Source organism: Microtus oregoni, unplaced genomic scaffold (assembly GCF_018167655.1).
Source record: "Microtus oregoni isolate MIOR12 unplaced genomic scaffold, Mior012 000028F_ref0000031, whole genome shotgun sequence".
NCBI classification, from domain to species: domain Eukaryota; kingdom Metazoa; phylum Chordata; class Mammalia; order Rodentia; family Cricetidae; genus Microtus; species Microtus oregoni.
This window is the reverse complement of record NW_024543087.1, coordinates 25,302,339-25,367,172: the sequence shown is the minus strand read 5'-3', so window position 1 is coordinate 25,367,172 and position 64,834 is coordinate 25,302,339. Positions and strand designations below refer to the sequence as shown.

The following is a 64,834-nucleotide window of genomic DNA, read 5'->3' as shown; positions in this document are numbered from 1 at the left end:
CCTGGAACTCAGAGAGCTGAGTTCCCTGTGTCGCTGTACTAGTTACACACAACATTTATTTCTTACATTTATTTGTGGGTCCTGGTGTGCCAGCACAGCCCTACAGAGGGGCCTCAGAGTATACACGGAGGTGGATGAAAACTGCCAGACGTTAATCCTGCTAATCTCTGGCCTCCCGAGACTGAACGTGGGTCCTAGGTTTGGCAGAGCCTTTACCAGTGGACCTGTCTCTCCAGCTCTCATTTTTGTTTTCAAAACACCAATCTTGGGAAAGTTCCTGCATTGCTGGGCCTGGGGAGCATTCCTGCATTGCTGGGCCTGGGGAGCATTCCTGCATTGCTGGGCCTGGGGAGCATTCCTGCATTGCTGGCCTTCTGTGTTAAATGCACTCCGGAGGAAACGTTTATATCAAAGCCGGGCACAAGTTGTTCTTCCTAAAAGAGTGGGGAAAACTGGTTCTCTCATCTTAATTACTGTTTAAAATCTAAATTGCTGCTTCAATAAACTGGACATCATCATTGATGCACTCAACTTGTGTTCCAGCCCAGGGCAGATGGTTAATTCTGCTGCTGAACTGAGCGGAAATCCAGACATGAAAGACTGGAAGAGAGCCTGTCGCTCTGAGAGGGCAGGGCAGCCATATTTCCATCTCAGATGATAGGGGCCATTCTGACCCCTCAGCGCTAACCGTGAGCCTTTTTGAGCACAAACCCTTCCTTGGTTCTGCTTTCCTGACGACTGTCTAATTGTGTTCTAGGTACAAACATTACAGCAGAGTCTTCTTGTTTCTCACATACCAAATAAGATAGCGCACAGGGAAGTCAGGTTCGGGGAACAATAATTGAATTGTTAGACTCCCACAGGCGGTGTGATCACGAGGCCTGTTGGAGGCTGGGTGTGTGGGCGGAGGGGGCCTTCAACCTGCCACATCTCCAAATAAATTTGTCCTCAACCCACAGCCCGGCCATCAATAAAATGCAAGGCTAATTTTAAGAGCTTAACGCAAAGCCACTGGGGAGGAATCTGACTTTTATCAAGTCTCTCTCACAGGCATTATCATCTTATCAGATCCCTACTGTGGGCTGTAGCTGTAATGTGTGACGTTCCATTAATTCCATTTCGTGGGCAGGGGCCCTGAGGGAGGGAGGAGAGACAGTTACCACAGCACGTCCAGTCAGTGAGGTGCTGGGTCTCTTCTCTTGCACAGCTGCCTTTTGCTTTTCAAAACAACCCACCTGCCACAACCCTGATGTCCCATTGGCTACCTCCACAGCTGATCACGGTCACACCAGGCTAACGCAACTGTGCGGCAACATCTCCAGCACGTGAGACTGGAGGGCTGGGCCAAGGCCGAGCAAGCTGCTTAGTACTCGGCGGGCAGCCAGAACAGCTCAGTCTCACTCCTCTGGCCTTTTCATCCTTCAGTGCCCTGGGCACCTCCAGGACCTCTGGCTGGAGTGGGTTAGACGCAGATGTAAGCTTTCTGTTTTGTTTCATTTTGTTTACACAAAGGCAGAGTTTCTTATTTTTAAAAATAAGAGGCTGGGGTTGCATCTTGGAGGACTGGGGGATCGAACTCGATCAAAATACAATGTATGAAATTCTCAAAGAACTTCTACAACTTTTTAAAATTAAGAGGCTGGGGAGAGGGTTCAGTGAGTAGTGACGCTTCTGTGCAAACATGAGGACCCAAGTTCACATCTCCAATACTCAGGCAAAAGTGAACGCAGCGGCCTATGCGTCTGCCATCCCAGTGCTGGGGTGGGGAAGGAAGAGAAGGTGAAAGGGAGCCGTGCACAGGCAGACCCTGGAAGCTTGACAGTCAGTCACTATAGCTGACATTGCTATATTGCCATGACACCTCTCCCCTGTCACTCTCCCCATCTTTGATGCTCCCTGGCTTCTACTGTCTTGGCCAAATCTGCCTCACACCCACAGGACATTCTTCTTTCATGAGGTTGTCACTCACAGTGGGCCCAAGGGTCCACCTGGCTTTCATATGATCTCATCACACACAATTCCCTGAAAGGGTCCCAGTTCCAAATAGAGATCGTATTCTGAGATACTGGGAAGTCAAACTTCAACATGTGTGCTTTGTGTGGGTTGGGGGCAGTGAAACCCATGGAAAACACCAGAAGATTGGTTTAAGTCAATCATGCCCTTACTGTTTTTCAGGTCACTAGTTTGGAGGTGGGCATGTCACTTACAAATAGCCAATGAGCCCAGAGAAATCCTTCCAGAACATTCTGGGGGAATAATTGCATGCAATGGTTCTATGTCCAGATGAGCTGACAACCATTTTATATTGGCAGGATGGTGATTTCACACAAACTTCAGGAGAGGCTCTCAGGTTCCTAAAGAGAAAGTCAGGAAGTCAGGCTTCTTCCTCAAAGTTCTGTCAAGCATGGGTGTGACATCTGGAACTCCTGCAGCCCTTATGGCACCCTGAGGATAGCCAGCACCCAGGCACACACAGAAGAAACTCACAGAGCAGCCACACCCCCTATTGCATGCCTTGTAGTTCCCTGCTTCTCAAGAGGAACCGGGGAAGTGGGTTCATCAATCACAACCTGCAGGTGGAGAAACCAAGGCACACGGAAGCTCACGAAATCTGCTGACCAGAGACACAATGCTGCAGAAAGCACTTGGCATCACAGCAAAAGGGCACTGCCTGCAGAGGTGAACGGCTCATCCCAGGGGAAGCTGCTCAGGCCCCTGTTTTCAAGGATGGGTCTTGGAGGCTGAGACCACAGGGCTGCCCGTGATGCTCTGCCATGTCCTCACCCATGGCAGGTGCTTCTGCTCAGTGGAGGCCAAGAGACAGCAAGGAGATCCGTGTAGCCCGCCGTGCCCTTGCATCCTAGCCATGTCCTGGCACACAGTGTGCACTAGTCCCAGCTGTCATGTCGCCGAGACCAGACAGGAGTCCCCGGGGATGCACAGAGAAGAAGAAGAGAATGCAGAAGACAGGCCCTGCCTGCTCATGCCTGCTGAGCTTGACCCCAGGATGCAACTTCACTCATTCTGAGAAGCGCGCTTGTGCACCTTTCTAAAATATTGGCCACTCCAAGGAGGCAGCTGAAGGTAGATTTTTGTTTAGTTGCCTTAGCGTCTAAGCTTATAAACATCGTGGAACACTTTTCTTTGGAAATCAGGAAGCCAGGAAGACTGGGCAGAGACCGTCATTGCTCACTGCTGGGGACTGATGTGTGTGCAGGAGAGTGGAGCTGAGTGCTCTGAGTGCTCAGGCAGTGCCCTGGGAAACGATGGTCCTTTGAAAAGGCACAGTGCTCAGCACGTCCCACCGCGTCCAGCGGTGCTTTTCTGGGACCATCCTGATTTCATTGTTCTCCTGCCACACTCGGCACAAGTCCACCTTTCCATTGAAGGCTGGCCACCGTCCAGTCTCCTGGCCCTGCCCCTGGCTCCTTCCTACAAGCGGCCATGTAAGTCTGCTTACTGAGCTCTGCTGTTTCTTCTCTCCTCTGTGGGACCCCGGAATGAACCTGCTGAAACCGGTTCCCATGGCAATCACTGCTGTCGCTCTTTAAAAATAATAATAATAATTCATACAGAGTCTGGAGAGATGGCTCAGCAGTTTGGAGCACTGTGTGCTCCTTCAGAGGATCCAGGTTCAGTTGTTAGCACCGTGGTGATTAACAACCGCCTGGAACTCCAATTCCAGGGAGTCCAACATCTTCTTCCGGCCTCTGTGGGCACTGCATGCATGTGGAAAAGGTTTGGGGGGAACAGAATATCTGGGTATTCTCAGGCATCACCTTCCAGATAGTTATCACTTGTAAAAGACAAAATAACGACCTAGGCATGAAGGAGCATGCCTATAATTCCAGCTCTCAGTAAAATAAGGCAGGAGGATTTTGTGTTCAAAACCAGCCCAGGATATATAGTGAAGCCTTCTCTCAGAAACCTAAAAAAGTAATCAAAAGAAAAGAAGGAATGGGCAGGCTGGAGAGATGGCTCAGCGGTTAAGAGCACTGACTGTTCTTCCAGAGGACCCAGGTTCAGTTCCCAGCATCCACATGGCATCTCACAACTGTCTGTAACTCCAAGATCTGACAGCTTCACACAGACATACAAGCAGGCAAACACCAAATCAAATAAAATAAAAATAATTTTTAAACAAAAAGACAGAAGAGAGAAAGAAAGAAGAAAAAGTTGTAGCTTCAGAAACCTCCTTAACCAAGTGATCAAATTTAAGCAGCACACGTAACAAGAGCCATTCGGGTGACACCATTATGACATTCCCATCCAACCCAGCACCTCAATCAAACAGGAAACAAACACTCAATAAACCCCCAAGTTATAGTTATTCCCCGATGAAACTGACTGATGGTCTTTGAAAGTGCCAAAGCCAAGAGAAGATTGAGGAATTGGTTCCCAGAGGGCTCAGCCTCGAGAGCCAAGGTGGCTGACTTAGCTCAAGAGCATTGCCAAGGAGAACTGTTGAAATTCAAATGAGGGCAGTAGCATAGTTGCGGGACTAATAGCGGTAACAGTAACATTGATATTCTAGGCACTGTGCTATGACTGTGGTAGGTATTACATTAACATTCGGGGGAGCTGTGGGTTTATGAAGATTGATTGATATTAATATTAATTGATATTAATTAACGATTTATTAATATTCACCAACTTTTCTGTGAGTCAAAAACCATCCCCAAATAAAAAGTTAAAAAAAAAAAACAAAACACAACTCTAGGTGCAAGTGAAGCCGAAGCCGAAGGCCTGGGGGTCTAGGTTGGTTTTGCCTGCCTCCTCCGCCTCCTCGCTGGCTACCTAGATGTCTGAAAGGTCATCACTCAGGGTGCATCACTGTTTAGGATTTTCAGTTTTTAAATTTCAGAGAAATTTATGTTGTATGCTAACCATAGTCCTCCTCACACGGAGCTGTAACTAAGCTTCTGTGTACGCAAAGGTCCCACGGGTCATGCCACAGACATTTACGGAGCCTTTTCTGTGTTCAGGCTCCCACCAGATACCCAGGTTAGGTACTGGATACGGATGACAAGACTTCTGTCTTCCTGGAGATCAGAAATAGCCGTCCGTGTCTTAATATAATGATAACACTAGTTTTTTTTTTCCTTTTTCTTTTACTTTTGGTTTTCCAAGACTGGGTTTCTCTGTGTAGCTTTGGAGCCTATTCTGGAACTCACTCTGTAGACCACCAGGCTGGTCTCGAACTAACAGAGATCCGCTTGTCTCTGCTTCCTGAGTGCTGGGACTAAAGGAGTGCGCCACCTAGCGATAACACTGCTTTCCTAGTGCTACTCCCTACAGCAAACACTGTCAAGGTGCAAAGGAGAAGGAAATTCCAAGTGCCATTTGGGGAAGGACCCTCTATAGAGAAGCTTCTGGAAGTTCCATGAAGCATGGCCCCGGGTCAACAGGAGAAGGCAGTAGACCTACTGAAAGGACCCTATTCATGAACTAAATAAAACAGACAAGACCCGGAAGGCCTTGGCGGTGCAGCAGCTGCTGTTCCTGAAACTCTGTGTGATAACTCATCAGGAACCCGCAAAGAGAAGATACTTTAGTAACAGCGGAAACTGAGGCATTGAGTTTATGGTACAGTTGGGCCACAGAGCTGGGCGGTTTGGTGCCAGAGTCTATGCATGTCAACTTATGATCACTGATGCCTCTTCCAGAGTTGGAAGGTGACATGCCGGCACCGAGAAAGGAGGAGGGAGCCACAGGGTCACGGTTCAGCCCCACGGAAAGAGGGAAAGAGCGACACAGAGAGGTGAACAGGTATTATCGGCATGTCTACGCTGTTTTCCTCAGTTGTCTCTTAAGATTCACTCTTCTGATATGCCTTCCTGCTCCTGTTAGAGGTGAGGGTGCGTAGAGAGGTCAGACGTTTTGCGGTTCTATTTGCAGGTGAGGCTGGATTTTTCTGGCTTATGGAGAGCCTTCAGTTTGGCGGCCTTCTGCTCAGGGTCTTATCTCTAGCTGAGCATGCGCTGACTCCCTCTCTCCCACTCACCCTCTCCCTTCCTCACCCTCCCTTTTCCTTTCCCCAGCTCTGCCTCCCTCTCACACACTAAGTTAATTATTTAATGCCCATAATATATATCTTGAGGATGGCATTTTGCAGCACTGAGCTTTAAACAGTGCGTGTTTAAATACATTTAATCCAATGAATATTTCAAGGTAATTAATCTCCACAGGGTGAAAGAATGCTCAGGTTTCCCAGCACATCATAATACATTGGAATCAGCTGAGGGAATGATCTGCAGACTCCGCAGTGGGTTCAAAAAGATTCGCTTAAAGACCTTTAGTGATGACTCCCCGGTGTTAACTAGCGAATACGTTGCTGAAGAGAAGGGTTAAGGCGCCGCCTAGTGGTTGATAGTGTCTGTGCAAGGAGAGAACTTGCTAGTGTTTGGGGACAGGCAGGCTAGCTTATTCGAGTCTTGAGGGGGTACTGTTTTGATTTTTGGAGATGAATGCCCTACAGATGTGTAAATGAACACGTACACCTACACTCACATGCCTACAGACACAGTCGTGCGTCACATGGAATTCTGTCAGCTAAATAAACTCATCCTTGTATGTGTTGCTGTTTGTGAGTGGGTGGGACAAGAGAGGGGGAGAATTTCCATGGGTATGCAGGAGGGATGCTGCCTGGATCCCGTAACCTTTCTGTGAGGTGTCATCATAACCAAGTCTGAATTTTTGTTTGAAGATATTTTCAACATCTCGTATTTGCTGTAGTAGTGATAGCTGCCATTAACTAAAGACACACACAGCCATATCCTGATGTATGCACACACTTATGAACACAACCCTATTATAGTTGGTTTTAATGACAACTTGCCATAAATAAGAATCACCTGAGTAAGAAACCGCACTTGAAGAGCTGGCTTAGTTGTCTTAATTGATGTGGGAAAACCCACCCAGATTGTGAATCCATCCAGTAGCAACCCAAATAAAAACTGGGTGGCAGTGAGATACCCTCTCGCCTTTTGCTCTTATGGCCGTCCCTCTTGCTGAGCTGCTGATTTTGTCCCCTTGCCGACACGGTTGATTTTTTTTTTAAAGATATTTATTTATTATGTATACAGTGTTCTGTCTGCATATGTGCCTGAAGGCCAGAAGAGGGCGCCAGATCTCATTAGCTCAATAGGGATTTTTGCTGGGAATTGAACTTAGGACCTCTGGAAGAGTTGCCAGTCCTCTTAACTGCTGAGCCACCTCTCCAGCCCCAAGGATGATCCTTTCACTGATTTCAGAACCAGCATTTCCGTTTATCCATCATAGACTAAGGACCAGTGGTTCTCAAAGAACTGTCTCTGCTTTTTTTTGTTTTGTTTTATGCCAGTTTGAAACTTCTGAGGCACACAGCCTTGTAGTCTGAGCGATAACTGGATTGTCACCCTCTCTGATGACAAACAGCTGCTGTGGGATGACTTGCCTGCCGAGCTGCCCAGCCTAAAGAACCAGGCAACTACAAGGTTCTCAGCCTCCCAGGTGCAATGCCGCAGTTATTGCTGTGTTAGTGTGTGCGCGTGCGTGAGTGTGTGTATTTATACATATATACATATTCATCCCACTGGTTCTGTTCCTCTAGAGGACCCTGGCTAATGGAAACCCCATCTAACCTTGTCCGTCCTGGGAGAGATAAGTGTTTATTCCATATTGGCGACAAAGAAAGCCGAGTCTCGCCTAGGGTCACATAGCTTGTCAAAGTCAGGTGTGCTGGCTCCTAAACCAACCTTGCTAGTCTTCCTATGACACTACCTTATGTCACATTCATGGAGGGAACTTGGCTAGCAGTGTCAAATCAGCTGGTGGCCTTTACCCACCTACTAGGTTGTGGTACTATGCTTGGCATTGTCGGGACAAACACACAAGCCATAACGCCTAGTCTAAGACTGTGAAGGTTTTTCTTTAAAGCTAGGCATGGTGATACACATTGGTAACCCCAGTTCTCAGAAAGCAGAGGCAGGAGGATTACTGCAATTTCAAAACAAACCTAGTCTATATAATGAGTCCCAAGCCAGTCAGGGCTACATAGTAAGACTGTGTCTCAAAAAGCAAAGCAAAATTAAACAAACACAAAATCCTTTTTGGGTTCTTACATATTATACACAGAGACTTCACTTTCCAGATCTTTAAAAATACAGATAACTGGAAAAAATAGTTAAGTTGGCAGAACAACAATTTTTTAAAAAGATTTATTTATTTATTATATGTACTGTATTCTGCCTGTGTGTATACCTGCAGGCCAGAAGAGGGCGCCAGATCTCATTACAGATGGTTGTGAACCATGTGGTTACTGGGAATTGAACTCAGGACCTGCGGAAGAACAGCCTGATGAGGTTCCCAGCCTAAAGCACCAAGCAACTACAAGGTTCTCAGCTTCCCAAGTGCAATTCTGCAGTTATTGCTGTGTAGTGTGTGTGTGTGTGTGTGTGTGTGTGTGTGTGTGTGTGAGTGCGTGTATGTGTGGTGCTCTTAACCTCTGAGCCACAAGCATGGATGATGATGCTATGAATGGCCCAAGGCTGGGGATGGCTCAGTGGGTAAGGGTCTCCCGGTACCAACAGCTCTGAATTTCATGCCTTCCTGTTCCTAGGGGTCAGGGAGAGCTTCAGGGGCTAGAATCCATCAGATTATGCAAATGCTCAAACCAGTCCGAAGAATACCTAGATGGGACTGTGATGGGGGGACATTCAGTGACACATCCGCTCTGTGGCTGTGGCAAGGCCATGCATGAAACACAGCACTGCATGTGACAACTGGAAAGTCTGTCAGAGGACAGAGAGGGATGACAACTAAATACACTGAGGGCAAGGAAGGGTATCTCCCAGGCCTGGGTACCAAGGTCTCTAATCACAATTAATCTAGAAGCTAAGACAGGAAGGTTGCTGCTTCAAGTCCTTAGTGGGATCCTGTTTCAAAACAGAAATAAGTGTAGGACTGGGGGCATAGCTCAGTGGCAGAGTGCTCGCCTGGCATGAGGTTCTGGGTTCATTCCCCAGTACTTCAAACAAACAAGCAAAATGGGAACATGTAATTTTAGTGGGAACACTGGTTTGAATGGAGCTTTGAGCTTGATAGCATTGTCAACGTCTGTCTCCTAGTTCTTAACATCCCTGTTTATTCAAGATGTATGGGCTGAAGGTGCATGGAGACTGTATCTTTTGCTTTTTCTGCTAAGTCTGAAAGTAGTTCCCAGGGACCCCTACAGTAGCATCTAACTGACATCTCTTTAATGGCCAGCAGCTAGCCAGGTCACAGTTTCTATCCTCTTGTCACTTCCTGCAGTTTGTGACGTCCCACAATTGTTTTCGCCGAGCGTGGCTGTCTGGCGATTCCGGGCTGTTACCGGTACCCCCAGGCCATCGCTTCTCGCTGCTGAGTCGTGTTCTGTGGTGTGGATGCCTTCAACCGTGTCATGGCTCACCAGCAGAAGGACAGCTGGGCTGTCTGCAAGCCTCTCCACTGTTAGGAACAATGATGTTATAATCACGAACTATGGGTTTTTACACATAGTTCCATTTATCCAAGAGAGAGACCCAGAAGCAGGATTGCTGAGTTTTACAATAGCTTCATGCCTTCTTTTAAAAAAAGAAAATGTTGAGCTGCTTTCCACGATTTGCTTCGTTACCGGCAGCAAGTGAGTAATTGTGGCTCCAGATCCTGGCCAGCACGTTAGCTGTGCTGATCAGTATGCGTTGTTTCCCCCAATGGCTAATAATGTTGAACATCTTTTCGTATGCTCATTTGCATTTCTGCATATTCTCTTTGATGGCTCACCTCTTTATGTCTTTTGCCCATTTTCTAACCAGATTGTCTGCATCACTACTGAATTTGGAGCATCCTGCACACAGGCTAGTTACTTGTTCTTTTGGGGATTTGGTATGCAAATATGACTTACTATTTCGGCTTTAAAAATATTTTTCTTTTAAAATTAAAATATAATTACATAATTTCCCTCCTTCTCTTTCTTCCCCTCCAACATTCCCGAGGCACCCCTGTGCTCTCTTTCAAATTTATGGCCTCTATTTCTTTGCTGTTACATGTATGTGTGTGTATATATATCACTAAGTATCTAAACACAACCTGCTAAATCATACTTGCATGTGTATGATTTCAGGGCCAACTACTTGGCGTTGGATATATTGATATTGGATTTTGAAAAGGTTCACATTAAGGTAAATGAGTCCATAATAAAAGTGCTCCAAATTCATATTTGGTCAGCTCTGATAAAATGTTTGAAGAACTGCACAGTTACGTCTAAGTGGTTCTATTTACATGGGGTTGTTTGTAGTCTTGCCATCCTCATGGTAGCTCTGTGGGTTTTGTCACTTGCTGGAGATTTCCCAAGACCTGGCTCTTCGTCTCACCGATACCCTCTGTTCTCACTGATCTCCCCTATTTTCTGCTCTTCATTCCCTCGGTGTCTGCTCTTCGGATTTCTTTCTTCTGCTTATTTGGGATTTTGTTTGATCTTCTGGGTTCGTGAGGACTGTTCATTGGGGCGTTTCTTCTTTGCTTGCTCCTTCTGGGTTGCCGGCTCACCTTTCAGTGTTGTCCCAGCTGCACACCGGGGGTTCGATGAACTCTTTGCCATTGTTATTCAATATACTTTCCCCCACAAGACTTCCTCTGTCATTTACTATTTCAGTGTGCACTCTTGAGACTTCAAGCGCACATAGGTTTTCCTGTTACTTTTGTTAATTATGTCTAGCTAGAATTGACTGTGCTAGGAAAACAAACTGTCTTCAGAGTTAGCACAAACCCCACAGGTTCCTGATGTTTTCAGTCCATTTTCGTCATATTGTTGAGATTTGGTCATATCTCTGCTCCATCAAATTGCTGCATATTGACTCACTGAACCTTTTAATTTCAGTTATAGAATTTTTGCTGTAATTTTTCATTAGATTCTTCAGCTTTTATTTCTTCGCGCATATGCTTTTAACTTCTTGAGGCTTCTTGCTTGCATCCCTAGTGTTCTCGTCGCTCTTCACTGGGGCACTATTTATGGGGACTGCTTTAAAATATCTGTCTTATGGGTCTCAAGTTTCTCTCATCCTGATGATAACATCTGCTGGGTCTTTGGTGTTGTTTTTTACTTAGTTTGGAGTCTTCCTAGCTCTTGGTCTGATGACTGATTTTCAATTGAAACCTGGGCATTCTGGGTACTGGATTGTCTTGTTTGAGCTTTCTGTTCTGACTTCCTCCCACCCTGCCCTGATGGCATTCTGGGGTTTGGGGGAAGGGCGTCTCATTGTTGACAGGTGCAGATAGGAGTCCAGGTTCTCCCTCAGCCTCCATTCACCCCTAAGCACAGGGGGAAGAGGTTCTTGTTCACTGCTTGGCAAAGGTATGAATTTAAGCTTGCCACTGGGTTGCTCCTGGTGGGATGGCAAAGTGTGCAGCATTGCTGTTCCCTGCAGCAACTTTACTGGTACCATGGAGGGAAAGAAGAGGTCTTTTCCTTTCTAGACCTTCTGAGAGGACTTCATGTCTGGGCTGGAATCCCAGGCTTCACACCGGTCTCCACTGATGCTGTGGATATTAGGTCCTAGACCTCTGCTTGGCTTCTGATGCCTCCCCAGCAGGAAGACTGGAGCATCTTATAATAGTTTAGTGAAAAAAGAAATCTAGGCTTACCATTTGGTCTTTGTTTGTCTGGGTGGGGTAGGATGGCTTTGTTTGTGTGTTGACTTTCTAGATTCAATGTCATCATCTAAAAGTTGGTTAGTGAGAACAGGGTTATTTCTTGTTTGTGATCATTCATGTTTCCAGGCTGCTGATTCTTCAGTTCTAAGTCTGAGATACATTATTGTGGGATAATGCTCTTGTACACTATAAAGACTTATCTGTCATACTGGTTTAATAAAATGCTGATTGACCAATAGCCAGACAGGAAGTATAGATGGGGGAAGCAGGCTAGGAGAGTTCTGGGAAGAGGAAAAGTAGAGAGTCAGTCAGCCAACCAGACACTGAGAAAGCGAGATGAGAATGTTGCACGGAGAAAAGGTACCAAGCCACGTGGCTCAACACAGATAAGAATGATGGGTTAATTTAAGTTGTAAGAGTTAGTTAATAATAAACCTAAGCCAACCAGCTTATACTTAATATAAGCCTCTGTGTGTTTAATTGGGACTGAACGACTGTGGTACCAGGCTAGACAGAAACTTCCATCAACAATACATGGAAAAGAGAAGACATGGGAACTCATTACTGTCATTTTTTTGGTCCTGAGGTACCTAGCTGGTCGGTTATAATTAAGAATAGAGAAGACAAGAAAAAAACATATCTACTCCATAGTGCTCCATATTCCTGTAATGGCTTTACAGATTCTACAACTCCCTGTATTATTAGTAATTCCCTAGTTTTGATATGGAGTCCTTTCCTCTATCCATGCCTACCCCGTAACTGCATGCAATTCCTTTGTGTCTGGTTTCACCCGTATGTCTTGTCCCTAGGATATTAATACAGGTATTTTTATTGTTATTATTATTATTTTGTTATACAGCTGGCTATGAGTGGAGGGTGGAGTGGAAGACTTGTAACATCAAGAAGATGATGCAAAACCAGGTTAGTAGTTTAAAAATAAATCATCATTTCAAGTGTACTATTTTGAAGCAACCTATGACTCTATGACTTACATCATGATCATTTTGTGTTATCAATGGCTAAGGTTATTAGAAGTAGCAAATTTCCTCAAGTCAAGAAAGTATGATAAATGGACCTATGTCTGTCTTCTTTCCCCTATAAATGAAGGTTTCCCAGAATCCCCCACTAATCAACTTCTGTTTGCAAATCTCTGCCACAACAACTGTGCCTCATGGTCATTCATCAGTGAAGAAAGAGAGAAAGAAAGAAGAGAGAGAGAGGAGGAAGGAGGGAAGGAAGGGAGAGAAAGAGAGAGAGAGAGAGAGAGAGGGAGAGAGAGAGAAGTGAGCAACTACCATGCACATTTATAACCCATTACTACTTACGAGAGCCTTCACCTACATAGTCCAAACAAAACCATCAGGGAGCCTGCTTCATTTTCTAAAGGTATACTCAGCATACTTCCGTATTTGGAAACCTTAAAGATGAGTAAGTTTAAAGACAATCACTATCTACTTGATCTCCAAATCTGTGAAAGCTGTGCTATTCAGTGTATGGGATCTGAATAGAGTAAAACGCATCGATTGGGAATAGAGCACCGTGAACTCTGGGAGAGCTGGATGAGCTGACTGTGACAGCAGGCACCTGTAATCCAGTGCTCGAGAGGCTCCAGCAAGAGGATCGGGTGTTCAAGACCAACCTAGGCATACACAGCGAGACTCTGGGGAGTCGGGGCACGGATGGAGGGGAGGGCTCAGAGGAAGGGCAGAAAATAAGGGGGTAGAGGAGGGAGGAAGAGAGAGAGTCTCAACAAAATACAAAACAGTACAAAATGAGCTCACCCTCCTTTTCCTGGCGTCATTTGTCCTACTGAAGGCAGTTCGACCTCTAGGCCTGTCTAGAGTCACGTTGTGAGGTGGCAAACAGTTCGGTGATAGCATTAGTGTTCTTGTTCAGAAAGTACAAAGGAGACCCGCTCGGGTAGGGACAAAAAGAAGACCTGATGCCGTTCCCAGATAGGCACTTAGCCTTGGGGCTCAGCCGTTCCCTTCAGGCTCACCTAACACAAAGTGATTGCCTAGTGCCCAGGAGCACAGAAGGCATAGCAGGCAGATGCAAAACTTGAAATGCTGGCGCTAAGTGTTTTTAACCTCTCCTAAAGGAACATTATGGAGGCTTTCATGCTTTGGTGGGTGGGTGGGGGACACCAACCCTTGAGAAAAGGAACAGCAATTGCTGACTGAGTCACTTTTCACCTGAAGGAAGCATGCCAGAATCAATTTCTCAGAGGCGGGAAGGGCACTGAGGGTGCACTGTGGATTATAGTCGCATTCTGCGCCACTAAGAGCTCCTCTGGACAGACTGTAAATTACCCTGACCTTAAAGAAAATGTTCACACCAAGGCTTTGCTTTTTATGAACATTCCACCTGGATAGCCTGACCTGGGTTTAGATAAAATAAGAAATGAGCCAAGAAACCAACCGGGCCACAGGGGCCGAGGGCCGGGCCTGGCCTGACGATTGATTCTGTTTCCCAGATGCTCGTTTATCAGAGGAGAGAGCATTGTTTCCAGGTGATAGCCAAACTCAGGTGGATTTGGTGTGGCTCCTTGCTATTCTCCCCCGCTGTGCTTGATTATAGTCCCTGCGACTTTGGTCTTCCCTTCGGGTTTCAGAACCACCTTCCAGAGTGCCATCTCGTCTTTTTAGTGTCGGAGTGGTATTGGAAGATTGCTGATTGAAAACAGACATGACCAGGAGAAGAAGAAAAGCCAGGATCCTACTATGGGCTCTGTTGCTCCACCTGGTACACGGGAGATGGGAAGCCGAGCCTCTGGACCTTTCCACAGATGCTGCTATGTATTCTTCTGAGCTGGGACCCCACAAAGTTAGCACCAGCCTCTCCAGACTTGGCACAGAGGGTCACCTCCCACATCTATAAGAACGCCAATCACCCCGACAGAGGCCACCAAGGGACGCTCAAGCCATGAGGGGATTGTTGTTCCCTTGCAACACTACAACTCCCAACATCCCTCTGGACTCCAGCGCATGGCAAGCGTGGGACACATTTCCCAGAAGCCTTTGCATCCTCTGTTAAAAGCAAGGACAAGCCACAAGTTCGCCCCCTTTTTATTATCCCTTCCCTTTGTCCCTTCCTTTCACTTTTCCTAGTGTGTTTTCCCCTCCCATTAAAAAGTGTACCACGTGGTACCGCCGCGTGTCTGTGTCTTTCCTCGCGTAACCCTCGTCTAACCCGCAGGAATTAAGAACAACCCGCAGAAATTAAGAACAACAGGGATGACAAGCTTTCCAAACTAGGAATGGCATACTGAGCAACCAGATTAATGGTTGTGGTAGACGGGAGTCAGAAACACCACCCCATTGTGACTTCCAGAGTGATAAGTATCTGACACTATACAGCTATGTGTATTGATATGTGTATATTGTGAGCACACATACAATCTAAGAAAAACTGGTGCTTCCTGGAAGTCCATCAACAAACATTTGTAGACATGTTTAGGATCAATAAGTTTGGGTACCCAGTAAAGAACTTATTTTCAATTTCTCAACAATAGCAAGACAGTTAAACATGTGGTCATGGTATTTGCAATGGGGGCTCCTTGCCAACTGTCAGGCCCCAGTGATTGGTACTAGTCTCCCCGTCCCCAACAGCACCTCAATTCCACCCTTTACCCCTTCCCCCAAACTTCTTTTTTAATTATTTATTTATTTATTAAAGATTTCTGCCTCCTCCCCGCCACCGCCTCCCATTTCCCTCCCCCTCCCCCGATCAAGTCCCCCTCCCTCATCAGCTCGAAGAGCAATCAGGGTTCCCTGACGTGTCTTCCCCGGACTTCTTCAACTGCAGGTAGTGACCCTTCAAGGGTTTATGTAACTGTATCACAAAACTTTTGGTATCATTACAAGGCTTCCGAACACACAACAACCAAATTATGTCCTAACCCAGTGCAGCATGAATCTGGGAGCAGTCTCTCAGGCTGCGTCTCCCAGTGTCCCTGCAGCCTTGGTTCTGAGTACATAGCGTGCACACCAGCCCATGCAATCCCAGTGTATGCTGCCCGAGACATCTCAGGGCAGGTCAAGATTCTGCTGAGTCTATTTGAGCTTTTCTGCTTTTAAAGAAACACAGTGGCTTCGTCACAGACCACAAAGACCTTTAACGTTTTCCCACCATCATTCCTCAGCCAGTAGGTATCAAATTCCCCTATCTTTGTGTTAGCATGATTTGAAAAATTGGTGTTTGTATTGCTGACTTGAGTTTCTTAAAAGTCATTCGATGAAGTTTGGATTAGGCTTAGGACAGGATTTCTAACAACTTCTGAAATGGCCTTAACATACGCTTGCCACTTTGTGTTGTGCATTTATGCAAAGAGCATTCTCAGCCTTGACATTTATAAAACCGAAACATCTATCAATTCCGAAAAACACTGAAGGCTCTTTACATCCCACAGTATCAAATATCCAGCCAAGATTTAATTCTTAATTCAAAAATAAGCAAACCCATCTCATTAGTATGCAAATTTGTTTCTGCCTTTAATAAATGGGATGCATTGCAAGTTTGTTTTAAAAGAGCATACTCACACAAAAAATAAACTTAAAAAAAACATCTAAAATACATGTGTTCCTGATTGATTACTCAAAAAATGTTTACTTTGTATACTATTATATATAGCTGTAAACCTGGGGTCTCACCAGCCTCTCTCAGGTAAGAAAAGAACTGGAAACCCAGCGGTTTAAGAAGCCTGCTCTAGGGGCCAGAGGTGGCTTCCTCGGGAAAGCACCTGTTGGGCAAGTGTGGCGACCTAAGTTTAGATCCCACCCACCCCACACATGAAAAGCTAAATGTGAAGGCCCACACCTGTAAACCTAGTGCTTGGGAAGAGGAAGCAGGAGGCTCTCTGGAGCTCACTGGCCAGCTAGTCTTGAAAAGTCTGGGAGCTCTGGAGTCAGAGAGAGACCCTGTCACACACACACACACACACACACACACACACACACACACACACGTCCTGCTGTTGCTGTCTTCTTGGCCCCTTTTAGACATTGGCTGCCAAGCTCAGGACTATAGAACAGCCAGTACAGACAGAAGAGAGAGGACTGATATTTACTGAAAGCGCAGATACGGATGCTTATGAGCTAACCTAGTTCAGCATTGCCCTCATTCGCTCAGATTGTGACCTGACAACACCCACCTGGGTTTGGGACTCGACTCTACCACATATTGCGGCTTAAGGCAAACCATGTATGTGCCTTTGTGATTGCCAGAGCTCATATCTATCTATCTCTTATGATGGGAGTGGTGGATAGTGAATTGGTTCAGCAGGTAGAGGCATTTGCTCTGTATCCTAGAGACCTGGGTTTGATCTGTAGAACCTGTGTGTGTTACTTGGTCTTTTTTTGTTTTTGTTTTTTTGTCAGTCTGTCACAGCTGGGGTCATCTGGGAAGAAAGAACCTCCGTTGAGAAACTGTGTCCATCAGACTGGCCTGTAGGCAGCTCTGTGGGATTGATTGATTGATAATGTGGGAGGGCCCAGCTCTTGGTGAACAGTGCCACCCCTGGTAGGTGCTCCTGGATTGTATAAGAAAGCAGACTGAAGCTGGGCACATGCCTTAATCCCATTGCTCAGAAGACAGAGGCAGGCCAGTCTCTGAATTTTAGGCCAGTCTGGTTTACATAGCAAGTTCCAGGCCAGACAGGACTATACCGTGAGACCGTGTCTCAAAACAAGAGAAAATAAAGAAGATAGGCTGAACAAGCTATGAAAAGCAAGCCAGTAAACAGCATACCTCAAAGCTTCCTGTTTTAGTTCCTGTTTGGGGCCCTGACCTGACTTTCCTCACAGCTGGACTGTGGAATCCAGATGTATAAGCCAAGTAAACCCTCTCCTCCCCAGTTACTTTGGTCACATTAGAAAGCAAACTAGGACTCCATGTAAAGGTGGAAGAAGAGAACCAATGTCCTTTGACCCCCACATACGTGCTGTGCCATGAACATCCACACATCACATCCACCGTGAGCACACACGGTGTACACACACATGTATACAAACAAATGCAACGATTTAAAAAAAAAAAGATGTGGCTAAATGTTTGGCCTTTCTGCCTTCTCTGCAAATCTCAATGTATATTTATTTATTTTACATCCACATTACAGTTTTCACTCCCTCTTTTCCTCCCAATCCCCACCCCAACTCCCCTCTGTTCCAACCCCTCAATCCTCTCCTCCTCCATTTCTGTTTAGGAAAGGGCAGGTCTCCCATGAGTATGAACAAAACATGGCTTATCAACTTGCAGTATGACTAAGCACCTCCCTGTGTGTTAAGATTGGGAAAGGGTCCCAAAAGCCAGTAAAGAGTCCAAGACAGCCCTTGTACCCATTGTTAGGATTCCCACAAGAGGACTAAGCTACACAACTGTAACATATATGCATAGGGCCTAGGTCAGTCCCATGAAGACTCCCTGGTTGTCGGTTCAGTCTCTGTGAGCCTCTAAGAGCCCAGGTTAGCTGGTTCTATGGGTTTTCTTATGGTATCCTTGACCCCTCTGGCTTCTACAATCCTCCCCCCCCCCTCTTCTGCAGGATTCCCCAAATTCTGCCTAAAGTTTGGCTGTGGGTTTGCATCTTTTTCCATCAGTTGCTGGATGAAACCTCTTTTATGATAATTTACCCTGGACTCTCAAGGAGGAGTTTGCAGCCCAGACAGCTGTGGGACAATGGTCTGTACCCTGTCAATTGTATTTTAAATAAACACTGATTGGCCAGTAGCCAGGCAGGAAGGATAGGCAGGGTGACCAGGCAGGAAGTAGAGGCAGGGCAATGAGAATTCTGGGAAGAGGGAAGTTTCAGTCTGCAGTCGTCACCCAGACACAGAGGAAGCAAGATGTGACTGCCTCACTGAAAAAGGTGCAGAGCCACGTGGCTAATACAGACAAGTATTATGGGCTAATATAAGTTATAAGAGTTAATAAGAGGCCTGAGCTAATAGGCCAATCAGTTTATAATTAATGTAGACCTCTGTGTGTTTCTTTGAAATTGAATGACTGCAGGACTGGGTGGGACAGAAACCTCAGTCAACACCAGACCATCAACTTCTCTGTTTTCTCTCTCTCTCTCTCTCTCTCTCTCTCTCTCTCTCTCTCTCTCTCTCTTTGTGTGTGTGTGTGTGTGTGTGTGTGTGTGTGTGTCCATCCTTGGGAGAACATACTGTTCTGATGTAAGAATCTAGTGACAGCTGGGAGTCTTCTTGGGGCTTGCTAGAAGAGATGAAGGCAAGAATAGAAACTGAGGAGTTTTCAGGGACTCATGGGAGATACAATTTACAGAGACTCGGTGACTTCCAAACTAAATAAAATAGAGCTCATGTTTGGAAAATTCACCAGAAAACTTTGAAAGAAAAGAGAAACAAGGCACACTAACAATTGCTGCGGGAGAGGTTGGGTTATCTTCCAACGAGAGACTAGAAGTTGACTTTGACAGCAAGCCAAGGAAGGACAGGCTCCAGGGACTTTCAAGCACTCATAGAAAATAACTGTGAACCTAGAATTCTGTTCACAACAACAAAAATACCACCTGAGAACAATATTGGTTCCTGTTCTTCATCTGTGGCTCTTAACAAAATTCTGAGCACTCTGGAAGATGCTGGAAAACTCATGGTGATTGATTACACTTTAAGTGTGGTCAGCTAGGTAATGAATTCATCAGATTGGTGACTGACGGAATTATAAAATAAGGCATGTTCATAAAACAGAATTGGCTGGAAAAGGAAGGAGGGTTGTTTGTGCAAGGTTGGAAATGGTGCCCCAATCCAACTAAGCCTATATTAAACCAGATCCCACTGTGAACAGTTTGTTGGTGGCAAACACTCTCTCCTTTGGTCTGCTTCCCCTCTCATCTTTCCATGCATCAGGAACTGTTCTGTATCCCTTCTCTGGAGGAAGATTGACACACAGAACATTGAACACTGTTAGCTGTTGGTACTCACTGCTAACTGCTGGTACTCATAGGTGACAAAGAGCCTCCTATCAGCCTGATGCTTGCTCTGGATCTGAATCCTGATGGAGCCACACAGAATGAGCTCATTACCCCAGGGAGCTGGAATGTGGATGTTCCCTGCAAAGGAACCTGACTAGGGTGATAAAGACATTTAAGACGAAGGCTACTTAATAATTAGGGTTTCAATACTTTAATACCATATATGTTCACAAAACCAGTACTTACCAAGTCAATATGAGCCCTACTTATAGCCCTGCCTCCCATGAGTCTCACTGACCACTCTCCCTTGACTCTGTCTATCCCTGCTTCATTCTTCTTCTTGCAATTTTGAACCTTCCGGCAGAGTAACTTCTTTGGGACTATTCCTTAATGTAAAGCCATTCCTTTCTTAAATCCTGGCTCTCAGTTCCCCTGGTATATATAGTCTCTTGAAAACTATTCATTTTGGATATGACTGTATTGTCGTGGAACACCAAAAATGGGTTTTATAAAATGAAAATAAATGGCCTTTCATTGTTACTCAGATTCAAATTAGCCTTCCTTCAAAATGGCAAATTCTTAGCAAGGTGGCGCATGCCTGTAAGCTCTCTCTCAGAGGGCTGAGACAGTAGGATCAGGAGTTCAAGGTCACCCTTGGCTACTTATGGAGTTTGAGGGGAGCCCTGGCTGTAAGAGATTCTATCTCAAAACAAACAAACAAACAACAAAAATGAAAGCAACCATGGCTAACTCTTTAGAAACATCTTATATTCACTTTGGGTAACTTTTTCTTTTTACGTAATATGTATCACATGTGAATCAGAAAGCACAAATAAAATCACCTGTAACCCTTGGCCTCTACTAGTCTGTTTGTACGAAGGCAGGTCATGTAAAATGGAACGCTCACTTTCCATAGAAATCTTCGCAAAATGAAGTTACACCTACAACGAAAATACAGCCCTGTTTAGAAAATAAAAAAAGCAATTTACCCTTTCTAAAGCGTCATTTGGGCTTTAGTGAATGCATCATGGACCAGCACCGGTGTGCTGTGACATGGACTGGAAGGGGTCACAGTAGGGCAACCGGGCATGACTTGGATTATCGTATTCATACAAAGACCACCAGGCGCTCGGCCCAAGGATTCCATTTTTAAATCTTAGGGTCAGCACTACATTTGAATTCAGCTTCAGTAATGTCTTTAGATCAACTTGAGCTGACAAATTCCTTAGAAGAAAGTAGAGGAAAGCAATTTGATGGGAATTACACTGTGCGGGGCTTGTCACTCCAGATATTTCACTTTTACATTCAATTTTTTCCCAATTAATTTAAAGGTAGCTGCCATATGCCAGATAGCTAGGCTATTTGTCATTATTATTCATTTATTTTTATGCAGGACTGCCACTTAGAAGGACATAATTCTTAAGGAAACATAATTGCTTCAAACTTAGCAATTTGGTTGTACCAAACTTTGTGAAATCTTTTCCCTGGAAGGAAGTTAAGGGCCAGTTAGGAGAGAGCTGGCCAGGGACTAGGGACCACTGCCCAGCATGCATTGTTGGGCCTTCCTAGGACTCGCTTGTCTGCTGAGCTCCTTCCCTGGGTTCCCAGGACCCTCGAGTCTATAGAACATTGTCCCAAGTCTGATGGAGTCAGCCACAAGATTCACTGGCGGAGTGTGGCTTTACGAGAAAAAGAAGACATGTCCTGAAACACATGCGAAGAGCCACACAGCATGTGATGTAAAAACAAATATCCATTTTGTCACAATGTAAGTTGGCAAGAGCACAGAACCACAGACCCGAAATCTAAAAGAGCTTGGAGTAGGATGGGACACTACAACTCATGCTATATAGCATCATCGTGTAGGCCATAAAACCCAGAGTCAGGGAGGTCGCTCCACAGGACAACCCTGGGCTACAGAAGCACCCAGAGCCTTCTGCTCATGAGCTGCCCCAGGGTGCTCTTAGTACCCCATGGGTGAAGAACAAGGCACAGGATGCTCGAGCAGATTCTCCACAATGGGAGGCACTACATGCTAGACTCCTAAACTCTACAGTCATGCCGACAGTGGAAAGATGCCCCTATTTAGGAAGTTACCCCCCTGATTTCTATTCGAAACCCATTCTAACTCTGACTCCTTCTAAACAACGATTAAAAGACAAGAAGCTAATGAAAAAAATTTAAAGGTTCAATTACATACAAGTCAGAAATGTGAGCATCAGGGCTGAAGAGATGGCCTAGAGGTTAAGAGCGCTTGTTGCTCTTGGGGAGGACCAGGGTTTAGTTCCCAGCACCCAGGTTTGGTGGTTTTCAACCATCTGTAACAGCAGCTCCAAGAGATCTGATGGGCTCTTCTGACCTCTGCAGATACCTAAGCTCTTATAGAGAGAGAGAGAGAGAGAGAGAGAGAGAGAGAGAGAGAGAGAGAGAGAGAATTCTGTCCACCACAAATTCTACCTCAAACTCACATGGAGCAAATTTGTTTGAACAAATTTGAAGTTCTTAGGAATCCACATGAAGGGTCACATTGTGATCAATCAAAACTTCTACAATCGGTCAGGTATGGTGGCATTTTCCTGTGATTCTAGCATTTGAGAGTCTAAGGCAGAAATTTAGGTTACACGGTTGAGTTTAAGGCTAGCCTACGCTATACAGCAAGACCCTGTCTTGAAAAGCTAAACCAAAAGGACTATTTTAAATAATCTACAATCCGATCAGGCTTGCCTGGAATATCAGTACTCGGGAGGTTGGCACAAGATCAGTAGTTCAAAGCTAGCGTCAGCTACATACCAAGTTCAGAAACCAGCCTGGGCTACATGAGACCCTGCCTCAACAAAAGCCGAGAACCTTTGCAGTCAAGACGCTGCCTGTACGTGTTATGCAGCCGCATCTCCATTCTTCTAAGGAGACAGCTCGGTGGTTATCCAGTTCACTTTAGTCCGGTGATGGCTGGTGGTGTGACCACGTGGTCAGACTTCCATTCACTTTATGCAGAAATCTGGGTAATAATTTTGAACATTTCCTTTAATAGGGAAAGTAACTGATGAGCAGCAATGAATCAATGAAGAAGTGTGATGATTACCCTGCTAACATTCTTCCACGGTTCCCCAGAGCTTGCAGGATAAAGTCCAGACTCCTTAAACTGACAGTCACACATCTTCAGAGCTCAGCCTCATCTGTCTTAGTACCATTTCACAATTCCCCCCCTTGTCCTGGCTCAAGTAAGCAAACCTAGTCTTAGTGTGCCGAGACTGCAAAGGGCCATTAGCTCACAAGTATCCATTTGAAGTGCTATGATTTATATAAAGTACACCCTGCATGCAAAAGAGTCAACCCGTGTTCAGTGTTACATGTTTCAAACCCACATCTGTCTTCGCATCACTAGTCTCTGGGCAAACGGTACCCACCACTCCCATTTCACTGTCGTGCCATCATTTCAAGCCTTTCACAACTTGCTTCTCTTAGCACTGCTCACCCAAATATGTTTGTGTGTATTTAACTGAAATCCCTTAGGATGAACATCCTATTTTGAAGGATTTTGCAAATATTAATTTTCCTTAGATTCTCTAAAACCACCTTGACTACAGCCTCCCCACCTCCCTCCGATGCTCTCTGTTGTGCATCCAGCTTCCTTCCGCTTCTTAAACTGACACATCCAGAGTGCCCTGTCCTTTCTCTGTTTACTCTTTCCAAGATCTTTCTCTGATTTTTTTTTCACTTGTCCCACTGTCATTCAAAGGCTCCCCACCTTCCTCTACTTACAAAATTGGGGGGCTATTAGGTTCGAAACAGCACTAAATTCTTCCTTCTCCATCAGCTTTACGAAATCCTTATGTATCTAGTTTATTTTGGCTTCTTGGACATGAGAGTGGAAGAGGGGGATGAGAAACTACAAAGGGCATTGGGATAACTCTCTGATTTAGGTATGACTGAGTTACAATATCAGGTCTGTCTTTTATATTGAGCAATGTGGCAGGGAACACACATCCCATTTGGGTCTCAGGTTCTCTCCTATACATTAGACAAAATAATGCTTATATTTTAGATTTATCATATGAATCCCAATTGTGGCACTCAATAGAACTTTATTGCCATTAATTTCACACCCATTTACTCCATATTTTATAGTCTATTTTTCCCAATTCATTTTTTCAGTTGTGTCATAAACATCAGCAAAGGTATATATGTGCACAAGCGTGTTGTCTGCTTCAGTGTTGACTGAGTCAAAGCCCTAATTCTCCCTATGTATATGTGTCCAGGTTCCAGTCCCAGTCTCCTCTTTTTCCTTGTCCCGCACTGTTCTTGTAAATGAATACCATTTTCCAAGCAAACGTGAAATATTCGGATCCATAGATGTACCATATCCTCTTCACAAATTGAGATTTGCCTCAAATTCTACATGTGTAATAAAGCTTGTTATCCCAGCTGGACACGTTCTTTAGTTGCGGCTCCTCCCTCAGGTCCTCCTACTCTGCCCAGCATGCAATGGTTTGTGCATAACTGATCCTTCCTGTTTATAGACTGTACAGCGCCCCTCCAGGTGAGCAATTAGCTATGGCTTCATGCTCCAATCTATTTCTCTGCTAACCAAATACACATGTATTAAACAACAAACAAACAAAGAAATATAGACATTTCCTTAAAGAATTTTCATTGTCCTGGCCTCTTATAAAGAAGTGGAAATAGGATGGTGGGCTAGTAAAATTTCTGTCAACTTGTCACAAGCTCAGGTCATCTGGGAAGAGGGAATCTCAATGGAAAAAAAAATACCTCCATCAGACTGGCCTGTAGGCAAGACTAGGTGTGTGTTCTTGACTAATGATTGCTATGCAAGGGCCCAGCCCACTGTAGACAGCGCCACCCTAGGCAGATGGTCCAGGGTTGTATAAAAAAAAAATCTGAGCAAACTTTGAATTGCAAGTAGCAAGTAGCATTTCCCTGTGGACTCTGTCTGGTCTTCCCTCCAGGTTCAAGCTAGGGTCCTGTCTTGATTCCCTGCCCTAGCTTCCCTCAGTGACTGACTGTAACTTGGAAGATAAAAGGAACCCTTTCCTCCCCAGGCTGGTTTTCGATATTTTATCAGAGCAGCAGAAGTCAGACTGGACAGATGGGGAGGGCTGAGTGCACACACAGTACTGCTGGAAGGATTCCCTCGGGTTAAGACAACCGCCCGAGAAATTGACCAGGTAAGACTTTAAGCTCTGTTATCAATTGAAGTCAACCCCGTGGGAACCCCTCCACCAAGGTGCTAAGCTTCACCATATTTTTTTCTTCCCCTGAGCTATTTTCCTAACCTTCCAGTCTCCTCTAAACCAGAGTAAACAAGAGATTTTGTTTTAAGCTCACAATTGAACCCTTAAGGAACATATATGTATATGTGTGTGCGTATGCATGCATATATGCATATGTGTTAGGATTTGACGATGTTGTTGAAATTTCTTTCAAACAAAACCCAAGAGCAGAGTTTTAGACATTAACTTAAGGTAGTACCCAGTCTAAAATGTCATACCGTGCAAGTTCAGTACGTAAGTTTAGAGAGAGAGAGAAGACGGTCTTGCTCAAACCGGCACTGAACTTGTCTCCTCCGTTTCCCGAGTACTGTGATAACATAGGCTCGCCACCATGGCCTGGCTAAGAGCTGATTATAGGTCACTATTCAGGGTTTAATGTTGGTGAACTGCAGCAGAAAAAGATACTAGGATGCAAAGAGCACTTGACACCGTGGGCTTAACTCTCCGACAAGGTAAACGACATCAATCATTGGCACCTGGCACTATATATACTTAAGTATTATTGAAATCCTGGGGAATGGAGCTATTATTTTATTTTGTATTTCTTGGTACTGTATCAACTCAAAATGTACCCTCTTCGTGCAAGAGAGTTCAGGAATAAGAAATAATAGAAGCCCCACTATTCTACCATTCTAGGTATAGCTCACACTTAAAAAGTTTTTAAACTAATTTTTGCAGTTGGTTGCTGTACAGCGTGCAATGTATGCGATTATTCATCTCAGTTATATAAGACCTCACCACTGAAAGAAAATTTGTTTTTATTGAAACACAGAATAGTAAAAATGGATCTTTGGAAACTATCCGACCTTTTGTTCAAGGAAAATTGAGGCCCATAAATCTCACAAGAACCAGGAACTACCTGCTGAAAGCAGGATTCCTCTCTCAGTGCACACACTTCGGTTCTGAAAACCTAGACTTTTCTCACATCAGAGTTTTATAAGTCTCCAGGGACAAGTTCCATGGGTTATCACTAAAAAAGGTGTGTGTCATCAGTGGACAATGCTTTTGCACTTTTCTTGGCAACCCCTATGGCATGGTACTTACTAAAATTCAGCTGCCTTATTAAAGAGCTACCCTGGCGTAGTAGATACAGCTCAGAGCTCTCTCGGGCATATCCCTCTGAGCCCAGATCCTAATAACACTACTTACTAGACCATCCCGGCCAGTACACCCAACTTCCTTTAGCCTTAGTTTCCTACTCAATAAAATGGAGACGACTCAAGTTTGATGTGAAGATCTGAAAGGAAAACATTTAAGCTACGGTCAGATGAAGGTACACAGCCCACCAAACTCAGGGCAGAGGCGGCCGACTCCAGGAGGTTCGGGAACCAAGGTCCCAGGGCCGCCTGGGACTTCAGAGGCTGGAGTCCCGCCTACATCTTCTTGGCCTCGGTGGCTGACACCCCAAGATCCCGACAGTTCTGGGCTTCGTTCCGGAATCTAACACTGTTTTAGAGCCTTGTTTTCTCTGCCCGAGCTGGTCGAACAGAGCTTCCGGGCTCCTCCGCTGCCGCTGGCATTCGCAGGAATCCAGCACAGAGCTCCATCTTCCCGTCTTTCTAACCTGACCGAAGGTGAGCGTTCACCGGCTCGGACAGCCACCGCCCTCCCGGGGCCGCAGCGCCACACTCTTGAGCCAGCTCAGCAAGCGGAGGCGCCGAAAGCCGCGTTACCTAGGAAACTGGGGCGGGGCCTGGCACAGACCGCCTTTCGGGGAATTTACGCAGGCGCACAGCCTGGTTCCGAGTATCGCGAGAACCGCTTCCCGGAAGTTCCACGTCAGTGGGTCAGCCGGTCCACGGGTCGGTGGGTTCCTCAGGATCAGTGACACCGGGAGCCTGTGAGAGGCTCGGGCTCGGACAGTCGGAGCCATGGTAGGTCGGGCCCTGCGGGACAGAGAGCGAAGCTCACCGGATGCGGCGGGTTCCGGGGGCTCCCGGGCTGGGGACCGTGGTGAGACGCGGTCTGCGCCCCTGCTGCGGCCTGGCGGGGTCCTCCCGTCCTGTTGGAACCCTGCTAGGCAGAAGGCCTGACCTGGAGGCTGGGGTGGTTTGGGTGCCTGCGAGTGAGCAGCTGCTGGCCCTCCTTGCAGTCAGGGCGCTTGTCTGTGCACCCGCCCTCTGCACTGGGTCCAGTAGCGCAAGTGAAAGCCAGGGGCAGAAAACGGACCCCAAAGGCAACTTGGACAAAAATCACTTCATTCTGTCATTAAGCTGGTGTCTGTCTGCTAATCCAGCATCCAGGTTGCGCGCGGTATTTTGGTAGTGTGCAGACCCCACATTGCAAACTTAGAGGAAAACAAAGTCAAATGTGTATGGAGTCAAAGGTGGCATTTCAGTCGTCGTTTTCTAGGGGCAAAGAAAGATTAAGAAATTGTTTATAAAACTAGCTTATGTGATTTTCTGCACTTTTTAAAAAGATCATCACCGTCACGCCCAAATGTGACCCGAAATGCCTCTGCACGGGATCGTTACAATGTAAAACGTGTGAGGCTATCTTTCCTGGGAAAAAAAGTAAGAAAAAAAAATCAGTATTTGTATTCGTAAATATTTTCTTGCCTGTTTTATTTTTTTATGGCTCACGTGAGCAAATATTCTGGCGATTGAAGACTGGAGGAAATAATTCCAAGTCCCTTACCTGGTGGTTTAAAAAAAAACACTTAAGACTACATTTTCACAAAGCAGATTGTGGAAAAGTTGAAACAGGATTGGCTAGTGAAAGGCATGGCAACTCCCAGAAAACCTCTTGGAGGAAGAGTTTGGAATAAAATTTAGTGTTTCCAGCTCCTCCCATACCATCCTCATTTGTACACTTTATTGGGTCCCCAAAGTTGAGAAGCCACTTCAACAGACCTTGTATGGTAATCATTTTATATTAAACAGCTCATATTGATTGGGTCATTTTAGAGAAAGTCCTTGGATATGCCTAATTTCATCTTAAGACATTTTTTAATAGTCAAATATTGCTTTCATTTCTTTATGCCATTTCCACACCCACAGACGGAACCAGCTTTGACTGGAAGACATTTGGGGGAAAATACCATGAACATGCATTGACATTTATCTTGTGATAGTATAAGTCTTTGACCTTGTATTGGTGTTTTAACTAATCTAGAGATGGCAGAGAGCAATGGGTAGATTAGAAGCATATACCACACCATTTTATATAAGTGGACTTGAGCAACCATGGATTTTGGTTTGGTGGAGGGTACTGGAACCATCTGCAGACACCAAAGGATGACTGTATTTTAAGTCTCGAGTTGAAAGCACAAAACATGAATGTATACGTTTGTCCACTTACCATAGGAGTATTTACTGTCTTGCATTTTGCTAAACATTTGCCAGCTGATTTTCATAGACGCCTGTAGATCATTATGAGTAATGCATATGAGGTGGTTACTATAAGCCTTGCACTGCTCTAACTGAACTCTGAATTTACTGCTCAAAGCACCAAGAGGTAGATATTATTATCCCTGTTTATGAAAGTCAAACTTTTTACTGCATATCTAACTGTTGCAGCTGAGGTTTGAATGTAGCAAGACTCTGGACTTTGTTAATACACCTGTTCCTCTCCCCATTCCCAAATAAATAAGCTGTGGAGAGAAAGACCTCTATAAGCAGTGATCCTGCCCTTAAGAAGTATTCACTCAGTAAGCAAGAGCTGTGTGCACAGATGTACCATGGTGAATGGGGAGGAGTCCTGGCTAGGCTGATCAGAAAGGGCATATTGGTGACAGTGGCATTTGAACTAAGTCTGGGGATGAGGATACATTGTGAGTACTTTAACTATCCAGGACCTGCTATAGTAGCTTTTACATTGTGACTGTGATGGTAAGTATGACTGCAGGAGCTCTTGCCTGCAGTAATGGACATTTTAAAGTAGTGTCTGCGCATTAGAGTATGTGGAGCTGTACGGGGTTGTTCAAAGATCCCTGAACACTTTGATCAATTTTAAATCATTGTGAGCATAAAGTATATATTTATAAGTATATACTTGGATGTGGTAGCTTGTGCGAAAGATCCCACTATGACTCCTGGCATAAATATTCTTCCTGTTTGTTGACTCTAAGATGAGAGGAAGAAGTTAAAATTTGTGACAGTAGTGAGTAGGGCAAAGGTTCAGAAGACATTGAGAAGATGCCGCCTTCCTGATTGGCGTATGATTTAAAGATGGTGGCTTGAGTAAGTTTGAGATGGATAGGAACAAGTGACAGTGGAAGTGTTCTCAAGGGACCTGAAGAGTTAGAACATGGATCTTGAAAACAGTTGTTGGAGGTGAGGGAGGCATGCACTGAAGAGCAGTAGACAGTGACCTACACCTGACAGAGATCTAAAAGAGGGAAGAGAGACCGTGGTAGGTGTTTGTTTCAGGATATTACCTCTGTTGGATCCTCGTGTTGAAAAGTCACCCTAAATTTCTGTCCCATTCGTGAATGGAACAGTGCAAAGAAGCTAGTCCAGTAACTCTTCCTGCCAAGAAAGCTTTCAGATTGTGCTTTAGGCTTGTTGAAAGGGAAATGCGTTTTAAATTAGCCCATAGGAGAGAGTGGAACCTGCTGCTCCAGGGCATCGCTGTCTAATGGGTTACTTCTGAAATGGCATCCCTGGGAGAAACAGAAACCGGTTGGTCAAATCATTTCTGTTCCGTGGTTCAGGTAATGAGGCTGACTGGAAAGGGGCAGTTTTAAAACTATTGCTATTTTATGGCTTGGTTTTGTTCAAATTAGTTCTAATTTTTCAGTGTTTCTATAAGTTCAAAAGGCCTTTATGGACATGAATAAAACCTTTGTTGATCAGACATTACTGCTTGTCTACAGTTTAAATATCCCCCACCCCCATGTCTGATTAGTTCCAAAGAGCTCATTTCCTATGGCTTAGGATGACTACAGCTTCACAATAGTTCCTCATATAACAGTAATGGCATGGACATGAGATTGTGATTTAGTTGATGTTTAAATTTAGTTTAGTTTGCATTTATTTACCTGTCTATAAAGTAGGTGTTCTAGAAGTATCATCTGTAGTTCCTTAGAGGTCCCTTACTGTTTTCTGAAGCCACAGATCCGAAGTTTCACCAGTAGTAGGATGCTATTGGCCTTTCCATTAGGTTTATATTTGCACTGATGAAAGGTGACCATGCTGGAACATGCTAGACTGTGCTGATGACACACCCTTTTTGAGACAAGAGTTTTACCTTGTGGCCCAGGCTGACCTTGAACTCACAGTCCTCTTTTCCTGGGCCTAAAGTGCTGAGATTACAGGAGTGTACCACTACACCCAACCTGATATATTCTTGATTGTCAAACAGTTGTTTTTAAAGTAAGACTTTTTGTAAGAATGCTGTCAATCTCAACACCTGAGTAGGCATCTTCTAAATATTTGCATGACAGAAAGAGGATGTGTAAAATATTTGTAAAGCCACATATGTCTGGTGCAAAAGGCACTTCAATACAGATAAAGTTCAGGTTGCAGGCGTTACTTGATATGGTGCTGCTTCTTCAGACATTTATTAGACATAGTCTGGTAACTGAAAGATGTTACCTGGTCCCTGACCATGTTTATTACTGATGATAGAATTTTAGAGACTGAACTTCGTGTATTTCTCATACTCAAAGGCCTATCAGCTAAAGTAGGTAGTGGTATTAATAAATGTGACTTCTGATTCAGTGTAATGAAATATGTCATATTTATGGATCTGTGTAACTCAATGAACCTTCATTTCTCAAATGACCAGTGTATTACGTTATAAAAAGCCAGGCAGGAGTTGATATCTATTCAGAGTATGGGATAGACCCGTGGATTTGTTCTTTAAGGAACCCCCTTCTCACTCAGGCAGCATCAAAGCAACATCCATTCTCCAAGAAATGATTTACGTACTCCGCTTCCTAACTAGATGTGTTTGAGGCCAGAGGTGTTTGAGGTGATTGTTTTTGTTACATATCAACATTATCACTTGAAGTCCTCATAAATTTTAAGTGTATAAAGAAAGAGGTCTGGATAAGTAAAATTTAAAAACCACTGCTATAAATACAAACTTAAAAAAAAATCTCATTTTTCTAAGTGTGATTAACGTGTGCATTAGACATGAAACTATTCAAAATTTAACAAAGTGAAAACAATTGTTTCATAAGCCTCTTGATATATCATTTCAAAAATATTTTATTTAACAATTTAATTTTCTCAACAATTTTCTTTTCTCCTTAGCCTCTTCGACTTGACATCAAGAGAAAGCTAACTGCTAGATCTGATCGAGTTAAGAGTGTGGATTTGCATCCTACAGAGCCATGGATGTTGGCTAGTCTTTACAATGGCAGCGTGTGTGTTTGGAATCATGAAACTCAGGTAAGACTTCATTAGCAATAAAATACCACTATTAATAAAGAAGCACCAGAGTCCAACAGCTGTATGTGTGTTGCTTCTCAATAGGAGTTAGGTTTGTGTGGGTGTTGCTTGTGGGAGAAACTCTTCTGGGCATATTGTATGTGGTATTTAAATACAGCAATGCTGGTGTAGATAATATTATCACCAACTTTTGTTCTGCTTCTCTTTTCCCCTCTGTCACTAGTTGCCATTCGTGTATGTTGAGAGTGGCAACAGCATTTTTAGGGGTGAATCCAAATGCTCTTACATTTCAAATAAGGAAATTTGGTGCCCTTTTTGAGGTAATAGGTACAGTGTTTTAAAACAACAGCAATGTTTTATTATTTGGTGCCTACCTGCTGCTAATTTACTGGCAAATCTTAACCACACTGAGTCTTGATTCATTACTCTGAATGGATGATAATTGTTGTGATCTTTGCATGACAGAACTGGTAAGCCCATGGAATAAAATGACAGGCAGTTGTTTCTGACTCACAAAGAACCATCTCAGTGTGAGCTGCTACTTTCTTGACTTACATGGAGCACTTCCATGGCTGAAGCATGCGGCCTTCTCCACTCTTTAGGTGGTTTAGCTCCTGGAGTGTGAGTTGACTTTTCTTGCCATTTGTCCCACCGCAGCACCTCGTATGTTACTCAGTCATGACGGTTTGCTCTACAGCTGGCCTCTTTGCACTGCTCCAAACAGCCTTGGATTTGTTAATTCAAAAGATTTTGTGCCTTTTTTTGCTATCTTGCAGACTCATTCAGCTGCTCTGTTGATGTCATAGTTACCTGGTAGCAGCTGTGTATCTTGGTGGCACTTATTCAAGATTTGTCTTAAGAATCTTTGAAGTCTGTCCTGGGAAGCCAGCGTGGCCTTAGCAGTTCTTGTAAACCAGACTCTGTTGGTTTTTTTCAGTGTGTCTTGGTTAATGAACCAGTAAGATGTGTCATGTTCCTGAAACTCTTCATTATTGCTTTCTTGGTATAGAAAGGTGTTAAAAATGATAGCTTTGCCAGGTCAGGACAACACATACCCATAATCCTAGGCAGAGACAGTGGATCTCCGAGTTCAAGGCCAACCTGGTTTACAGAACAAGTTTCAGGACAGCCAGGACTACACAGAGAAACTCTTGTCTCAAAACAAAACTTTAAAAAAAAAATAGTTTAATTTTTAGAATTTTAAAGAACAGGCATTTAAAATGGGAAAGCAAAGATATCTGTTCATATCTGACTTTTCTAGATTCCAGAATTTCCCCCTTAACTTATGTAGATGATCCATTCTGAGCACCCGGGGGACATCTAAACTTCTTAGTTTTCATGCTTACTAAAACAAACGAACAATAACCACAAAATCCCCATAGTATTTTTCTAGAAATAATGTTGCTAAGATGTGAAAAAGAAATTATATCTTGTTTGTGTCATTTCTATGGGCTCAAAAAGTCTTATTTTATTTTATTTTATTTTTGAAAACAGAGTCTCACTGTGTAGCCCTGGCTCTCGTGCCTCAAAAATTACAATGATCTGCCTGCCTCTGCCCCAGGTGCTGGGATTAAAGGTGTGTGCCACTGCACCACTACACCCCATTTATGGCTCTTTTTTTTTAGTTTATTTTTATGTGCATTGGTGTTTTGCCTGCATGTATGTCTGTGTGAGAGTGTCAAATCCCATGGAACTGGAGTTACAGACAGTTGTAAACTAACATGTGGTTGCTGGGAATTGAATCCAGGTCTTCTGGAAGAGCAGCCAGTGCTCTTAACCCCTGAGCCATCTCTCCAGTCCCTTGTGGCTCAATTTTTAAAGGAAACTTAAGCTAACTGAACAGGTAGCTGAGTGGACCGCACAGCAGCTGAATTCAGCACTGTTGTAGGTGTGGGTGCACAGTGGTGATGCCTCCCCCTTGCAGAGCATGGTGGGAATATAGAAAGTGAACTTGATTCCCCCTGAGCGGTGGTACTGAAGGGAGTAAAGGTTTCCAAAGAGAGGAGGGCCAGAGGACAGAGGGTCCAGAATGCCGTCCTGTGACCATCTGCTTTCTCTTTTAATTTTTTATTTTCAAATCTGCTAAAGAAAGGGTGATTAGTCCCTCTCCTGCATTTTAATGTTGAGCTGTCATACGTTCTTTAACAACATTTTAAACTAGAAATGCTTTATAGTCTGATGTTTAAGTAGAGCAGAATAAGACCTTTCAGTTGTTTCCTCGTAACTCAACCTGTTTATTCTTGTTAACATTTCAAGACACTGGTGAAGACGTTTGAAGTATGTGATCTTCCTGTTCGAGCTGCAAAGTTTGTCGCAAGGAAGAACTGGGTAGTGACAGGAGCAGTAAGTACTTCCGAATATGAAACTCTATCCTCTGATTGGCCAGTGGTTATAAATACCAATTGCAGAATTGTAATGCCTGATTTGTTTAGATAATTAATTAAATGTAGCATTTGAAGGATGGATGTTATGCCTTGCCTTGAGCCTATAATAATACTCTTTAGCTTTTTATGCAGTTTACCTCATAGTAGTAACATTTTAAACCCTCTATTCCTAGGATGATATGCAGATTAGAGTGTTCAATTATAACACCCTGGAGAGAGTACATATGTTTGAAGCACACTCAGATTACATTCGCTGTATTGCTGTTCATCCCACCCAGCCGTTCATTCTCACCAGCAGTGGTAAGAGACAACCTGTTTCAGTCGTGTGCACTCTGAGTAATGATTTCCTTTCAGTGAGGCGTGTTAGACTTTAACTGCTGTTAGCAGTGGAGCTCTCACTCCAGGCGTCTTTTAAACTTTTGAATGCATTACTGTGCCACTGATGCTGCCCACCTGTGTATTTTAATGAAGTAACTGTATTTAGGATGATATTGCAATTGCTCCAATTCCTGTCAGGGAAAATACAAAGGTCTAGATGCTTCAGTGTCTAGGGAGCAGAAAGCTCGTTAGTATGCTGATGAATGGGCTATTGGCAGGTTGCCATGGACATTGGTTGGTTTGTCTACATATTCAGATTACCTACCTCCCTGGTATTAGTGTAAAGCAGTGGCCCTGTGGGAGGGTGATTACCCTGGGTAGCCCTGAGTTGGTAGTAGTCTTTGAAATGTTCTTAAATTAACAAGTGAGAACTTTTATAAAGCAGTCTGTCTCATCAGACAAAAGCTGCCTCTTTCAGCAGTCAGCGCTGTCCAGTCAGACCTAGATGGTGATCACAGCTCCTCTTAAATTAAATTAAAAGATTTTTTTATCCTCATGGTTTTTGTCTGCTTTTAGTAGTTAATTATATACATTTTGTTCCTGTTCTGTAGTTAGGTTTGCCATGAGGTAAATGGGTACTTGGAGATCTTTTCTAGCATTGGTTCTATGGTTTAGGTAACGGAGTGTGTAAACTCTGCTAGTTTGTTGCCTTAAAAGAAACCAAGACTGTCTCACTACAGAAATGAAAAGCAAATTACAACTGACTTGACTTTCTTTTGTTGTAGATGACATGCTTATTAAGCTCTGGGACTGGGATAAAAAATGGTCTTGTTCACAAGTGTTTGAAGGACACACACATTACGTTATGCAGATTGTGATAAACCCCAAAGATAACAATCAGTTCGCCAGTGCCTCTCTGGACAGGACCATCAAGGTAGGTGTCCACTCTGTTTTCTGCTTTCCTGTGCCTAGCCAGAAAACTGCTCCTGTGCTCTTATGGAAGGAACATAGTGTAAAATTAGTGTACACTCTAGGATCTTAAGATAGGAAGCATTGCCATGATTTTCTAGGTCACCGTTTTCTGTGTGTCCTTTAGTCATTGTTACCTCTTCCTCATCATTTGTCTGAGTCACATTTAAATTCTGTCTGCTGCCATTTCCCCTTCCTGTCTCTGTTCTTCCTATGGGCTTCTTTTATCTATAGAGTTCATCTTGTCTGTTCACGCTTTCAGAGCAAACTACAGCTACCTAAGAATGAAATACAAAATTGTCAGGGCTAATGTGAGCTGTTGTTATAGACACCAGTATAACCTTGATTCTATACTATCTGTCCTCTAGAAATGCCACGAGTGTTCCTAGAACATTGCCTTCCGCCAGCAATTCCTCTGGACTTCTGGTCTTTTCTTTCTCCCATTTAGATTTATTTCTCTCCGGACATTTATCTTCTGCAGCTCTCTAAGGGTTTGCACAGAGAGTCATTCTGAGAAACTCAAGTCAAGCACCTGAGCTCTGGACTGTATGCCACTCTCCCTAGCTATTAACAGTCTTCACATTGAGTCATAATTCATGTAATTTGGAATCCTTTATCCCCATGACAGACTGGATGTTTGGGGCAGGAGCTGTATCTCCCCTTTCACAGCCCCAAGAAGACATTCTGAGAGAACAGCACAGTGCCTTGGCTGTACTGGACACAGTACATGCATGCTGCAGCGAGTGTAGTCAGATTTCTGTTCATACTGTCTTCCTGTACATTGACTTAAAATAAAATCCAAGTCATATTATTTTTGCTTACATATATATAACATTTTTATTAATTTAACTCATTTAAGCTATTATGTGTTTGAAGATCTTCAGATTTTTACCTAGCCTTGTAACTAACCTTTTGTTTAATTGCCCTTTTGACATAGGTGGGAAACAGATCAGTTCTAACTTCTTTACTAAATTAGGTTTATATATTTATTTTTGAGTCAGGGTCCCCAGTGTATCCTAAGGTGGTCCAGAATTTACTGTGTAGCCCATACTGGCCTCACATTCTCAATTTTCTCAACTTCCCAGTTGCTGGGAACATAGGCTTGTGCCTCTCTGCCTGACAGGTTTTCTTTCATTTTAGTACATGTTACCAATCCACTAAATTGCTTGTCAAACCCTTACTTACCTTTAAGCAGAGATCCTCAAAGTGTTTTGTACTGATTCTTGCACTCTGCCTGTATACCGGTATTCTTAGTTTGCTTTCTGTTGCTGTGATGAAACACTGACCAGAAGCAACTTGGGAAGAAAGGGCTTATTTATCTTATAGCTTTTAGTCCATCATCTAGGGAGGTCAGAGCAGGAACTCATGCAGGAACCTGGAGGCAGAATAGAAGCAGAACTGTGGAGGAGCACCATAGTTAATGGCTTGCTCAGCATGCTTTCTCAGGCCATCCAGGCTCATCTGCCTAGGGGTGGCACCCCCCCTTAGTGTGCTGGGCCCTCCTACATCAATTATTAATCAAGAAAAGGCCATTCTGATGGAGGTGTTTTCTCAATTAGAGCCCTTCTTCCCGGATGACTAGCTGTGTGAAGTTGACAAAAAACTAACTAGACACGAGCTGAACCATAATTTGTATGGAGAAGCCTGGGAATTGGCATCTGCAGAGAGCAGTGATTATGCTCCCTGGAAGTTAACACTGTCTTGGCTATGGTGTTTGATGTCTCCTGTGAGGAGTGGGTGGAGCTGCCTCTCAGAGTGCTGACTGGCAAATGTTGCTGTTTTCTGAAGGTGTGGCAGCTGGGGTCTTCATCACCAAACTTCACTCTGGAGGGACATGAAAAGGGCGTGAATTGCATTGATTACTACAGTGGTGGCGACAAGCCGTACCTCATTTCAGGTGCAGATGACCGTCTTGTTAAGATATGGGATTATCAGGTACAGTTCCTATACCCTTCCTTGCTATATGCTGGACTTGGTCTTTACTGCTTCCTATAGCACCGCTGAGACTTGGAAGGAAGAACTCTGTAGAGAGTCTTAGTTAAGGCCCCAGTATTTGCACCTAAATTGTGGTCCTAGAATTCTCCCACTCATAAAAACAAATACAAATGCATTTTAAGATTTTAAGAACAAAATGCCAGCATGCTTATTGTTTGTTTAAAGGGCTTTTGCCTTGTCATATTAAAGCACACGTGTCTGAGTGTCCTCATTCCCAGACCTCTGTGTCTGAAAGAACACAAGCACAGCAGTGAGTGTTGTGATGTAACCTCGCTCCTAGGTGTGCACTTACACTCCACATTCTCACATCGTAAGTAGTTTCCCAACAGCAGAGTGTAGTGGTACCATCTATGTATTAGGGAGACTGAAGCAGGTGGATTGCTATGTAGACTCTGTCTGGGAAAAAAGTTTCCACAAGCAAGTAGGCCTAAAAAAATAAACAAACCACAATTTTACTTTGAAACTTTCTTAGATTTGTGTTAATCTAGAAAAAAATTAAAAGGCTAAAACAGTATGGTCTCCTTCGACCAAGGGTGAAGTCTGTGTAATAAAGAAATTGATTATGTCATAGACAAAAGTAATGTAATTATCAGGAAAATAATATTCAGACAAAACCTATCTCTTGGGATTTTTTTTTAAGTGTAATAATCGCATTTACTTTTACCTATGACATAATTGAAGAACATAGTCATATATAAAACAAAAGAATAATGCTTTTAAAATGTCTGTATTAGGTCTGTTGAGTTTGCCATAACCACTATCAGGCGGAGAGAAAGTGCACTGAGAAAATTAAAAATGTGTTATTTGCTTTCAGTACTGAATCTGTTTTCTGTGTCTTGATTTCAGAATAAAACTTGTGTGCAGACCCTGGAGGGGCATGCCCAGAATGTGTCCTGTGCAAGCTTCCATCCTGAGCTGCCCATCATCATCACAGGGTCAGAAGATGGTAGGTCAGAGTCAGTGTCACTTGTGTGCTTGACATGACTCACTGCGTGTTTAAACCAAGTGGTGCCCAGCATTCAGTGGGAGATTTCGACCTGTTTCCACATTTGGATTAGGATTCTAGGCTTACAATATGAGGAGAATAAAGCGGCTTTATCACCACCATTCTAGTGTCTTTTACACTATCACTTAAATAAAAGGACATCAGATAGTCTAGAGAGGAACTGAAAAAGCCTGTGATCTGGAGTCTGACAGACCTGGGTTCAAATTCAGGCTCTGCCACCTTGAAATACGTGTTTTGGGTAGATTAAGAGATGAGAACATGCTACTCATAGAAATATAGCAAGAGGGAGAAGTTACACCAGCAAACATGTGATACATGTTTTTACACTTAAATTTAATTGCCTAGTTCTAGTTTCTTAGTTGTAAATTTTTTGCTATTTCATTTTCGTTGCTTTGTAAACTCAGATAAAGAATATAGATCTAAATGTCATAAAATTACTAGAAATTACTTTTATTGAAATAGAAAGACTTCCATGCAGCTCATTCACCACAGTTTATCTTAGATGTTCATATCTAAAAGGAAAGCTCACATCGTTCATATCCAAAGGGAATGTTCATGTTGCTTTTTAGGAACGGTGAGAATCTGGCATTCTAGCACCTACCGGCTTGAGAGCACACTGAATTATGGAATGGAGAGGGTGTGGTGTGTGGCCAGTCTGCGAGGGTCCAACAATGTCGCTCTGGGCTATGATGAAGGGAGCATCATTGTTAAGGTAATTATACTTTGTTTAAATGTGTAGACATAGGCAGAGCCACTGGTGTAAGGCCATCTTCCAAGTCATCAGTTGTGTTAAATTAACATTTCCATCATTAACTAGAGGAGATTAGGCAATGACAGTTTAACGTGGAAGAAAGAAAATAAGACTCCATGAGGGGGAAACAACTGTTGTGTGGTTTTTGACTTTCTTTTAGTCACTAAGAGCTATCTGTCATTGTTCCAGCTTGGTCGGGAGGAACCTGCCATGTCCATGGATGCCAATGGAAAGATAATCTGGGCCAAGCATTCAGAAGTTCAACAGGCCAACCTAAAAGCAATGGGTGATGCTGAAATTAAAGATGGAGAAAGATTGCCACTGGCAGTAAAGGATATGGGCAGTTGTGAAATATATCCACAGACTATCCAGCACAATCCTAACGGGAGGTAAGCTGTCACTAACATCCCTCTCAGAGCAACTTCGCATCTGCACAGCTTGTCCTTAATCCATCCCCATGCTGGACCCTGCTCCATGGTTCCACAGTTGCAGGCAGCCACGTCAGTTGATGGAGTTGACACGCAGAGTGGCACAATGTCATTGCATGGTATTGTTTCCTTGTACTTCAGATGCACTGGATTTGTGTTCTTGGGGTCAGGGACCTGGTCCTATCCTACGAGTGGCCTTACTGTTCTTATGGAAGACTAGCTCCAGTGTGTCTTCTGAAAGTTTGGGATTAGAAAACTTGTGTTTCTTATTCACAATCTGAATCGTCAGTTCTGTTTTCCTTTAAGATTTATAAAGTAATAACTGCTGTGTGAGAGAAGTTTCTACAACAGTAAGTTTAACTCAAACCTCTAGAGCTGTGGTTCTCAACTGTGGTTCTTGACCCCTCTGGGGGTATCACATATGAGGTATTTACAATTCATAACAGTAGCAAAATTACAGTTATGAAGTAGCAACAAAAAATTTTATGGTTAGGGGTCACCACAGCATGAGGAACTGTATTAAAGGGTCACAGCACTAGGAAGGCTGAGGACCACTGCTCTAGAGCCTTATAGATCATTTTATAGTGTATCTGGATGTCTTAAGCCATCTTCGCTATCATAAATGACCAAAGTATGGTATTATGGTTTAATCAATGATGATTACATTTTTAATTACCTTATGAAAGTTAAGGCATATATATTAATATCTTCAAACTTTTTTTTTTTGCTGTAAGGTTCATTTTACCTTAGACTGACCTTTAATAACAGACATTATTATTTTCTAAATGAAATTTGAAAAGAGGTATTTTGTCTATTGGGAAGAGATGTTTGGGTATGTAACATGCTATTTTTGTTATTTAAATGTTAATGATCCTGTTTAATACTTTAATAAATTTATCAGTTGAATAAGATTTTTTGTTCATATAAATGATGTACATCGGTGTGCAGGTAAACTTGCTGTAAGGTAGTGCCTTGTGGTGTGAATACCATGAGCAAGGTGGTGGGCATCTTGGTGCTCAGCAAGCACTACCGCGTGACTGGAGTTCTCTGCATCTCCAGCTGTGCTTGCTCTTCTGGCTCCTGTTCACCAGAAAAGGCCACTGCAACAATGTTTTTGTCATTTACCCTATATTGATAATTGCTTTTGGACTCGTTGCTTAGAATATTATATACAGCATATGCAAAGAAATGTGTAACTAACATTTTAAATTATAATAATTGACTAAAGAAGCATTTGTTACTGAGTTATTTTATTATAAATGTGGATTACTGTTTCCTGATACTTCTTGCGATTGCCACTGTGACTTCTGTCATTTCTAGGTTTGTTGTGGTGTGTGGCGATGGGGAGTATATCATCTACACAGCAATGGCTTTGAGAAACAAGAGCTTTGGGTCTGCCCAGGAGTTTGCATGGGCCCACGATTCTTCAGAGTAAGTTTTAGTTGCATGATGCCTGATTGTAAATAGGGTATTGGTGCCAGTGTGGTTGGTGCTTTTCTATGTTAAGAGAGTTCCCCCACAACAGCTTCGTTGAGGCGTTTGGAGAGGATAAACTGCCCGTCTCCTGTCTGAGTTACCATTGAGCCGGCTCACTCAGGCTAATGTAATAAATCCATTCAACTGGGGATCTAAGACCTGTATCTGAGGAAACCTGTGACAGGACTTGATGCTTGGGGTTTAAGGCAAAGTAGGCCCAGCATCAAATCATTAGGAAGCCATCACAGGCATGGTCTCCCATGGGGCTGGCTGCCCTGCCCTTTATAGTTGGGAGAGATGGTGCTATGCCATGTCACCTGGACAAGAACTTTAATGGATCTTTTTTTTAAAACTCAATTTCTGCGTGTCCCCTGCTGTTCATTCTTAACCCTTTCTGTCCGAATTCTGAATATTCATAAAATGCTGTCATGAAAGCAGAAGTCACCTTAGCTCTCTATAGTGTATACAGTTCATAACTACCAACAAAGTCAGATTATCCCCATCTAGTCAACTCACTCCGCAGTCCCAGACAAACACTGATCTGTTTTTTGCTATGTTATAGGTCAGAATTTCTTCTTTAGATGTCTTTGGAGTTTCATATCATTGGAGCATTCTAGGCTCTGGCTTTTGAGATCACCCATGTTTTTATCTGTATCAATAAGTAGTTCTTTTGTATGTAAAGTAGTGTTCCTTTGAATGGGTGCACCACAACCTAAGCACTCACCTTTGATGGATATTGGTGTCATTTCTGGTTTCTAAAATGGTTTATAAACCTTAGTAATTTGCATAACATATAGCATGAAACTCATTCATTATTTGTCTAACTGTAAAGTTTTATCCTAGGACAAAAACAGGTCAGTGACTTTTCAAATGGGGATATATTTTTTTATATTTATTTATTTATTTGGATTTTCGAGACAGAGTTCCTCTGTAGCTTTTTTTTGGTTCCTGTCCTGGAACTAGCTCTTCTAGACCAGGCTGGCCTCCAACTCACAGAGATCCGCCTGCCTCTGCCTCCCGAGTGCTGGGATTAAAGGCATGTGCCACCACCGCCCAGCAAATGGGGATATATTTTATTTTTTGAATAATTAATATTAAATTAGAAGTAGTTGAAGATATTTCTAACATTTGATGGAATTATGATTTAGTGTTTAATATGTCGTTTCCTCTGTTCCTTAGGTATGCAATAAGAGAAAGCAACAGTGTTGTAAAGATTTTTAAGAACTTTAAGGAAAAAAAGTCATTTAAACCCGATTTTGGAGCGGAAAGTGAGTGCTATTTATTTATGACACACTTTGAGAATCTTTGTAATGGCTCAGAATATTTGAGTGGAATCTCTCTGTGTCCTTTTAAAGGTATCTATGGGGGCTTCTTGCTGGGAGTCAGGTCTGTGAATGGCTTAGCCTTCTATGACTGGGACAATACAGAACTCATCCGCAGAATTGAAATTCAGCCCAAGCATGTGAGTGTCCCCTTGGTTGCTTTTGGGAGGTTTCTCTTTGAAATATCTGAGTCCCTCACGTCAAGAAGGGCCCTTTGCATACTGCTATCCTGGTCCCGTTGTGCTGGAGACCATGGCATTTATCTAAGAAGTGCTCACAATATCAGTTCTGCATTGGAATCAGATAGTAAACATTGGCTATTTGTAAAAACATAGAATGTTATACAAATTCCAAATGCCGTTCAAATTTTAAATGATCTTAACAAAGTGAATATGCATGTTGAAGAAAAGAAATTAGGGAATTTTTAATGTGGAAAAGCCTTTCCATGCTTCATGTGCTGATGGTCAGGAGCCCTTCTCCAGTAACAGCCTTAGAGACGCCAGTTGGTTGACAGCTTTCACTGTTAAGACATTGCCATTAGGGAGCATCTTGCCTCCCTATGGTCCTGAGTCTGTCTGATAAGAGAATAGGGCCATGACCCACAGAGGGTACTGTCTTGTGGTGGTGTTTTTTTCTTTATGTATGAGTGCACATACGTGTATGGAGAGAGAGAAATAAGGAGTAAGAATCACTGGTTTAGAGAATTGGGAGCAGAGCACCCTTCCTGAATGACAGCACTCCTGTCTCCCATTGGCTTTCCTGGGCTAAGTACAACAGCCCTATGCTGTTGCCTTCCAGTTGTATGTAATACACTGCACAGTTGCTACCCTTCCTGTGAGACCGATCCTGGAGTGAAAAGAGTGTAGTTTGTGGTGGCCACACAGGAAGGCAGATCAGTTATCAGTGTTTCTGTTTGTCGGGTTGCAGATATTCTGGTCTGATTCTGGAGAGCTGGTCTGTATTGCCACTGAGGAGTCATTTTTTATTCTTAAATATCTGTCAGAAAAAGTCTTGGCTGCACAGGAAACACATGAGGGGGTTACTGAAGATGGCATTGAAGATGCCTTTGAGGTAAGTGTCTCAGCTCATCTTAGGCTTTGTTTTTAATATTTTGTATTCTTAAAACAGATTACGCTGATTTTAACATTTCTGTGTAAATTAGGTTTGGGGAGAGTGAAAGTTTTGATAACATAAAAATTTAAATCTTGGCACAAACAAGTTGAAAGTAAGTATGTTTGAAATAAATGTGTGCTCTGACTTTTAGGAACTCTGCAGGCATACTCTGATACCTTCACTAAGGAAACTTGAAGATGTTTGGTTCTAAGACTGTTGAGCTAGAATAATTCAAATGATCCCTGAAATGGGAGAAACAAACCACCCACTGTGGGGATAGACGTCCTAAAGGACTCTGGGATACTTAGCATTCCAGTTTCATGTGTGTTGAGCAGTTTAGATCAACAATGAGATTTTACAGTATAAATATTCATGTAACACCATCTTTAAATGAAGACAGAAATTCCTGGGTGAATGTTCTCGAAATGAATTTCACTTTGCATTCCTTATGTTCCCTTACCACCTTCATCATATCCAGCTTGTTCACAGGTGTCTGGTGTTGACTACGATAGTAATAATCTTTGTTTCCTTTCTATAGGTTCTTGGTGAAATTCAGGAAATTGTGAAAACTGGGCTGTGGGTGGGTGACTGCTTCATTTACACAAGTTCTGTGAACAGATTAAACTATTACGTGGGAGGAGAAATAGTCACCATTGCCCACTTGGACAGGTACTGAATATTATTTTGCTTTTTTTCTCTTAAGCAGCCTAAATTCAAAAGTTCTTTGTGAACCAAAGGTAGTTTTGACTTGGAACAGTGATAGGATGATTTCCCCACACTAGTTTTAATAAACTTTCTGATGGTAACCAAAACCACATCCATCAAATGTAAAGATTTTGAGCAAGCGAGGAGAGTGTGTGTGTAATATTATAATCATAGAATAGGTCTTCAGTTTTATTTCTGTGTCTGTTACAGGACAATGTACCTTCTGGGCTATATTCCTAAAGACAATAGGCTTTATCTGGGGGATAAGGAATTGAACATTGTTAGCTACTCCCTGCTGGTTTCAGTCCTGGAATACCAGACTGCTGTCATGCGGAGGGATTTCAGCATGGCTGATAAAGTCCTCCCTACCATTCCCAAAGAACAGAGGACCAGAGTTGCACACTTTTTGGAAAAACAGGTGAGAGGTTTTGCCTACCTTCTTATTTTTTTCTCTTTATTTTTAAAATGAGCATTTGACAGAATGTTGATATGGATTGTAGAATGCTGTCTCCTGTTTCTTACTGACCACTGATTGTCTCACCAAGTCAGATTTCTCAGTTGAGTTGCTATGGCAGCATGCGGCACATTTGGCTTGTACTCGTCTTTAAGCTCAGCACCCTCGGTGCCTGTCAGTGTTGGTGCTGGTCTTAGCAGTCCTCTCATACCCCCCCTTTTAAGTTCTTTTTATTTTTTTTTAATTATTTTTATTTTTATTTTTTAATTTATTTATTTATTAAAGATTTCTGTCTCTTCCCCGCCACCACCTCCCATTTCCCTCCCCCTCCTCAGCTCGAAAAGCAATCAGGGTTCCCTGTCCTGTGGGAAGTCCAAGGAATCCCCACCTCCATCCAGGTCTAGTAAGTTGAGCATCCAAACTGCCTAGGCTCCCACAAAGCCAGTGCGTGCAGTAGGATCAGAAACCCATTGCCATTGTTCTTGAGTTCTCAGTAGTCCTCATTGTCCGCTATGTTCAGAGAGTCCGGTTTTATCCCAGGCTTTTCCAGACCCAGGCCAGCTGGCCTTGGTGAGTTCCCGATAGAACATCCCCATTGTCTCAGTGTGTGGGTGTACCCCTTGCGGTCCTGAGTTCCTTGCTCGTGCTCTCTCTCCTTCTGCTCCTGATTTGGACCTTGAGATTTATGTCCGGTGCTCCAGTGTGGGTCTCTGTCTCTGTCTCCTTTCATCGCCTGATGAAAGTTAATATTCAGGAGGATGCCTATATGTTTTTCTTTGGGTTCTCCTTATTTAGCTTCTCTAGGATCACTAACTATAGGCTCAATGTCCTTGGTTTATGGCTAGAAACCAGTATTTACACTGCACCAGCGGGTAGGTGGGGGAAGTGGAGTGGTACATATCCCGCAACATAAAGCCATCCTGTGTCCAGATTGAACTCTGAAAGTTGTCTGGCTTCTGTCCTGACCACTCCATACTAGGCTTTTTCCTCCAGTATGCTGAGAAGTAAAGCACCCTATTTCCTCTGACACTGCTACATTCCCAGAGCTAAAAACTTGCCCCTCAGTGGTTCTTACACAAGTTAACTTTATAATTACAACATTTGTTGTAAAATCCTGTCCTGATGGCTTAATAGAGCATGAGAAGACCTTTCCTTTCTTCCTTTGGACACTTGATAGGCTGAATCTGAGACCAAATAAAGCATAACTATGACAGCTCATCACTGCCTGGACCCCAGCTGCTAGATGACCTTCAGATGATAGAAAATTGAAACGTTTTGCTTTTCACCTGCCTTTCTCTTCCTGTTTCTGTCATTAACCTTTATAAAATGAAACCTGAACTAGATGACCTCTAAGGCCCACTTTTGAGATTACCAGCAGCTGCATTTACCTGAACCATGTGCCCCTTGAACCCCTGATACATCACTAAAATTTTATTTAAATTGTATTTAATTAGGACTTAAAATATATGAAAAACATCAGTTCTTCAGTTCTGACCCACACCCAGCTCTCCCAAAAACCTTTTAAGTTGAAGTACTTATTCCTATAGCATCCTTGTCACAGGATGATCTTAAAGATGTAAATATAAAGTTTTCATTTTAGAAATAAAAGCACAAAAAATAGGAATGTGTAAAATTTCATATGCCAAAAATGGCTCCTGATTTGCACTGTTGGTAGTATCTTCTTGACTGCTAATGGATGTCAAATAACTTGGAGTTAAATTCCATTTGGTCCACTGTGGGCTATGGTTTCCTGTCAGTAAGGTCTTTTGAGAAATAGTTTGTAGTCTGTATACTGTATGTGCACATTCTTTGTAAGTCACACATTTTCTTTTTAATAATGTGTAGGGCTTCAAGCAGCAAGCACTTACAGTATCCACAGATCCTGAACATCGTTTTGAGCTTGCTCTTCAACTTGGAGAGCTGAAAATAGCTTACCAGCTAGCAGTGGAAGCAGAGGTATGTTCTAATCCATGACTTTCCATAACTCCAGGAGGGTTAGTAGGTACTTCCGTGTTTTTGCTGAAACATTTTCTAACTAATGTTCTTCAAGGAATTAGTGGCTCATTTTGGTGAAGCTGTTGTCTCTTTGATCTTTTTCAAAAATGCTTTGATAGCCTTTGCATAAATTAAATGGGTTAAACTTAGTATACTGTTAGTTGTGTAATCTGTTTGAGAAGTTTTTTCCTGTCTAGCCTGGCTCTCAGAATCTAAACATGTCAATAATTTGCTGTATTACAAACTTGTGAGAGGCACTGATTTTTTTTTTAAATATTTATTTATTTATTATGTATACAATATTCTGTCTGTGTATATGTCTGCAGGCCATAAGAGGGCACCAGACCTCACTAGAGATGGCTGTGAGCCACCATGTGGTTGCTGGGAATTGAACTCAGGACCTTTGGAAGAGCAGGCAATGCTCTTAACCACTGAGCCATCTCTCCAGCCCAAGAGGCACTGATTTTAAAGAATTCTGATATTCTGTAGATCTTTGTATATACTATGTACTGGCAATTATGTGTTAAGTACAGCATTTACAAGTAAATTAATATTGTACAGAAAATTGTAGCTATCAAGAGCATTTAAATGTGTATTTTACTTGATTTCTCGGAAGCTACAAATAACCATAATCATTACTCAATATTTAAGGACATAATTTTCTACTCTTCCTAAAAGAGTGTTACTGATTTGTTAAAATAATTGCAGTCTAATGTTTAAATTCCATTTATATGGCTTAGATTGTTTCTATATGTAATTAAACATAAAAATGAGTTGATCCATGTACCATTTGAATTTTCTTCATGTGATTTTCCTTTCATTACACATTATCATGCCTTCTTTTGACTGACAGGGCCCATTTACCAAACGTAACTCAAAAATTATATAATGTCATCACAGCAATGTTCAAAGTAACAGGATAATACTGATATCGTTAAATGTTTATTTCCAAAGATGTTTTATCTTAATCTCTTATAGTCGGAGCAGAAGTGGAAACAACTTGCTGAACTCGCCATTAGTAAATGTCAGTTCAGCCTAGCCCAGGAGTGTTTGCACCATGCCCAGGATTATGGGGGTCTGCTGCTCTTGGCCACTGCCTCTGGAAATGCCAATATGGTCAACAAGTTAGCAGAAGGCGCAGAGAGAGATGGCAAAAATAACGTGGCATTCATGAGCTACTTTTTACAGGGCAAGTAAGTATTATCTCAAGGTCTAAAAGACTAAGGAGTTATAGGCAGTTACTTCTACGCTGACTGTGAGGATAGCAGTGTTTGAGAGGAGTATGAAACACAAATCCTGGCAAAGAGCCCATGGACAGCTGAGTGTTGTTGAATAGTGGGGGCAGCCAGAGAATAGTGTTACCTACCGTAGTTGCATGAGCTGTTCAGGGTTACAGAGTCTACCAGTTACTTACTCCTAGGCCATTTTTTCAAATGGTAGCAGGAGACAGCTGTTCTCTTCCAAGAGGACTAATGGCAGAGGACTATCTACACTGTGCCGTTTTGGGTTTGTTTTGTGCAAGGATGAGGGATGAAATTGCTATTTGCTGCTTGAGCTCCACTTTGGAAATGTCATGAATTTCTAGGTCTAGCAGAGTTAATGCAAGCCCAGTCATGTAGGAAGTATTATTACCCTTGCTGTACATGCCAATTCTTAAAAATCCTAGACTGAGTCATCAAACATTTTTCTCTGAACTGTATTACCGCTATACTATGACATGCTACAGAGTGCATACCAAGCTTGCCATAACCCTCCTTGAAAAGTCCCATTATATTCTTAGTTATTCAGACTAAATAAGCTAAGCACTGCCATGAACGCTGTCTTATCCCTCACACCCCTGGTTTTGTAGACAATGTTAAGGCTGGCAACAGAAGTGAATGTGTAAGGGGGGGGCATTCTTCTTCTGCAACAGGTTCACACTTTAATCTCTATGTGCTATTACTTCTCTAACAATTCCTCTGCTTTCCTCTGTAGGCTTGATGCGTGCCTAGAGCTCTTGATCAGAACAGGAAGACTCCCAGAAGCTGCCTTCCTGGCCCGCACTTACTTACCCAGCCAGGTCTCAAGGTATGCACTTAGTTTAGGGAGAAATGTTTCAGCTGAAAACAGGGCCCAATTGCTTCATCTGTTTGGTTCTCTGATGTCTCTAATATTAGGGTGGTGAAGCTGTGGAGGGAGAACCTCTCAAAAGTCAACCAGAAAGCAGCAGAGTCCCTTGCTGACCCCACAGAGTATGAAAACCTTTTCCCTGGATTAAAAGAAGCATTTGTTGTTGAAGAGTGGGTCAAGGAGACACATGTGGATTTGTGGCCAGCCAAACAGTACCCTTTTGTCACGGTGAGTGGCAGAGCGCCAGCTTCATTTAGTGTGACTGCAAGGAAGAAACATCCATGAGTCTAACTTCAAATGGTTTAAGAGCTAATGTCTGGGATTTGGACCAAGTGTTCAGATTATTTCTGATTTCAGAGTATTTTATTTTATCATCGTTTTATTTTGATAGCCAAATGAAGAGAGAAATGTCATGGAAGAGGCAAAAGGCTTTCAGCCCTCGAGAGCCACAATTCAGCAGGTTCGTGAAGAACGTGTGACAGTGTGATTGTCATTGTTGATTGAAATCTCTTGGCAAGTTCCTTTGACTTCATATTTACCTCTTATTGAGTTTTCAGGAACCTGATGGGAAACCTGCTTCTAGCCCAGTTATTGTAGCCTCCCAACCTACCCAGAAAGAAGAAAAGGTGGGTCAGACATCCTCCACCCTCAATCAGGAGGGCAGGCTTTTAGATGTCTTTGGTATCATATTTCAAAGAGGCTTCAAGTAGGACGATGCTCTCGTCAATATCAAGGGAACTAGGTTTCTTTTTGGACTGTGAACCAGGTAACTCAGTACAGCACTGTGTAACATTTGCCATCTCCCTTTCCTTGCAGAACTTACTAGAACTAGAAGTCGATTTGGATAATTTGGAATTAGAAGATATTGACACAACAGATATCAATCTGGATGAAGATATTCTGGATGATTGAACAGTTTGCCATTTACTTCAGTAACAGATCAAGACAAATACAAATTGATTATCACCCTGACCAAGAACTATGGAAACTCCTTGATTTGCATATGTAAACAGGGGGAACACTGCCTTTTCCTCATCTTCAGGGGAGTTGATGGGCAACATTTAAGTTACTATATTCTCCTTGTTAACTGAAGCAGACGTGCACTTTTGTTTTTTTTCATACTGTCTGCCATTAGACCATCTCTCATAAATTTTTTGAACTAATGAAAAACTCCTGAGTTTCCTTCCTAATGAAAATGGATATCGAGTTTTTAGATTTTTAGATGCCTGAGCCAAATATCTCACTGGGAATCAGCTTCATCCTTCTTTCTTTGAATAGCTCATCCTTCTTTCTTTGAATAACTAGGGACATTTTTCCAACCCTCCTTCTGATCTTGTATCACTATCTCAGGCTGCATAGTTTGGCTGTGGGCACACCTCCTGACTGTCCAGCTGGGCTGTCAACACTTTGGTACTCTGGAAGTGGTTTTTGTTTTCCCTGCATTGACGTGATTAGAGAAGTTCATCACCAGGCACTCCTGTATACACTTCACTTATCCCCATGCTGTGCAGAAATCGAGTAGGGTAACAAATTTTTCAGACTTTAAAAGGCAGAAACAAATTACAGTATTTTTAATTGTTCAAGACGCTGCAGAATGGCCGATGACTATTTCTTGGTAAGTCTGGAGTGCTAATTCTGTATATGCTCCTCTCTGTGCTTCTGTTTGTGCGAAGACCTATTGAAATTTAAAAAAAAAAAAGTTCTAGAGCAACAGGATACCAAGTGTATATCAGTTTTAAGACATCATGAATATTTCTGCAGTAGGAAAACCATTCCCAATAAGGTTTTTGTGTCACAGTAATCTCCCTGAATAGAAGCAGTAAGTTTATATAGACAGAAGTACTGTGTCCAATAACTGCAGCAATACTAGTTCTAAACCCCAGAACAGCTTTCACCTGTATTAAAAGATTAAGACCCTGACATTGTACCTGCTGCTAAATCAAAATGAAAGCCATTACATTCAATAGAAACCTAGAGAGCAGAGATGACAAGCTTACTTTTCATTACAAAAATGTCCTTTTTTTTTTTTAAAAAAAAGTTTTCTCCAAAACAATACTGCTTTCTGCTGGGCAGTAGTGTTGCACTCCTTTAATCCCAGCACTCAGGAGGCAGAGGCAGGTGAATCTCTGTGAGTTCAAGGAGGCCTGGGCTACAAGAGCTAGTTCCAGGACAGGCCCCAAACCTACAGAGAACCTTGTCTTGAAAACCCCTTTCCCCCCAAAAAAAATACTGCTCTCCCTGGTTTAGCACAGAAAGTCAGGGTGAGTACCAGTTTTTATGCTATTTTTACAGGCATTACACGTCACCTCTGTCCTTAGTAAGCCTAACTGCTTTTGTAATAAGCAAAACCCAAATGGCAAATTTCAGTGACCTTCCCTTCCCAAATGAACATACCCTTTCAATGTAGCAGTGAGAATAAATCTGGGGAGTCCATGGTTTGAGAGGTGTGCAATTGGAAAATGATCATACAACCTAGGCTTCCTGACACCTGCCCTTTTCCAGCCCTGATAAGAATGTGCCTACACTAAGGGGAGGCTGCTTGGTACCTGTGGGGACTTGACTACCTTCAGTGCAGCATGGACTCCAATGTTCCAAAGAACATGCTGTTTCCACTATCTGAACCTCTCAACTGTAGCTGCCATCTAGAGTGCTGCATGCTTCCCCAGATGCCCCCCATCCAGGTAGAAGAAATATGGGGCTTATAGTCATACTAATGTTTTCAAGACCCAAAATGTTCCATAGTCAGTCACAACTGTGTATTATTAAATATGACCCATTTCTGGATCTTTCCCGACTTGATCATTACCACAAAACTGACAAAAAGGACTCTACCTTAATTAAATCCACTCCCTTAGCAGCCTGCCCTTTGGCCTCTTGAGCCGACTGGCCATCTGGATGGAGCATGTGATACAGCTGGACCAGGCTGGTGGCATCATCAATCCTGAGAATGAAAGAACATTACCAAAGGGTTCTCAACAGCCTCACAGTCTTGCAGTGTTTATCAACTCCAAACTAAATTACATTTCAGACTTCACTCTGGTAAAGGAAAGGGTAGTTCTGTAATTCCAAAAGTATTTGAAGGAGCCAGAGGGATGGCTCAGCGAGTAAGGTACTTGTTGCACAAAACCAAGTCCACAAAGCTATCCTCTGGCCTAGGAGGCAGGTAAGGCAAGAGGCAATACAGGAAGTGCCCACTCTATGAAAATATGGCTGTGTCCTTTGGGAGATGGAATATCCTTTCCCACGGAAACAGCATTCATTCCTAGTGGTAGAGGATTTCCAGGCCAGCCCACTTAGGCAACATAAAACAGGTTGCTCCTACTCGGGCTACAAATTCTGCTTTATACATTGGAGGTTATAGCTAGACAGTGTATCAACATGAAGATTCTCTTAGCTGTCCACAAAACTAACAGTCACAATCTTCCCATAGTGCGCACTTTCTGTCCACATGCACCTCAAAGCTGAAGGTTGGGAAGACATTTTGACACTGCTGTGTGAATGTAGCCCCTGGCTTCCAGGTGGTGAGGTAGGGCTGAGGCCATCATAATTCACTGCTATGCCAAAGCTATCCCTCTTTGACCAGTCCTACTATCTAAATACCTGAGCTGAAAGACAGTAGGAGTACACAATGCCTGAAACCACAATGGCCTAGAGATGCTCTGGGGTCCTCTCAGTCACTGAAAAGACTGTCTCAGGGAAACAGCTCTGCTCATACTGAATAAGCTTTTCTGGGGCAAAAAAGTTGAAATGGCCATTTCCTATTTATCAAGCTTACTATAATCAGTTCAATAAAGGTAGCAACAAAATGTCTCTCCCCTATAAGTAGAAAACATTTACAACTTGGGCATGCTGGCTCTACGGGTTCTTTCCACACGTCAAAATTAATGCATGTCAAGTTAATGCTCAAGTTAATGCCTGCCTATGTCTGTCTCGATAATTTAAATGTAGCTTTCAGAACACTCTACACTTACTAAACTTTCAAACATAACTTAGAAGAGGGTGCAGAATCCTAAGTACTGGATTGGTCACTTGGTCTCTGTCCAGTGAAGAGTGCACCCTCTACTGTCCAGCCTGGGCTCTGCAGTCAGTTCACTGTCCAGAGTCGTTAGGTAAAAAGCTGCCTGCAGGCATGGAAAACAGCAGCTGTAACTCTTACACGATAAGGAGTAATAGGAGAATACACATACTACTACATACTTTAGCTTCAATATCTTAAACTATGCTATCATTATACTAAGCTCAGGATGTCTGCATTTGAGAAGATTGAGGAGAGAGTTCATAGGCCATGTAAATCAGAAAGTAATCCCCAACTAAGCCAGCTGGTAGGGAATGAGGGAGTTCTGCTGCCTTCTGAACTGAATCACACTGTATGTGCTGATGAAGAGAGCTAGCCAGGAAATAATTAGGAAAGTTGTCCTGATGAGAAACAACACGAGTGTAACCTTTGGTGTATGATGTTCAAACTGCAAGTAAGACACTTCTACAGTCTGGGGATGGATTGACTACTGACACCTCTTATTCAATCTCAGAGTTCAGCAAGGGTTTTGTGGAAAGTTAGTTTTCTCACAGTAGCCATGCTGGCTTCTTTCCCTGTGGTTTTAGATTTTTTTCACTTCATGTGCAGAGCTATTTTCTTTCCAGTTTTATCTCAAATAGCATACTACAAGAAGACCTCCAAAATACAAAGATTAGTTCCTAACCACAGCAATAAACAAATCATATAACCTTTTAAGTTTACCAGCGTAGTTATTTTTACACTATACAGTAGTCGATTAACTGTATACTATATTTGAAATATATTTTACAAGCTGACAATAATCTTATAAAAAATAACAAGAAACTTGGTCAACTAAAGGTATCAACCATCAACTTATTTTTGTTTTTAGACAGGGTCTGACTAAGTAGACCAGTCTGCTCTCAAACTCAGAGATCCTCCCACTTCTGTACCCATGAACACCACACCCAGGCCGACCTCAATGTGTAAATACACTACTTGAAAATAACCTTTCTGAAACCTTAGAAGCCTCTCAACAGCATGGGCTATTTAAAAAAAATGTTATTTTTATAAGTTAATTATGCTTTCCTGGAAGCCCTTTGGGTAGGGTAGTTCTGCCAGAATATAAGCACCCAAGAGATCTTGCGTCTACTTCTTTACAATTCCCATGTAATACCTTTGAGTGCCTGAAAAACCCACCAGTGCCCAGGAACACTGGCAAGGAAGGGTAAAAACTCAGTCTATATTAAGATCCAAAGTCACATATTTTCTCTAACAATCTAGATGATTATATAACAAAAGCAACACCTAGAAAAGCGCATCTAAATGGAGATAAGTGCAAACTTCCATTTATCACTGAACAACACTGCACTGGAAAATACTGATTTACTGTTGGACAATAAATAATTGTTTTAATTATTCAGATCATACTCACAAGTCTCTCTGGATTTGATCGATGAGCAAACCATCAATCTTTTTTTTATTTACAAAATACCAAGCCATGCCACCAAAGTGCCTTGTGGAACGCAGAAGCTCATACTTTCCATGTCTGTCTATATCTTCATAGGTCTGATGATGAACCTATCCACAGAAAAGGCAGAGAGAAATCGAAAATGAGCAGTGTCACATGGTTCAGACCAACTAGCAGGAATCCCGCCACCAGTCCGTGCAACCAGGTCTGCCTGTAAGCTGCATGCTGCCTTTCCAGCCTCGACTCAGTCAAGTGCTTGTCTACTGTGCAGGACCTGAGTAGGAAACCCAGAGACCACATAAAAACCCTATGTGGTGGGCACAGTTGTATTCCCAGTGAGGGCAAGATGGGTCCCTGGAAGCTCATTGGCCAGTTAGTCTAGCCAACCACGCAAAGTTCCAGGTCCATGAGAAACCCTGTCTCAAAACAGAGAACACAAAGAACCCAAAGTTGTCCTCTGGCCTGAATACAGGAAGAGATTTGTCTACATGACAGCAAATCTGTTTTCCCTACTACAAAGTGTGGTGGCCTAGAGCAAACAACAGCAAACACTAAAACGCTTTGTCAGCTACTCTTGAGCAGCCAATCTTAAGTAAGCACTAATATGATATATTATGACCACTAATAATGACTAAAATCTCTTGATCTCTGGGAAGAAAGCAGGATTTTTTTTTAACTGCTCTTTCCCCATTTCACAACTCCTCTACCCTACCAGCTCACCCATGCCATCCAGTTTTCCTTCCAGACAAATCTTCCTGAGGGCATTTCTGTCCAAAACGGTTGTGTGTGTGTGTGTGTGTGTGTGTGTGTGTGTTCTTGTAAGTATATAGGCCAACAAGGTCCCCAGGGTCCCCCAGTCTCTGCCTACTCCAACAGGAGTTAGAGAGTGACTGGATTTTACTAAGTGCTGGGACTCTGAAGCTCACACAGCAAGCACTTTACCTACTGAGCCTTCTTTCCAGCCCTGTTCGAAAGGTTTAGAACTTCTTGATGAAGACCATGTTCCTCACCTAGTGCTGAGTCACATGTGATACAGCCCATCTACTTTGAACCACCCCCCGCAAATGTGCTATGCATACGTACAAACTAGATGTTTGGCCACATCTCAAGCTTACTTGGTTATTTTCTACCTACAGCTCAGTCTGTCTACTCTGAAACAACTCTATTCACCAAACACCCCTCACTCACACCATTCCTTGACCTTCTAGAGCTTTTCAAGCCCCCTATGAAGCCTTTCCTGAGAGCACTCTCAACATCTAACATTTCAGGCTGGAAGGGGCAGTAATCTGCATCCTGTCTCATCCCAGCACATCACTGACAGAGTGCAGGCCTAGTTTCCGGCATCAGCTCTGCTGCCCACAAAACCAGGTTCTAATGAACACATCCTCACTAAGCTGTACTGTACACACAGTACCGTATACACTGCACTTTGACAAATTTTAGTGGGTAACTGTTCCTGTAAGATGAATAGAAAAGAAAAAAGGCTTTGTCATCATCTGGGTCCTAAACCTACCACAACAGCAGCGCAACTCAGAGCAAGCTGTTTCATTCTCTAAGCCCAACTTCCTTATTCTTAAAGATGGCTGAAAGCATAAAACATGTACTCAGTAAGTTTCCAGGTAATTCCCTTTCCTATAATCTTCATCAAAGCCAGTAGCCGAAATCAAATGTTACTTCGCATAACCATATTTAAACCCCACTCTGGAAACTATTAAATACACTTACCTTGATATACTCAGTGGAATCTGGCTCAAACTGGGCAACACAGAGATTGAGGACATCAGCATGGCGGTCTTGGCTGTACATGGTCTAAGACCACAAAGCAAAATGGCAATCAGAAGAGAACATAAAAGTTTATCATCTGTCCTGACACCTTGTCAGGCCTATCCAACATAGAGACCACCTATATGCCAATCAAGAGCATATAGGGAGCTGGATATGGTTTTAATCCCAGTATTTGGGAGGTGGAGGCAGAAGGATCTTTGTGAATTTGAGGCCAGCCTGGTCCATACAGTGAGTTCCAGAACAGTCAAAGCTATATAGTGAGACCATGACTCAAAAAAACCAAAATAAATACATTTTAAAAAGCATACAGAAATGGCACAAGCTTTGTAAAAGCCACACTTGGATTCAAACCCCAACTAAATTAACTGTACAAGAGCCCCCATCAAGTTACTATTACATTAGTACCCATGTTTACCATAATGAAATGCCAGCAGCCCCAGGGCCCACAGCTTCAACAAACAAATGACCATCATGGAAATGGAATTCACCATACCTTAAGGTTTTCATCTTTGAAAATTACTGGTGGCAAAACTCTACGACCTTCTTTCGGGAAATAAATTTGTATCACCCGGTCCCGTTCTTCCCACGAAGCTTTGCGTAGTGTGCCACTTGGTTCTCGAACAACAATAAAACGTTCCTGAAACAGAAAGTAGTCAGATACAAGTTATGAAGACTTCCGCTCAGCTCTTGTGATAGCTAATACTACCAACTTGGCAGGAATTAAAATCACCTTGGAGACAAGCGGTAGGGGTGTGTGTGAGGCATTATGTAGATTAGGCTGAGATAGGAAGCCCCATCCTAACGTGGGCAGCATCATTCTCTGAGCTGGGCCCTGGACTGCACAGCACTCAGCCCTCTGCCTCCTGACTGTGGATGCAATGTGACCAGAAGTTGGCCCACAGATGAAGACAAAGTTAAACCCTGTCTTCTAACCATAAACACGCATGACCAGAACAAGAAATGTGGGATCACTTTCCTAACCTCAGCGTTCGGCAGCACTAGAATGTATTCTGTGGCCCAACTACAAATCACTCCCATCCTGGAGGGCTGCTCTATAAAAAGCTGCTGTATTTAGACAATAGATCTCTCTTTTAAATTGGCAATTGGGAACAAAGTGGAAACAATGATATCTGAAAAGTATTGGCAAAACTTCCTGTGGTTTTACTAAAAAGTGGAAAATCCAATGAGAAGTTAGTGATTTTTATATTGTTGAAAAATAGCAGTAGTGGCACAAAGCTTCAATCCCAGCACTTGGGAGGCAGAGGCAGGGGGAATCTCTGAGCTAATGGGCCAATCAGTTTATAATTAATATAGACCTCTGTGTGATTTCTTTGGGACTTAACAACTGCGGGAACATGGCAGAACAAGGACTGGGCAGGACAGAAACCCCTCAACAACACAGAGTCTTTATAAATGCCAACACTTTAAAAGTTCAGTCTCGAGCTGGAAAGGGGGTTCTGTGGTTAAGAGTCTTAGCTACTCTTCCAGAGGACCCGGGTTTGATTCCAAGCATTACTTAGCAGCTCACAACTGTCAATCAACTCCAGTTCTATTGGATCTGATGCCCTCTTCTGGGCCCTGTAATACACTGCACACATGTAGTGCACAGACATCTATGCAAGCATAAAATATAAAAGATCAGTCTCTAAAAATCCAAAGTGAAACTTCAAAATCTCTTTTAAAAATTCAAGCCCCTTAACTGTGGACTCCTGTAAAAATAAATATTTTTTACTTCGAGAGGAAAGAACCAGGGCACAATCACAATCTAAACACAGAAAAACCAAACTCCACTGCATAAATAACTCAGTATCTGATGCCCAGGACCCACTCAATGATCTGGGCTCCCCCGAGGGCCTGGGTCGCTTCTCTGGTTCTCTCTGTACCCCACATGGATGGTCTCTTAAGAGCAGGACAGCTCCACTCCAGTCACTGTTCTTGGCTGTCATCTCCAAAATGCTGGGTCCCTTGCCACATTTGGACTGCACTGTGTGCTGAAGAAAACACTTCCCTGGAGAGTTCACCTCAGGGATGCTGCTCGCTCCCTAACCACGGCTCATTTCTCAGCCCCAGCTGACCAGCATCAATTGCCCCAGTAAAGCAAAGTGGTGCTGTTCTCTTGTTAATCATGACTGATTCTTCAGCCCCAGCTGACCAGAACCACAGATTCTTAACTCCAAATATGCAACAGCCTCCATAGTCTTTACATGACTCTCAAACCTCAGGCCAGGCCACAACTGTCTGCAGAGCTATCAACAGTCTTATCTTCCAAGCTCCCACAGAACAGCCCACTGAACTCTCAACACTCACTGGCTAACCCAAAGTTCCAAAGACCTTCGACGATCCTCCCCAAAACAACATGGTCATGTCTGTCAAAGCAATACCCCACAATCCTGATAACAATTTCTGTCTTAGTTAGGATTTCAAATGCTATGGTAAACACCATGACCAGAAGCAAGTTGAGAAGAAAGGGGTTTATGTAGCTCACACCTTCTCATCACAGTTCATCATCACAGGAAGCCAAGGCAAGAATTCCAAAGGGCGGGAACCTGGAGGCAGGAGCTGATGCAGAGTCATGGAGGGGTGCTGCTTACCGGCTTGCTCAGCCTGCTTTCTTATAGAATCCAAGACTACCAGCCCAGGGATGGAACCACCCACACTGGGCTGGACCCTCCCCCATCTATCACTTATTAAGAAAATGCCCTACAGGCTTGCCTACAGGCAGCTCTTATAAAACCATTTTCTCAGCTGAGGCTCCCTCCTTCATGAGAACTGGCTGGCACAGTGTCTATGTAGTTACAGTGGCTCAGGAAGAAAGAGATGCCACTTTCTTCAGTATTGGACATGGAAAAAGTTGCCCTGGCTTCAGTAAATACCCTCTCACTCAAGCTCAAGGAAGGAACCCCGATGAACTTGGCAGATCACAAACACAACCCAGAGAAAAGTAGAGCGACTCCTTGAGGTGAAGAAGGATTTAAACAAGAATGGGCATAAGAGAGAAGTCTAGAGACTGAAAATGACCAAAAACACATTATACACATGTATGATGCTGTTAAGGAATATTCTTAAAATTAAAGAAGAAAGAAGGGTGCCATGACCCCCCCCCCCCCCCCGACACACACACACATGAGAAAACACCAAACAATCCTCTCCTTAGGTTTCAGCAGGAAATCAGTACAGCCTAGGGGAAAAGAACGTCTTGCTCACTGTCTTCGGTTTCAGCCACTGCTGTCTGCCTGGCCACACTCGCCTTGTTGTGTCTTAGCACACGTGTCTCAGGTCTCTATTGCTGTGATAAGACACCGTGACCAAAACAATCTGGGAAAGAAAGGTTTGATTTCATCTTACAACTTTCAGCTCACATACATCACTGAAGGAAGTAAAGGAAGAACCTGGAAGGAGGAACTGAAACTGAGGCCATCAAGGAACACTTTTTATTGTATTGCTCCTCATGGCTTGCTCAGCCTGCTTTCTTATAGCACCCAGGACCACTGGCCCAGGGGTGCTACCACCAACAATGAGCTATGTCCCCTACATCAATCGAGAAAAGGATGGTATGTGAGGTCCTTTTGTCTGTGTGTTGCTTTTCTTGGTTAATAAATAAAGAACTGCTTTGAGCCTAGGCAGGGAAAACTAAACAAAATGCTGGGAGGAAGAAGACAGAATCAGGGAGAAGCCATGGAGCCGCCCGAGAAAGACGCTGGAACTTTTACCTGGTTGGTCACAACCTTGTGATGATATGCAGATTAATAGAAATGGGTTAAGTTAATATGTAAGAGCTAGCCAATAAGAAACTATAGTTAATGGGCCAAGTAGTGATTTAATTAATATAATTTTTGTGTGATAATTCCGGGGCTAAGTGGCCAAGAACAAACAAGCAGCCCCTCCTCCAATAAAAGACACCATAGATTTGCCCACAGGTCAATCTGATGGGACATTTTCTCAATTTAGACTCCCTCTTCCCAGATGACTCTAGCTTGAGTCCAGCTGACATAAACTAGCCAGCACAGGGCTGTGGTATCAGTCTGAAATACACCAAGTCCGCAGTATGTAAAGAAATGGTAACACCATGATGTGGAATTGCCAGCATTTCCTGCCTCTTCAGAGGCCCTCTGCTTCTGAACTTCAGAGAGAGGGATGCCACATCATCTGAGCCGCAGACCCATCTCCTCATGGCATTTCAAAGATTATTCTTCAATCTAGCATATACTCACCCGATGTGGTATGTTATATATCAGTAAACACGCATTTGTTTGTTTCTGTTCCTTTACTCACCCGATGTGGTATGTTATATGATATATCAGTAAACACGTATTTGTTTGTTTCTGTTCCTTCCAAAATCTTATCCTCAGCTAAGACGTCATTTATTGGCGTTCGTTCTTCCAGAACTGGTGGCATCTTTAACCGTACTTTAGCTGCTTCAACTGCCACTCTAGTAGCCTAAGGAAACAAAACATCTCTGAAGGAAAGGTACAGTGTCCAAAGGGATCACCCGATAAAAACAGGCACTCATCAAAGATGCTGATGACTACACAGAAAAGAAGCTTCAGCCATGAACCCGTGAGGGAAAACTCAGACGTGGACTGGTGGGGCCTGGCCTTTCCTCTGGTGTGACAAGACACAACACCAGCTACCACCAGCTACCACTCACCCACCACCTAAGCAGCAAGGACTGCCATGAGACAGAGCCAGGCTGCAAGAGATGCTTAGAACACAGCAAGCCTGTATTTCTTCAGTATTCACTGTGTGCCAGACAGCATTCAAATACTTCAAACGGGTGCTGGTGAGATGGCTCACAGGACCTGGATTCAGTCCCCAACACCTACATGGTACGATGGCTCACAGCCGTTTATAATTCCAGTCCCAAGGATCCAGTGCCCTCTTTCTGACTTCCATGGGTACCAGGCATGCATGTGGTACACCTACATACATACAGGCACAACACCCATACACATAAAACAAAGAAAATCAAACTACTGGCTTCACTCAATAACCCACACCTACAGGAGTCTGGTGCCATTATAAATATCTCTGTTTGACAGAAAACAAGAGTTTCACAGAAGAGTAAGCACTAGGAGCTGTAGCACTGGTGTCTGAACTGAGCTCCGAAGCCTCCATTCTCAGCCAGGGACTACACTGCGTTATGCCACATTATTTCCACTGATGACCTTTGCAGGGAGAAAAGCAAAGTGTCACTCTTCTTCCAACACGCTACTGGGTAGTGACGTCACTGCTGAGTCGGAAGGAAGCATCGCTGTCTCTTATATTCCTACAGCGGTGTATTCCAGAAGACCCAGACTTTTAATGTCACCAAACCTTTAGCTCCACGGCAACTTATAGCAGAAGTTCCTCCAGGAAGGGAGCTGGAGTAGGCAAGATGAACGATGAGCAGGCTGGTTTGGGGCAGGGAGGAGTTCAGCCTGGACACCTGCTTAATTGTGGTCACACCCCTTCTCCTCTCTGCCTCCCTACTCACATTTCGTTCCTCTCACCCACGCCTACGGAGGACCAGCACTGAGCATCCGCAGGGAACTCTGAGTCTCATCACCCTGAATCACAGGTATTCTGTCAATACTCCGGGGTTGACATACCTCTTCCAGCTGGGCCTGGGTCATCAACTTATAGGTGGGTGGCTTCAGTGGTTGTACAGCAGGCTTGAACGTCTTCTTCAAGTCCAGGCCTGTCATCTTGGTGAGGATACGCTGGACTTCCTCATCCATAAATGTAGGTTTCTTGACTTCTGAGCTACCAGAGTCTGTTAAAATAGATTTCAGTAATAAGAAGCTGACAATGACAGCAAGCCAAGACGTCTAAATGGGAAAGTTAACAGTAAAAACCATTTGTACAGAATACACCTCAGAATTACGTGATGCTAATAACTATGAGATTCGCTCATTTATTCAACGTGCACTTAAAATTTCCTGAACATCCACCACTACAAGCAAACACTCTGCCAAGAGGACGCTGGGAAATGAAGACAACAAGAACTGTTACCGTTCAGACTCCCACTTCTTTTTTTTTTTTTTTTTTTTTTTTTTGGTATTTTGGAGACAGTGCAAACAGAACCCAGGACCTGGCACAAAGCACACAGTTACACTTCAGCCCTCACATCCGCTTCCTAGAAGCCAGACATAGCACGTCCATGAAATAGATCCTAACACCCCAATTTTATGGATGAGGGCGCCAATGCTAAGCCAAAGATAACTAGCTATTAAGAATGGAGGAAGGACTAAGCAGGGTCACTGGTCCTGGAGCCTCAATTACTTCCAATCTAAGCTCAGTTCTGACTCATGCAGTTTCCCTCATCCTTGGTCTCTCGACATCTTCTCTTTCCACCGGGAAAAGGGGCCTTCTGTTCCTAGGCTCCTCTTTGCCACTAGTCCTATAGCTGCTGGTATCTTGCAGGATCCTAATCAATTTCCTTTTCTCTCTATTCGGATTCTCACTGGGGGCTTTCCTAGCTTCCTATGGCTTTGATTACATCCATTTCCTGGGGACTCTAAAGCCCCAATCTCTAGCCAAGAGCCTCTACATCCACTACCCAATGGACATCTCATCTCTACTTCGATACTGCCAAACCATAACCTCCCCCAGCTTTTTCTGCTCTCATGCCTGCTTTCCCTACTGTTCCCTATCACAGCACCATCCACTGGGTGACTCTGTCCAAAATCTTAAAATTATTCCTGATTTCTTCCATACCCACCACATCCAGCCAAGAAAGCAATTAAAATGACAGGAGTGGTTATTACTAACATGTATGAGATATTTACTGAGCTAAATATATACCACACTTGGCAGAATCAACGCTCACAGTAACCCTGTCAAGTAATATTGCAATGATCCTTTTTTACAAAATTGAACATGAATACAGCATTTTAGTTGACTGTCTCTTTTTAGCTCTATTTCCCACTGTCATTACTATGGCCAAGGCCATTCTTTATTTTTTATGAAATACATAATATTTTTTTTTTGATTTGTTTATTTATTATGTATACAATATTCTGCCTCCATATATGCCCACACGCCAGAAGAGGGCGCCAGATCTCATTACAGATGGTTATGAGCCACCATGTGGTTGCTGGGAATTGAACTCAGGACCTCTGGAAGAGCAGCCAGTGCTCTTAACCTCTGAGCCATCTCTCCAGCCCGGCCAAGGCCATTCTTATCCCTCACCTTGGCTTCCCTGTCTCTTCTCTGACCTCACTACAAACCGTTCCTACAAACAGATTACCTGCCAAAACGAAATCAAGATGACACTCATGTTTGAAACTCAAGTGACTGCTTGACTGTGTTCCCCACTAGGAAATTTATTCTGTTTTAGGGTTCCCATTACTGTGATAAACACCATGATCAGAAGCAAGTGGAGAAGAAAAAGGTTTATTTGGCTTATGCCTCATCAACACTGTTCATCATGGAAGGAAATCTGGACAGAAACTCCAGGGCAGGACCTAAAGCAGAGCCACAGAGGGGTACTGCTTACTGGCTTGCTCAGTCTACTTTCTTATAGAACCCAGGTCCACCAGTTTAGGGATGGCACCACCCACATGGGCTGGGCCCTCCCCCATCAATCACTAAGAAAATGCCTTACAACTGGATCTTACTGAGGCAGCTTCTCAACCGAGGTTCCCTCCTTTCAGATTAACTCTAGCTGATGTTAAGATTCCATAAAACTAGCCAGCACATTCTCTGGAGACGAAAATCCTGTTGTATAATCCCGTAACAACAGGTGCTCAGCACCACACCTTCTCCAGACAATCTCGCCTGCACAACCTAGTTTTCACTCTAACGCTCTCCAGTTCTTATCTAGCTGTATATTGAACCCGGGATAACAAAGGCACCTCGAATTTAATATAAAACAAGCACAGTTCTGCCTTCTTTGCAATTTTTATTTTAATTTACCTACTCACCAATCCCAACTCAAAAAACAAACAAACAAACCCTGTTTCTACCATTAATATTTCCTAGCTTGGCACCACTCTCCATCCAGCTGCTTACCATTGAAACCTGCTCAGGTTCTCTCAATCCTAACTCCAAAATAGGTTCTCCCAAAATACTTGCGTTCACTTTCTTCTCTGGACTTCTGCTTATTGTGCGGTCCCTCCGTTCAGAATTATTTTCACCTTTTAGCATGGTTAGCCAGATGGCAGCTCTGGCTCTCTTTTCCCTGTAACTCATCCCTGTGCGTCCTACCTAGTTTGAAAGTCCCTAAGGTGCGCGCCCAATGCAGCCGGGATCACCATGTTGTCAACTGCCACTCGACCAGGAGAGCACCCACGTCCCAAAGTAAGTCGTGCTTTGCAACGAGCGCATCGCAAGCATAATTGGCTAAGTGAATGAATGAACAAAGGAGGGCTCAGAAAAGCTCCGCAAGGACAGACGGAAGACGACTGAGTCTAAGAAGCCGGGGCGCAGTTTTCTCCTGCTAGAGCAAGCTCTAGTCTTTCAGGCGCGCAGCGGAGCTCTAGCGGACACTCACCTGCCTCGGAGCTGAGCAGGCGGCATGGCTGCCCCACCTCGAAGGGCTGGGGCCGCGTCGCGAGCAGAGAATCGGGGTGGCGCTGGGTTGCGGCTCGAAGGCAGACTCGCTCTGCTCGCCGAGAGCTTAACTGGAACTTCCACAACCTCAACGGAGTTCTGAGAGCGGCCATGATTTCCCGCCGCCCCTTGCGCGGGAATCGACTAGATCAACTTCCAGTTCTCGAGCCTTGTACAGCATGCTGGGAAGTGTAGTCTAGGTGGCGCCAAACAGCCGCGGAAAGCGTTTTGTTATTGTTGTTTGTTTTTTGTTTTGGTTTGTTTTTAAACTGATTAAACCTGAGGCTTCGTGCGACCAAGGCGAGCGCTGTGCGGAATGAACTTGGAGACTGTCTCACACTGTAGTGTAAACTGGCCTAGAAATCATTATGTAGCTCAGGTTGGCCTCAAACCCACAGCAGTCTGCTTTCTGATTACAGATGTGGGAACAGGTTTTTAAAATTACCTTATTATTATTATTATTATTATTGTGTGTGTGTGTGTGTGTGTGTGTGTGTGTGTGTGTGTAGGTCAGAGAATAACCTGTAAGAGTCGCTCCTCTCCAGAGATGAAACTCTAGGCAGGCTTGGTAGCAGGTGTCTTTACCCGCTGAGCCATCTCACTGGCTCCTATTTACTGTTTGTTTGTTTGTTTATAGTTTTAGTTTTCTCATTTGTATAAGAGAAACATTAAGAGTACAAACATGCATGCAAGAAAAATATTAAAAGTACATACATTAAAAACTCAATATTACTAAGCAGTAGAGTACTTGCTCAGCATGTGTGAGGCCCCAAGTTCCCAGCACCATACACACACACACACACATTCATGTGC

General features: G+C 43.3%; 2 protein-coding genes across 2 annotated transcripts; one reads left to right on the top strand and one right to left on the bottom strand.

Annotated features, from left to right (window-relative positions):
• The first annotated feature begins 26,608 nt into the window (after nucleotides 1–26,608).
• Copb2 (COPI coat complex subunit beta 2) lies at nucleotides 26,609–49,398 on the top strand. The gene is made up of 22 exons (XM_041677089.1): nucleotides 26,609–26,750; nucleotides 31,077–31,214; nucleotides 33,471–33,557; nucleotides 33,772–33,898; nucleotides 34,702–34,850; nucleotides 36,674–36,820; nucleotides 37,727–37,826; nucleotides 38,456–38,598; nucleotides 38,827–39,026; nucleotides 40,386–40,496; nucleotides 41,721–41,809; nucleotides 41,897–42,003; nucleotides 42,791–42,934; nucleotides 43,515–43,645; nucleotides 43,892–44,099; nucleotides 45,981–46,091; nucleotides 47,109–47,323; nucleotides 48,105–48,197; nucleotides 48,287–48,467; nucleotides 48,631–48,699; nucleotides 48,797–48,865; nucleotides 49,056–49,398. The coding sequence occupies exons 1-22, from the start codon at nucleotides 26,748–26,750 to the stop codon at nucleotides 49,149–49,151; spliced, it is 2,718 nt and encodes a 905-aa protein (XP_041533023.1). The 5' UTR covers nucleotides 26,609–26,747; the 3' UTR covers nucleotides 49,152–49,398.
• A 397-nt stretch (nucleotides 49,399–49,795) lies between these two features.
• Nucleotides 49,796–64,170, bottom strand: Mrps22 (mitochondrial ribosomal protein S22). The gene is made up of 8 exons (XM_041677090.1): nucleotides 63,963–64,170; nucleotides 61,078–61,241; nucleotides 59,762–59,926; nucleotides 55,983–56,126; nucleotides 55,430–55,513; nucleotides 53,669–53,814; nucleotides 51,072–51,180; nucleotides 49,796–49,914 (listed from the first exon to the last, which is right to left on the bottom strand). The coding sequence occupies exons 1-8, from the start codon at nucleotides 64,132–64,134 to the stop codon at nucleotides 49,819–49,821; spliced, it is 1,080 nt and encodes a 359-aa protein (XP_041533024.1). The 5' UTR covers nucleotides 64,135–64,170; the 3' UTR covers nucleotides 49,796–49,818.
• Between the last annotated feature and the right edge of the window lie 664 nt (nucleotides 64,171–64,834).

Excerpts from the sequence above, each read along its gene's own strand:
- Mrps22 (XM_041677090.1), bottom strand. The coding sequence starts at position 64,134 with ATGGCCGCTCTCAGAACTCCGTTGAGGTTGTGGAAGTTCCAGTTAAGC. Across the intron at positions 55,514-55,982 it reads TCAAAGATGAAAACCTTAAG|ACCATGTACAGCCAAGACCG; the intron begins GTATGGTGAATT and ends TTGTGGTCTTAG. Across the intron at positions 53,815-55,429 it reads ATTCCACTGAGTATATCAAG|GTTCATCATCAGACCTATGA; the intron begins GTAAGTGTATTT and ends TTCTGTGGATAG.
- Copb2 (XM_041677089.1), top strand. Across the intron at positions 31,215-33,470 it reads TTTGGAATCATGAAACTCAG|ACACTGGTGAAGACGTTTGA; the intron begins GTAAGACTTCAT and ends TAACATTTCAAG. Across the intron at positions 48,198-48,286 it reads TTACCCAGCCAGGTCTCAAG|GGTGGTGAAGCTGTGGAGGG; the intron begins GTATGCACTTAG and ends CTCTAATATTAG.